At 38.9% G+C, this 72,089-nt stretch overlaps 2 protein-coding genes and 2 non-coding genes across 4 annotated transcripts; 3 read left to right on the forward strand and 1 right to left on the reverse strand.

Moving 5' to 3' along the window:
• Positions 1 to 3,693: 3,693 nt before the first annotated feature.
• On the forward strand, positions 3,694 to 3,800 carry LOC132604813 (small nucleolar RNA R71). The gene has a single exon (XR_009568908.1). It is a non-coding gene; the product is annotated as a small nucleolar RNA R71 (small nucleolar RNA).
• Positions 3,801 to 36,608: 32,808 nt separating this feature from the next.
• On the forward strand, positions 36,609 to 50,394 carry LOC132603361 (adagio protein 1-like). The gene is made up of 2 exons (XM_060316385.1): positions 36,609 to 37,292; positions 48,161 to 50,394. Exons 1-2 carry the CDS (start codon positions 36,991 to 36,993, stop codon positions 49,767 to 49,769), a joined length of 1,911 nt encoding a protein of 636 aa, XP_060172368.1. The 5' UTR covers positions 36,609 to 36,990; the 3' UTR covers positions 49,770 to 50,394.
• A 1,597-nt stretch (positions 50,395 to 51,991) lies between these two features.
• Positions 51,992 to 52,074, forward strand: LOC132604830 (small nucleolar RNA snoR114). The gene has a single exon (XR_009568924.1). It is a non-coding gene; the product is annotated as a small nucleolar RNA snoR114 (small nucleolar RNA).
• A 2,742-nt stretch (positions 52,075 to 54,816) lies between these two features.
• LOC132603362 (pentatricopeptide repeat-containing protein At2g18940, chloroplastic) lies at positions 54,817 to 58,020 on the reverse strand. Its single transcript, XM_060316386.1, has 2 exons — positions 55,233 to 58,020; positions 54,817 to 55,153 (listed from the first exon to the last, which is right to left on the reverse strand). The coding sequence occupies exon 1, from the start codon at positions 57,833 to 57,835 to the stop codon at positions 55,304 to 55,306; it is 2,532 nt and encodes an 843-aa protein (XP_060172369.1). The 5' UTR covers positions 57,836 to 58,020; the 3' UTR covers positions 54,817 to 55,153; positions 55,233 to 55,303.
• Positions 58,021 to 72,089: the final 14,069 nt, after the last annotated feature.

The raw sequence follows: 72,089 nt of genomic DNA on the forward strand, positions 1-72,089 counted from the left end.
CATCCCGCAAGAACTTCTTCTTTTAGTAGGCTTTGATATCTTTTGGAACTATGCCTGTTACCAAATAATTGGCAATGTCAGCATACCACGGTGATACTTCCATTAATACAACCAACACCCTCTCATCTGGAAAAGCAGCATCTATGTCTAGCTCATCAGAAGGTCTCCCAGCCTCTTCAAGTCGAGATAAATGGTAAACAACATGATTCTCGGTGCCCTTGCGATCCTTCACCTCAAAATCAAACTCTTGCAGCAATAGTACCCATCGGATCAGTCGCGGCTTTGCTTCTTTCTTCGCCATAAGGTATCTCAATGCTGCATGATCAGTGTATACCACGACTTTGGACCCCAACAAGTAGGCCCGAAACTTCTCAAAAGCAAACACAATGGCAAGCAATTCTTGCTCCGTCACTGTGTAATTCATCTGGGCAGCATTCAGTGTTCTGCTTGCATAATAGATCAAGTGCATAATTTTATTGTGCCTCTGCCCAAGCACAGCACCTATCGCAAAACCACTAGCATCACACATCAATTTAAAGGGCATGGACCAATCAGGAGCAACAATAATAGGAGCAGTAGTGAGACGCTCTTTTAACTCATCAAAAGCCTTCCGACACTTATCATCAAACACAAACTTAGCCTCTTTTTCAAGAAGCTTGCACATTGGGTTAGCTATTTTGGAGAAATCTTTGATGAAGCGCTTGTAGAACCTAGCATGTCCCAAGAAACTTCGGACACCTTTGACTGAGATAGGTGGTGAAAGTTTCGCAATCACATCGATTTTCGCTTGATCGACCTCAATTCCCTTTTCAGAGATTTTGTGACCGAGGACGATCCCTTCCTTCACCATAAAATGGTACTTCTCCCAATTTAGCACGAGATTTGTCTCCACGCATCTTTTTAGCACTTGACCCAGATGGTCAAGACAATCTTCAAATGAATCCCCCACAACAGAGAAGTCATCCATGAACACCTCCAAGAAGTCCTCTACCATGTCATAGAAGATTGACATCATGCATCTCTGAAAAGTGGCTGGTGCATTACACAAACCAAAAGGCATCCGGCTAAATGCAAATGTCCCATAAGGACAAGTAAAAGGAATATTCTCTTGATCTTCTAAAGCAATGTTGATCTGATTGTAGCCCAAATAACCATCAAGGAAACAATAGTAGGAACGCCCCGCTAGCCTATCAAGCATTTGATCAATAAAAGGCTTAGGGAAATGGTCCTTGCATGTGGATGAGTTGAGCTTGCGATAGTCCATACAAACTCTCCATCCGGTGACAGTTCTAGTTGGGATCAACTCATTTTTTGCATTCGGCACAACAGTGATGCCGCCCTTCTTAGGAACACATTGGAATGGGCTCACTCATTTACTATCAGCAATTGGGTAAACCACTCCCGCATTTAACCATTTGATGATCTCTTTATTGACGACCACTTGCATATTCTCATTCGGTCTCCTCTGATGGTCTACACTCGGTTTGCTATCCTCCTCCAGCTGGATTTTATGCTCACAGATCCCAGATGGGATACCCTGAATGTCTACTATGGTCCAACCATAGCACGCCTATACTCCCGCAACACCTCCAAAAGCTGTAGAATCTGCTCCTCAGTCAGTAGGGCTGAAACAATCACCTGCAATGTATTGTCCGGACCAAGGAACTCATACTTTAGATGTGATGGGAGCTGCTTAAGCTCTAACTTAAGTGGCTCGATAATCGAAGGCTTTGCTGGAGGAGTTTTTCTGTTTTTCATATAAAGATTTAGCTTCTTTGGGTGGTAAGAATATGAACCCAACCCAACAAGTGAATTAATTGTCTCCACATAACCTTCCATGTCCTCAGCATCAAAGTTCACAAGAATACCAGCTAGAGCTTCACCCAAACTTTCTTCTTCCATCTTAAAATCTACTGCTTCATCAACAACATCAAACGAATCAATTATTGAAATACTCTCGTAAGCACTTGGTAACTTCATCCCCTTTCTAGCTTGAAAAGTAATTTCTTCATCATTGACTCGGAACTTGATTTCATTTTTCTCAGAATCCATCGGAGCTCTCCCTGTAGCAAGGAAAGGTCTCCCTAGAATAATAGGAATTTACCGATCAACAGCACAGTCAAGAATCACAAAATAAGCGGGCAACATAAAATCACCAAGCCGCACAAGTACATCATCAACCATCCCAACAGGTCTTTTGATAGACCTATCAACCATTTGTAACCTCATAGTAGTCGTCCTTGGCATCCCCAAACCTGATTGTTTGTATATAGCAAGCGGCATTAAATTATTACTCGCCCCATTATCACACAACACACGAGAAAAATCATGGTGCCCAACAGAACAAAAAATGGTGGACGCCCCAGGATCTCCCTTTTTCTGAACAGTAGTAGTTGAGATGATGGAACTCACAGTGTGAGTCAAACTTACGGTTTCATGTTGAACCATTTTCTTCTTGGTCAGCAGGTCCTTCAAATATTTAGCAAAACCGGGCATCTCCTTGACAGCTTCCAAGAAGGGAAAATTTAGAGATAACTGCTTCAACGGATCAAAAAACTTCTCGAACTTAGCATCTTTCTTCGTCTTTACCAACCTCTAAGGAAAGGGAGATTTAGACTTAAAAAGCTGAGTCAAAGGGCGGAGAGCCCCTTTCACAGTCTGCTTGCTCGTGTTATCGGCATCCTTCACTATCTCTAGAATATCAGCAACCTTCTTGTCAGCAGGATTCTCATCAACAATAATGGGTGCTTCAGAATGCACCTCATCCTCTTCATTGATTGTCTCAAGATCAAACACCTTCTTATCAGCCCCTTGGAATATTTTACCACTCCTAGTAGTAATGGCAAACACACGGTCTACACCGCCTCCCCCATTCTTCGGATTCGGAATAGTGTCACTCGGAAGTCCTCCCTTTTTAAGAGGGTGCTACTCTCTAGAAATATCCCTCATCTGTGACTCAAGCTTCTGAATAGCCGCTGTATAGGAACCCACTATCTCTGTCAGCCCAGATAAAGTCCTCTCAGACTTAGACTGATTGGCCAAAATCTTCTCAAGCATTGATTCAACCTTCAAACTACCTTGCTCTGTTGACTACCCTTTCGGTGGTATATAAGGATTGGAACTCTTGTTCCCAAAATGGTTACTGTTGTTGTAGCTCCCTTGGGTCGCACAACCATAATTATTATTGTATTTCCCTGAGTTGATATAAGCACCTTGACCTTGCTGAGGTCTCCATTGATTCTAATTCTGGTAACCACCTTGGTGGTTCTGTCTTTGGTAACCCCCTTGAGAGTTATTCACATAATTAGCATCTTCAACCTGCATAGGGGGCCCATCATGGAACGGACCATCTTAAGTATGGTACATCCCCTTTTACAAAAATGTATCATCCTCACAAACATTTACCTTCTTGATCTGGGATTCATATAACTTCTTTGTTAGCAAGGAAATATTTGTTGCAAGTTCTGCCAATGTTTGCTGGGTATCTTGATTCTCCTTTACTATATTCTGGATCATAGCACTACCACATGGTACACATCAGCATTGTTTGAGTGCCAAGCCTGATTATGAGTCGTCAGCTTGTTAAGTATGTTGGTCACTCGTCGATAAGATTCATTCATGAAACAACCATTAGCTACATTATTAGCAACCGACTGCGTCACTGGATCTATCCCTCGGTAGAACTTATCCATTAATATGTGATTCGGACTCTTCTGCAAATACTCCTTGAATCTATCCCATGCTTCATATAGTTGTTCCCCCAGTCGTAGCTTAAATTCATAGATCTTGTCACGAATTTCAGCCTTCTTGCTAGGGGGGGTACCATTTTGTGAGAAAAACAGTCACCATCTCTGCCCATGAAGTAATCGAATTACAGGGAAGCTTCTCAAACCATGTTCTTGCCTCTCCAGTTAAGGAATATTTGAATAACCTCAACCGAATAGCATCTTGTGGAACGTTGTTCTGGATGTGATTAGCACACACATCCACAAAATTCTGCAAATGACGTTGAGGGTCATTCTCGGTAGAATTTCGAAAGTATCCCTCAAGCTTCAACAACTGGTATAGAGAGGAGTCAATTTTCACATTAGCAGCTCCAACTCAAGGCTGAACAATAGCACATGCATAGTCCTCCTCCGGAACAAGATCAGCGAAAATATTCTCATCATCAGATTCATTCGCCTGATTGTTCAACCAATTCCCCTGGTTACCAGCACATTGATTTTGTTGATTCTGATTCATGTTCACCTGGTTTACACAGAGTAGCAAACAAGGTGTGATGGAATAAGCAAAAGACTTCAATCAAAGCAAACACTATTTAGTAATTTCAAAACCGTATTCCCCGGCAACGGCGCCAAAATTTGATATGCTCAGATTACACCTATTAATGGTATAACGCGGACGTTGTCAACTATAGTAACCCAACAAGGTTGGGGTTGAATCCGACAGGGAATATGCTGTGAAAAAGTTACTAAAGTCGTAGAATGCTAAATTTAGGTCTAATGTCTTAATCCGATGATTTTGGTAATAGTTGGGTTTTTAATGACTAATCTCTAACTACTTGCTTTGGTGGTAATTTATGGTAAAAGAAACTAAGGTTGTGTCCCCATTAGATAGAGTGTATGATCATGGGTATTGATCTTGATATACTTCTAATGGATTATTTTATGAATGCACTTAATCTCTATATGAATCTCTACTATTTCCCAATAAATAAAGATTATCTCTTTCTATGATTTTCCCATTTATAAGAAAGTAACTATGAAGAACGATTAATCATGCCAAGTAAACTCTTCTTATTCCTAAGTGAATTTATTAAACAAAGTGTAAAGCTTTGAGTCCTTGTTATTTATTCTTACCAACCCTAATTATTTTCCTAAATAAATCGAGGTTTATGGCTTTAATCAATGTTTGCAACCATTAATTATGAATGAAGAATGAAGAATAAATAAACCCTAATAATCCATTATGTATATATCAATCACAAACCCAATCACAAAACACCCATCATTGGGTTCACAACCCTAGTAAGGGAATTTAGCTACTCATGACAAAGAACATGAAATAAGAATTTGAAGAATTCATAATTGCTTACTTTGGAAGAAAAGAGGAATTGATAATACTTGAATTGATGTTTGAACCTTCAAAAACTAGAGAGTATTTAATGTTCTAAGCCAAAATTCAAAATATAATAACTGATAACTGATAACTATTAAAACCCTACAATGACTATTTATAGGTTCTGAAAACGTGAAAGTTGCAGATTTGCAATTTGGTCCCCGTCGATACGAAATACGGTCTGTAAAGTGAAATACGGACCGTAAACCAGTTTACTACCAGGTCTTCCTTCCATTTTTGAACAACTGCAAATCTCTTGAAATACAGATCATAAATTGGTTTACGGTCCTTAAACTGCATAGTCGTCTTTCAACTTCCAAAACTTCATCTTTCTGCCAGATGCTCAAATGGTTAAATACGCTTTGAAATACAGACCGTAAAGTGGAATACGGTCCGTAAAAATTGTTCATAAATCACCATTTCTTAGTCTGCCTTTCTGGTTCTTCTTATTCTTTAATACGCCCATGAAATACGGTTCGTATTTAAGAATACGGTCCGTAAACTGAGTTTACGACCACTTCTACACTTTTAACTGTTTTCATTCCAAATCTGTTCCGTTACCTGAAAAACACTAAAAACACATTAAATAGACACCAACTTGCTTAAAAACAAGTAAAACTTCTCGTAAAAAGGCCTCGAATATGCCATAAATTCCCGGCACATCAGACAACATCATTTCCGACACCTATTTTATTCAGAAGGAAGTGCACCTCCGTAGTTTTCAGGTCCCAAATTTGATCGGCCTTCTTATTCCGGAGCAGAGCAGAGTTCTAGAGCTTTCGGTTCTCAGTATCAACAGGAGTCGAGACAGATGAGGCCACCCTTCCGACGGTGTGCTCAGTGTGGTAGACAACATACCGGACAATGTCGATTGGGGTCAAATGCCTGTTATTCCTGTGGCCAACCAGGTCATATGATGAGGAATTGTCTGTTAGGAGGTGGTGTAGGTATTACTCAGCCTACAGGGTTCATAGCTGGTTCTTCTTCTTCGGTACGCCCTTCAGGGAAAGGTACCCATGCAGTAGCAAGACGTGGTAGAGGGAGAGGTGGAGCACCTAGCTCGAGCGGCCCTCAGAACCGCATCTATGCATTAGCTGGTAGACAGGATCGTGAGTCATCTCCTGACGTTATAACAGTTATATTATCGGTATCCTCTTATGATATGTATGCATTAATATATCCGGGTTCTACTCTGTCATACATTACTCCTTATATAGCTAATCGTATTGAGGTGAGACCCGAGCCAATTAAGCCTTTTGAGGTATCCACACCGGTAGAGGACCCAGTGGTAGTTAGGCGAGTGTATAGAAATTGTGTGATTGTAGTTTGCGACCGTCATACTACTGCTGATCTACATGAGCTGGAGATGCTAGATTTGGACATTATTATGGGGATGGATTGCTTGGCTTCTTGTTACGCTAATGTGGATTGTAGAACAAAAATGGTTCGATTCTAGTTTCCGGAGGAACCAGTACTAGAATGGAAAGGCAATACAGCATCCCCGAGAGGTAGGTTTATTTCCTATCTCAAAGCGAGAAAGATGATTTCTAAGGGTTATATTTATCATTTAGTCCGAGTTAAAGACACAGAAGCAAAGCCACCAACCCTTCAATCTGTCCCAGTGGTGAATGAGTTCCCGGATGTGTTTCCAGACGAACTTCCAAGTCTTCCACCAGAACGGGAGATTGAGTTTACCATTGATGTGTTGTCGGATACTAAGCCCATATCTTTTCCCCCTTATCGAATGGCTCCAGTAGAATTGAAGGAGTTAAAGGCGCAACTGAAAGACTTGCTTGAAAAAGGTTTTATTAGACCCAGTTCATCGTCATGAGGAGCGCCTATGTTGTTCATAATAAAGAAAGATGGTTCTCTACGTATGTGTATTGACTACAGACAATTGAACAAAGTGACGATAAATAATAAATACCTACTTCCAAGGATTGATGATTTGTTCGATCCGTTGCAGGGTGCCAAGTGGTTCTCAAAGATAGATCTAAGATCAGGGTACCACCAAGTGAAGGTTAAAGAGCATGACATCCCAAAAACATCTTTCCGAACTAGATATGTCCATTACGAGTTTCGAGAAATGTCATTTGGGTTGACTAACGCCCCAGCGGTATTCATGAACTTGATGAATAATGTATTCAGTCCTTTCTTGGACCTATTTGTAATTGTGTTCATCGATGATATTTTGGTATATTCTCGATCGGAGGCAAAGCATGCAGATCACCTACGTATTGTCCTTGGAGTTCTTCGGACCCGGGAACTATATGCCAAGTTTTCCAAAAGTGAATTTTGGCTTAATTCTGTAACTTTTCTGGGGCATATTATTTCAGCTGATGGTACTCGAGTAGATACTCAGAAGATTGAAGCTGTGAAGAATTGGCCAAGGCCTACAATGCCTACATAGGTTCGTAGTTTCCTGGGGTTGTCTGTTTACTATCGAAGATTTATGGAAGGATTTTCTTCAATTTCTGCACCATTGACAAAGCTAACGCAGAAATCGGTAAAATTCCAATAGACCGACACTTGTGAGCGCAGTTTTCAGGAGTTAAAGGATAGGTTGACTTCGGCTCTACTCCTAACTCTTCCAGAAGGATCAGAGGGCTATGTTATTTATTGTGATGTTTTAGGTGTTGGGCTAGGTTGTGTGTTGATGCAACATGGCAAAGTTATTGCCTACGCTTCAAGGCAGTCGCGGAAACACGAGAAGAACTACCCGACTCATGACCTAGAGTTAGCTGCGGTCATTCATGCACTTAAGATGTGGAGGAATTATTTATATGGTGTTCATGTAGACATTTATACAGATCACAAGAGTCTCCAATATATTTTTAAACATAAAGAATTGAATTTACGGCAAAGACGGTAGTTGGAGCAACTGAAAGATTATAATGTGAGCATTTTATACCACCCGGGAAAGGCAAATGTGGTAGCTGATGCTCTTAGCTGTAAATCTATGGGTAGTTCGTGTGACGTTCAGTCGGAGAAATATATAAGGCACATTTGACAGGGGTGACGATGTGGCCTTTGTTGTGGCATTTTTATAGATATATATATGTTTCCTGGTATATAGTCATACTAACTCATTCAGATTCACACATTCACTGGCATGTCTCAAATGTCTTCCATGATTTTTATGTACATGCTGATTTTATGTCTTACATACTCGGTACATTACTCGTACTGACTCCCCTATTGCTCGGGGGCTGCGTTCGTGCCCGCAGGTTCAGATAAGCAGAGAGGCGGTCCAGCTCGGTAGGACTTCCACCCCACAGTAGTCAGTGCACTCTATTCGGTCCGGGGCTGCAGTTCGCTTTTGGTATGCTATTTTGACTTTATATATATATGCGTATAACGGGAGACTTGTCTCGTCCTCTCTACAGCTTGTACTCCATTAGAGGTTTGTAGACAAATGTACGTAGTTGGGATGTTATGTATGTCACGACCCAAACCGTTGAGCCGTGACGGGAGTCTGACCTCTAGCGACCAAACACACCTAAACACTTATCTAAAACATACTGAACATCAATAGCCCATAAATGGCACAAACTAATCTCATAAAGAGGAAACATCCGAACTCTGTACAATCTACATATACATATAAACATAACATGCGGAAGAACAGTACAAGCTAGCTAGGCTGCCATATATACTGTACACAAAAGAATATAAGCCGACAAGGCTACATCGTCTGACTACTACATACAACTGTCTACATACCTCTACTAGAATAAAGCTGTAGAAAGGACGGGACAGGGCCCCGTCATAACCATTTATATACATCTCAAAAGAATGGCCTACCAAATTAGACTGCAACTCCGGATCGAATGGAGTGCACTGATCGCTGCTGGATAAGGGTCCTACTAAGCGGGACCACCTCCCTGTCCACTTGTACCTGCGGGCGTGAATGCAGCCCCCCGAGCAACGGGGAGTCAGTATGGATAATGTACTGAATATGTAAGGCACAAAGACAACATGTATATATGTAGAAAAATCATGAATAAAATCTGAACTCATAAGCTGAAATGACTATCTGCGTGAATTTGTATGAACTAGTATCTGTCTGCCTCTGACTAAATCTGTATATCGGAAAACATGGGCATGCATATATATATATATATATATATATATATCTAGGAGGTACACACCCTATTGTCACATCACAGGCCACACCTTCACCCCCTGTCAAGTGTGCCTTTCTCATGTATATACTCCAACATCATAGGTCACTCCTAGACCACTCATAGGCCACACCTTCACCCCCTGTCAAGCGTGCCTTTCACATATACAACGCAATATCAGAGGTCACACCTCCACCCCCTGTCAAGTGCACCTCTCACTCATACCCCTGAGAACTAGAAGTGAATGTGTAATACAAGTAAAACTGACTGACAGAATTCTCAAACAATAAAATGATAGTTTGCCTCTCATGGGCCTTACTGAACTCATACTACTAGGACAGGAAATCGTAAGATCTGTATATGGGGAAAATACCATAGCCGGGGTACGGGAACATCAAAACTGTATTTCTCTTAGAACTTATACGAATAGAGTAATATGGAAACTCTCTTACTCGTTTATCGGTTCATATCATAGGATCATGCCAAAAAAAGAAGGAATAACCTTAACATACTTTGCCGTATATCAAATCTACCAACTTCTACTTCTTGAACTTGTAAATCTACAATTAAGATAACATAAGCCTTAATTAGGCTACTTGTTTTGCTTACTAATCATCCCTAAGCACGTATAAAGCTTAACGAATCATAGATGACCATCTCCTTTATAAGCTTACAATGATAGCGCCTATATATATCCAGATACACGTAAATCCATCCCTAATCATTTCTTTAAAATAGTCTCATGCCACTACCTTACCCTTCATCAATCTATCACTTCCACAAATACCCTTTCTTTACCTAAAATCACTAAAGCTCTCGATAGCAACTCAAATACAAGGGTAGGAATCATTTACATACCTTGAGGGGTCAAGAATCCCAAGAATCACCTTAACTTCTACTCCCTAAGCTTCCCATTCTTGGATAAACCCTAGAAACGACCTTCTTCCTCACAAGCTCGGGTTTACGGGGTCCGAGTCTTATCAAATCTTCACTACTATGCCATAAATGTTGGGAGAGCAAAATATTAGGGTTCTCTGATCTGGGAATGAGAAAAATAAGACATAAAGTCGTGGACCATGTATTTATATTCGGATAATTAAATGCTTCAGTGGTCCGGATCGACGAGCGGGTCGACGACCCGTCGACGTGCTCGTCGACTTGCGTCTGCAGAATACAGGGCTGCAGAAACCTGTCGATGCCGCACAACGACAGTCTGTCGACAGGTTTGATGACCCGTCGATCTTGACTGGTGTCTGCAGACTTTTCGAATTCAGTTCATATCGCGTCGATTCGATTCGTTTCGTTTAACTTCTAATCCTGTAAATCACCAGGAATACCTGCTGATACCATTGCACACAGGATAGGACACTTTCTATCTCCAAAACCCGGGCTCGGGTCTCGATTCCCAAGGCATACCCAACTAGGAAATCATAAGTACTACCACTACAAAGACGAGGGGTGTAACATTCTTTCCACCTTAGGAACATTCGTCCTCGAATGTTCGAACAATCCTGGGTTATAAAAAATTTAGCATAGTTTCTTGTGTACTTATATCAATCCGTCCTATACGCAGCAACCCAAAATAATGCCTCACAGGGACACATACTATAACATACAATACTATGGCCCCACACGACCAATCACAATAACTTAAATGAAATAATACCTGAGAAAAGTGATGCCTCTGACTGCACCTCTTGTACTACTGGGAACAAATGTGGGTACTTAATCTTCATCACTTCTTCCGCTTCCCAAGTCATTTCTTCAACATTCTTATTCCTCCACAAGACTTTAACGGAGGCTACATCCTTGGTTCGCAACCGACGGACCTCTCTGTCCAATATAGCCACTGGAGTCTCTTCGTATGATAACTGTGCGGTCACCTAGATATCATTCACTGGCACAACTCTTGAAGGATCTCTGATACACTTACGAAGCATTGATACGTGTAATACTGGATGTACTGATTCTAACTCAGAAGGCAATTCTAGCTCATATGCCACTGTACCCACTACACGAATGATTTTATATGGCCCAATATATCGAGGGCTCAACTTACCCTTCTTGCCAAACCTCATCACTCCCTTCATAGGTGAAACTTTCAGGAACACCCAGTCGCCCATCTTGAACCCAAGCTTACGTTGCCGATTATCCGCATAGGATTTCTGTCGGCTCTGGGCTGTTAGCAACCTCTCTCTAATTACCTTCACCTTATCAACTGCTTGTTGTATTAAGTCTGGGCCTAGTAACTGATCCTCCCCAATATCAAACAATCCTATGGGCGATCTACACCTCCACCCATATAAGGCCTCATAAGGAGCCATCTGAATACTGGAATGGTAATTGTTGTTATATGCGAACTCGATAAGAGGCAAATGATCTTCCCAATTGCCCTGAAAGTCAAGCACACAAGCTCTAAGCATATCCTCAAGGGTCTATATAGTACGCTCTGCTTGCCCATCTGTCTGCGGGTGGAATGCGGTGCTAAGACTCATCTGAGTCCCCAATCCCTGCTGGAAAGACTTCCAGAATCTGGCTGTGAACTGTGCTCCCCTATCTGAAATAATGGCTGAAGGAACACCATGGAGTCGTACAATCTCCTTAAGATAAAGCCTCGCATAATCCTCGGCTGCATAAGTAATTCTGACAGGCAGAAAGTGAGCTGACTTTGTGAGCCTATCAACTATGAACCATATCGAATCACACTTCCGCTGAGTACGAGGCAACCCTGTAATAAAGTCCATATTAATTACCTCCCACTTCCATATCAGAATCTCCATACCCTGCAATAGACCTCCAGGCTTCTGGTGCTCTATTTTAACTTGCTGACAATTTGGACACTGAGCGACAAATTCTGCTATATCTCTTTTCATACCATCCCACTAATAAACTTTCTTGAGATCATGGTACATCTTTGTTGAGCCTGGATGAATAGAATAGCGGGAGTAATGTGCCTATCCCATAATCTGTTGATGGAGTCCTGCAACACTAGGGACACACAATCTACCTCGATATCTGAGTACCCCATCACCTGTGATCACAAAGGGTGTCTTTTCTTTCTGAGGTGTTGTATCTCGGTAATGAACTAGAACAGGATCCTTGTACTGACGCTCCTTTATCTCAACTACCAAGGATGATACCGCTGTGTCTTGAACAGTAACTCCTGCATCACCTGAGTCTAGCAATCGAACTCCCAGGCTAGCCAATCGATGAACCTCACAGACCATTTCTCTTCTCTCTGGTGATATATGAGACAAGCTACCCTTAGATTTGCGACTAAGAGCATCGGCTACCACATTAGCCTTCCCGGGATGATATAGAATGTCCACATCATAATCTTTTAACCTCTCTAACCATCGCCTCTGATGCAAGTTCAAATCCTTCTGCGTAAAGTGTACTGGAGGCTTTTATGATCAGTATAGATATCAATATGGACATCGTACAAGTAGTGCCTCCATATCTTCAAGGCATGAATCACTGCTGCTAATTCAAGATCATGGGTTGGATAATTCTTCTCGTGCTTCTTCAACTGCCTAGAAGCATAGGCGACAACCTTACCGTGTTGCATCAATACACAGCCCAATCCAACACCTGAAGCATCGCAATATACCACATAGTCGTCTACTCCTTCTGGAAGAGTCCAAACTGGTGTTGAAGTTAGCTTATCCTTCAACGTCTAAAAACTCTGCTCACCAGCGTCTGTCCATTGGAACTTAACTAATTTCTGAGTCAATTTGGTCAATGGGGCTGAAAGAGAGGAAAATCCTTCTACAAACCTTCTATAGTAACCTTCCAAGCCCAAGAAACTACGTATCTCCGTTGGTGCCGTGGGCCTTGGCCAATTCTTTACAGCCTTAATCTTCTGAGCATCCACTCTAACACCTTCTTTTGAAATAATGTGACCCAGAAAAGCCACAGAGTTCAACCAGAACTCACACTTAGAAAACTTAGCATACCACTCTTTACCTCGGAGAATCCCAAGCACTGCCTGCAGATGTTCTGCATGATCGGCCTCTGACGGCGAATAAATCAGAATATCATCTATGAACACAATCACGAACAAATCTAAAAAGGGCCTGAATACACGATTCATCAAATCTATGAATACGGCTGGGGCATTAGTTAGCCCGAACGACATAACACAGAACTCATAGTGGCCATATCTAGTTCGGAATGCCGTCTTCGGAATGTCTTCTTCCTTCACCCTAACCTGGTGGTATCCTGACCACAAGTCTATCTTCGAGAAATACTTGGCACCTTACAACTGATCAAATAAATCATCAATCCTCAGAAGCGGATACTTATTCTTTACAGTCACTTTATTCAATTGCCTGTAATCAACACACATTCGCAAAGAGCCATCCTTCCTTCTCACAAATAACACCGGTGCACCCCAGGCCTGATAAAACCCTTCTCGAGCAAATCTTTCAACTATTCCTTCAACACCTTCAACTCCGCGGATGCCATCCTATAAGGAGGAATAGATATTAGCTGAGTACCTGGTAATAGGTCAATAGCAAAATCAATCTCCCTCTCTAGGGGAATGCCTGGAAGCTCATCTGGAAACACTTCTGGGAACTCATTAACCACAGGGACAGACTGAAGAGTCGGCGACTCTGCTTGCAAATCTTGAACTCGAATTAGGTGAAAAATACACCCTTTTCGGATCATCTTCTCTGCCTTAAGGTAGGAAATAAACCTACCTCTAGGCGAAACAGCATTACCCTTCCACTCTAGGACTGGCTTGCCAAGAAACTGAAATCGAACTATCTTTGTTCTACAATCAACATTAGCATAACAGGAAGCCAACCAATCCATTCCCATAATAACGTTGAAATCAATCATATCTAACTCAATCAAATCTGCTACAGAGTGGCGGTCACAAACTATTACAACACAATCCCGATATACTCGCCGAGCTATGACCGGATCGCCAACTGGCGTAGACACCTCAAATGGTTGAATCGACTCGGGTTCTACCCCAAACTTACCAGCGACAAATGGAGTAACATATGATAAAGTAGATCCTGGATCGATCAATGCATACACATCATAGGAGGAAACTGATAATATTCCTGTAACAATATCAGGAGACGTCTCGCGGTCCTATCTACCAGCCAATGCATACACGCGGTGCTGAGGACCGCTCGAGTTGGACGCTCCACTCCTCCCTCTACCTCGCCCTGCTGGCATTTGAAAAACTTTCCCTGAAGGGCGCACTGCAGATGAAGAAGAACCAGCTATAGACTCTGTAGGCTGAACAGTGCCCATGCCACCTCCTAACGGACAATTCCTCATCACATGACCTGGTCGACAACAAGAGTAACAAGCATTCGATCCCAATCGGCACTGCCCGACATGTAACCTACCACACTGGGCACACCGTGGTAAAGGTGGTCTCATCTGTCCTGACTCCGGTCTGTACTGGGAGCCTGATGCTCTAGAACTCTGGGCGGCTCCGGAATAAGAAAACCGATCAAACCTCGGGCCTGTAAACCGCGGAGGTGCACTCCCTACCGAATGATATGAATACTGGGAATGTTGCTGCCTCTGTCCTCCCCTGGACTCACTTCCAATGTCAAAAGATTTAGCCCTCTTACCATGGCCTCGGTCACGGTCACGCTCTGCCCCCCTCTGACGCTTGCGATCTTCTAGATTCTGTGCATATGCCTGTATACGGGAGATATCCATGCCTGGCTGTAATGCAGCAGTCGTACAAGCATCTATCAAATGTGGCCCTAAACCGGCCACAAAAAGGTGAACTCTGTCCTCCATCTCAGCCACCATGGCTGGGGCATATCTAGCCATAGAATAGAAATACACACAATAGTCTTAGACACTCATGCTGCCATGCTCAATAGGTAAAAATTTGTCTGCTCGGGCTCGCCTGACCTCAGAAGGCAAATAATGGCGGATAAAAGCATCTGCGAACTCTCGCTAAACAGCTGGAGGAGCATTCTCTCCTCTAGATAACTCCCAAGTCTGATACCACTGCACTGCAATATCACACAGTCTATACGAAGCTAACTCCACCGACTCAACCTCACTTGCATGCATAACCCTCAAAGTCCTCTGCATACCATCAATGAAATCCTGGGGATCCATATTCTGCTTTATCACTGAAAATTCTGGAGGATCTAACTCAAGGAAGGTCCTAACCCTCGAACTACCAGCTCCTTGCCGCTGAGCCTGAGCGGCTACTAATTTGGTCAAAAACTGAACAGTATCCCGCACATTCTGGCCTGGTGTATGGCTGAGGAACTGGGATGGGTGCTGGAGACGGTTTATGCGATGTCTCAGATGGGCTCTCACTCTGAACCTCATCCTGAGCCCTAGTGGCCTGCCGAGTACGGCTAGTGGCCTCTCCTATGGCTTTCTTGCCTTTTTGGGCAGCTGTAGCTTTCTTGGGAGGCATTGCTGAAATCATGACAATTCATCAGAAAGCGAAAGCCTAACACATGGCTCTATCGCACAATCTAGGAGAGAAAGAATGACATCATCCTAAATGTCCTGCAGCCTCCTGTTTATAAGTGTGGTGCACAACACGCCCATAAATAAGACTCTACTAGACACGGTCTGTAGACAACCCTAGGACGGAACGGCTCTCATACCACTTCTGTCACGACCCAAACCGATGAGCCGTGACAGGAGTCTGACCTCTAGCGACCAAACACCCCTAAACACTTACCTAAAACATACTAAACATTAATAGCCCATAAATGGCACAAACTAATCTCATAAAGAGGAAACATCCGAACTCTATACAATCTTCATATACATATAAACATAACATGCGGAAGAACAGTGCAAGCCAGCTAGGCTGCCATATATACTGTACACAAAAGAATATAAGCCGACAAGGCTACATCGTCTGACTACTATATACAACTGTCTACAGACCTCTACTGGAATAAAGCTATAGAAAGGACGTGACAGGGCCCCGTCATACCCATCTATATACATCTTAAAAGAATGGCCTACCAAAATAGACTGCAACTCCGGATCGAATGCAGTGCACTGATCGCCTCTGGATAAGGGTCCTACTAAGCCGGACCACCTCCCTATCTACCTGTTGTCACATCACAGGCCACACCTTCACCCCCTGTCAAGTGTGCCATTCTCATGTATATACTCCAACATCATAGGTCACTCCTGGATCACTCATAGGCCATACCTTCACCCCCTGTCAAGCGTGCCTTTCACATATACAACGCAATATCAGAGGTCACACCTCCACCCCCTATCAAATGCGCCTCTCACTCATACCCCTGAGAACTGGAAGTGAATGCGTAATACAAGTAAAACTGAACGACAGGATTCTCTAACAATAAAATGATAGTTTGCCTCTCATGGGCCTTACTGAACTCATACTACTAGGACAGGAAATCGTAAGATCTGTATATGGGGAAAATACCATAGTCGGGGTACGGGAACATCAAAACTGTATTTCTCTTAGAAATTATAAGAATAGAGTAATATGGAAACTCTTTTACTCGTTTATCGGTTCATATCATAGGATCATGCCAAAAAAAAGGGAATAACCTTAACATACCTTGCCGTATATCAAATCGCCCAACTTCTAATTCTTGAACTTGTAAATCTACAATTAAGATAACATAAGCCTTAATTAGGCTACTTGTTTTGCTTACTAATCATCCCCAAGCACGTATAAAGCTTAACGAATCATAGATGACCATCTCCTTTATAAGCTTACAATGATAGCACCTATATATATCCAGATACACGTAAATCCATCCCTAATCATTTCTTTAAAATAGTCTCATGCCACTACCTTACCCTTCATCAATCTATCACTTCCACAAATACCCTTTCTTTACCTAAAATCACTAAAGCTCTTGATAGCAACTCAAATACAAGGGTAGGAATCATTTACATACCTTGAGGGGTCAAGAATCCCAAGAATCACCTTAACATCAACTCCCTAAGCTTCCCATTCTTGGAGAAACCCTAGAAACAACCTTCTTCTTCACAAGCTCGGGTTTACGGGGTCCGGGTCTTGTCAAATCTTCACTACTATGCCATAAATGTTGGGAGAGAAAAATATTAGGGTTCTCTGATCTGGTAATGAGAGAAATAAGACATAAAGTCACAAACCGTGTATTTATACTCGGAGAATTAAATGCTCCAGTGGTCCGGTTCGACGAGCGGCTCGACGTGTCGACGATCCGTCGACGTGCTCGTCGGCCTGTGCCTGCAGAATGCAGGGCTGCAGAACCTTATCGACGCCGCACAACGACGGTCTGTCGACAGGTTTGATGACCCGTCGATCTTGACTGGTGTCTGCAGACTTTTCCAATTCAGTTCAGATCGTGTCGATTCGATTCATTCAACTTCTAATCCTGTAAATTACCAGGAATACTTGTTGGTACCATTTCACACGGGGTATGACACTTTCTATCTCCAAAACTCGGGCTCGGGTCTCGATTCCCAAGGCATACCCAACTAGGAAACCATAAGTTCTACCACTACGAAGACGAGGGGTGTAACAATGTAGCCATGGCGGCTCTTATTTTGTTGCACAACAGGTGTAGCGACCTAGTTTGCTTGCACTACTATTTTCAGTACAAATATATATATATACAGATGGTTGTGAGTTCTTGATACAGAGTTATGATGTCGTTCTTTCAAGTCAGTATAGTTCAGATGTGGGTCGTACATGGACCACCCTATTGTTCAGTAAACCCCGGGTACTAGTAGATGGGTGCTTGGTCATCCGAGGTCAGGCACTCGTCACGACTCATCGATTCGGGTCGTGACATTCGTCCCCTCATATCGACATCTAATACCCTGCCACTGATGAATTGCTAACCTCTCATTGGTGCACCCGTGCCACGCACACCATCACAAAGACTTAACGAAGTTGAAACTTTTCCCAGAACCAATCAGATCACTCTTGTCAAACCGATAATACACTTTTGCCACTCTCGAGCAACCCCACGCTAGAACATGGAGATCATTTGACCCTCTGTACTATCTCTCTCATTTCTTAAGAAAACCCCCCATAAATAAACAAGTCTTAATCATGATCCCGCACAACTGAATCCTCAAGCCATAACTAGAAACTGAACTTAGTCATGTGTCTGAATCAGGACGACACGTCCCATACCATTCCACTATATGTCATAACAAAACCAATTGCATAAGGATTTAAGAACGCATTTCCACCATTCAGGGGAGCATAAGACAAATATATTCATATACCAATTGGAATCGACTAGATACCAATTCGAATGAAGTAACATGAAAGGAATGGAAGTTTCCTAAATGTCCCATAGCCTCTCGCAGATAGATACGGAGTTCATCGTACCGATCCGCAAAACTCTACTAGACATGCTCGTGTACTTAAAGACCGGGTAACCTCGGGCTCTGATACCAACTTGTCACGACCCAATTTCACTAAGTCGCGCGGGCACCTACCATTCCTACCTCAGTAGGCGAGCCGTTTCCCAAATCATCAATTTGAATCATAATAAAGTAAATAGAACAGAATCAGTAGAAGCCTGAAATCATAAATAATCATAAATGCGGAATATAAATAAAATTCCCAAGGAACTGGTCTGACTCGAACAAGAGCAACTAAGTAATGTCTAAAATATACAAGTCTCAAATACTAAACACATATGTCTGAATGGAAGAAAATAAAGACAGGGATAGAGGAGTCTCCGGGAAGTGACTTGTCAGATGCTCACCTTCGATACTCGCAAGCTAGGCCTCAGAAATCAGTCTCGAAAGTTGTCACGACCCAATCGGAGGGCCATGACGGGCACCCGATGCTAACCCACCTGGACACCTCTTATCGTACATTTTCATTCACATCTAGGTGAGCCACATGGCTTACTAATAATTTACATACATCGATAGTGCTAATCTCGTTGGGCAACAACACATTTATATCATCATCACTAACGATGCCCATATCTATATACATAAGCCGACGAAGCTATCAAAATGACATACAAAATATGAGCCGACAAGGATACAAGACAACTAACCATACACAACTGTCTACAAGCCTCTAAGAAGAGTAGGTAACATCATATAGGCGGGACAGGACCCCGCCATACCCATATGTATGTACACAAAAGAATACTACCCAAAAGTTGTAGCTCAGGATGAAATTGAGCACCTCTATGTAGTCCCTGAATGAGAAATCTATGGATCAAACCTGTCTCTCTGTCTACCTGCGGGCATGACGCAGCGTCCACAAACAAAAGGACGTCAGTACGAATAATGTACTGAGTATGTAAATCATAATCAACATCATAGTAGAAGCATAATGGACAGCATAAGAAATAGCATAAGATATAGCGTAAGATGGGAGAATCAGGAGGTAATAGAGTCATTTGTACCTCTAGTGGCCTTCATCATATCTACTTACTTGTCTTTCATAGGGACCTTCCATTTCTAATGCTTACTCATGTACATACATATATACATATATATATATTCATATTCATATTTATTTTCATATTCATACTCGTATCCATAACATACCAGACCATGATGGTTCGGTGTTTCACATACCCGGCCATGACAAGGCTCGGTGATTATACATACCTGGCTCTACCAAGGCTCAGTGTTATCCGTATCCAACTGCAGTGGTGTGCCCGCGATAGGTATCATACCCGGCCATATAAGCCCCGTGTTACATAATAGTCATACATACTTAGACACATATACATAAGAGTCCATAAGAGCCATCAACATCATTACCATCATCGTTTTCGTTACATTTATCCTTAGAGGATCAACTATCGTATAAAGGGAAGCAATAGGATCGCGAAAGTATCGAGAATCATGAGTTTTAGTAATCTTAGAGATAGAGTCGCTTGGAAGACATTATGGGACTCATGAAAGAATAAATATATCAAAGGAACCATGCCTTAATGAAAGAAGGGTTAGCCTTACATACCACTTTGTCTTCTTAGCTATTTAACGTTCACCGTCGAAGCTTGAATAATCTACATTAGAAGGATTCATACCATGGTTAAGCCTTAATGGTACCCTTAAACCTAAACTAGAATAATTCATGATTTAACGAAAATTGGGCAGCATTTCCCCTATTCCATCGACTTCCACTATATTACAATACAACTCCCAAACATCCACAATAACATCCACAATATCACAAACAAGTGATCACATTACACTAAGCCTTCAATATTCATTCTCATTTTCAACTCATACTAGCAACTTCATACCAACTTTTGCACATTTTCATACAACTCTTCCTCAACACCATTATTACCTTCCATAACAATATTATATTCATATCATACTAAGAATCATGACTCAAGTTAGCTTACTACTCACAAACATCATAAAAGCTACATTTAGACTTCATTTTCTACTTCCTTCTTCTACCCAAGTTTTGCTACAACCAAGCATTCTCAATAGCATGAAATAAGCATGGAAAGTAACCTTTTTATCACATAGGAACAAGCTTTGGAGCAGCTATCAACTTGTGCAAAAACCCCAGCTACAATGCTCAAGTATTTCTTGAAATCTACCAACCCTAGGAAGCCTTCTAACACATGAACACTTGATTCTTGCTATTTGATCTTTGTAATCCCTTGGGTTTGAGTGAAATATGTTGGGAAAAGGGTTTTGGAGCTTTGTAAAGCTTGAAAGAAATGTGGTAAAAGAAAATAAAGTGGGGGTCGGCCTTGTATATAAAAAGAAAATCTGACCCGACCCGATTATACGGGCCGTATAATTTATACGGTCCATATAATAAGACCGTATAATCTTCCCAGGTTGCACCCTACTCTGGAACAAATCTACGGACCATTATACGAGCCGTATAATTTATACGGTCCGTACAAATGGTCGTACAACTGGGAATTTCCGAATTCCATTCTCGTCGACTCGTTTGACTTCCAATCCTCGTGGAACCTTCTTGGCACTTATATAACACTTCATAAACCATACAATAGGCTCTATAGCAGCCCCTCAAGATATTTCTACACAAATATTAGCTCAATTATAGCGGAAACCTTCCGAACACGACTTACGTTTCGCTTCCTTCAACAAACTAAACTTCACGTATTCGTATGACTTCAAAATCTTATAGTATGCTCCTTAAGCTATCTAATACTCTCCTTAGTCTCATAAGAACTTCATGTTCATCTTAAGCTCGCATTGGCCCACTTTCAAGGAAACAAATCCGGAATTTCCGAGGTGCAACAAAAGTAGAAGCAGAACTTGCCTTAAACTCTACACCCTGAAAAGGAGTGTAGCAATGTAGCATCAGTACAAACAACACGTACTGAGTAGGCATCATAGGCCGACAACAGTTAGTTAACATATATAAAGAAAGAGACTAAAAAATAGACATGCTCACAATCAGGTATGCACACCACACAGTCCAAGAATAACAACTCCAGTACATAAGGATTAATAACTGAATCATAGCCTAGGGTGAAGCACCTAAACACAAGTCTTGCCAAGTTTTTCCACGATTCCACAGAATAACCATAAACAATAGCACAGCCAACAATGTCACTTCGGATCCTCAAGTCTCAACCTAGGAGAAAGTCTGTACTCCACGAATCTGATCAATTTCCGAATATATATTAGTCAGGCACACAACAATCTCATATCAGTAACTAACCGGGAAGTCAATAATATGAACGCAATGCAATGTGCACACACGCTTCGGGCGAACGATGTCTACGTTCCGATAGTCATAACCTATGGGGGACTCGCGAAGTCCATGTACCTGCTGCAGCGCACAGCCCAATCCAAGTTAGTGTTGCGGAACGTGCAACCCAGTCCAATATATGTATATATATATATATATATATATATATATATATATATATATATATATATATATATATATATATATATATATGTGTGTGTGTGTGTGTGTGTGTGTGTGTGTGTGTGTGTGTGTGTTACGACGCGCAACCCGATCCAAATGTATGAGTATGAATGCATGTATGATATCAATGTCAACAAGAGTATATCAACAAAAAACCGTGCCTCACATGGACACATATCCCAATACCAAGATCAATATCAATTCCTTCCTCTTCACAAGTCAATAACCAATAACTGAGAGATATGGGTTCACAACCATGAATAAATCACTAAGTATTCATATCAGAGTATCATGAAAGAGGAGAATGAGTGCAATGCATAATATCAATGAATGATGACAACAAATCAAATCAATCGTGCCACACATGGACACATATGTCAATCACGATATCAATATCATAACTTTACTTTCCTTTCTTTTCCTTTCCAACAACCTTAACAATGACAAATACGCTCTCTAAATCAGAGTACAATCCCTAAGCATCAACTCTGGAATCAATTACGTGGCAACAAGCCAATAAATCACAACAAGGCAACAACTCAATAGAACACAACAAGGCGACAAGCCATAATCAACAACAATATCAACCTAAGTAATCCAACCCAACTTCATACCCGAAGGTGTAACATGCTTTCTCCGACAATCACTAACTCTACATACGCTTTGCTAACCGAAGTCTAACCATAAGGTAAGCCGTAACCTACCTGGAGTGCCAAATTGGAAAACCAACAACCACATCTTTGCCTTGCCCGTAGCATCTCCAAATACTCAAAGTCTAATCATATTCGAGTTCTACATTAGAAATAAAGAAGAAGAATACCCATAATGTTATACTTCTAATTTGGGTTAATTACAACCTATGAAAATTAGGGAAAACGGGCCTACAAATGTAAAACGGGAAATTCTAAGGTGGAACATGAAATTCAAGTCTAGATGATCAAAACCTACTAATCAACTGCTAGATTAACTCAAGATTAAGCCAAATTCGAGTTTAAAGTAAAACCCCCAAATTTGAGTATGAACCCTAACTTTTCAATCCACAAATTGACCTCTAATAATGGAAGATATAAGATTAACAACAATGAATATATTAGGTTTTGGGGTTAGACTAACCAATTTCATCAACAATTTCTACTTAGGAAGTCTAAAACCCATTTTAAGAATTTCCCACAAAAACCCACTTTTCCTCTTTGATTCTAGCATGGATTAATGATTAAGAAAGGAAAGTAATGAATTCTAAGGCCAAGGATCTTACCTCTATGAAGAATCTGATCAAATGCTCTCAAAGTCTCCCCAAAATGCTTAAGAAATAATGTAATGAAGTGATAAGGGTTTAGGGGTTTTTAACTTAAGAAGGAAGATAAAAATTTGCCCGTCAACCGCCGCCGCGGTCATAGGACCCGCTACAGCTCACACGCTACGGCGTACAAATGGCCCGCTATGGCGTCCATCACCTAAAATCATAAGGCCTCTATAGCGGCATGCATGACCACTATCGCAAACCAGCCATGGTAGTTGGCTGACCGCTATGGCGGCTAGTCACCAAAACACCCAATCCGCTATAGGTGTCGGTCCCTTTGCTATGGCGGGTCCGCCATGGCGATTCTGGTGCGGCTACGGCGGATACATCAGATACCAGAAATTTCTGGTTTAGGACCAATCTCAACCAAAATTCGACTATCACCCAAGGCCCCAAAGATACAAATCAAACATGCAAACACATATAAAAATGTGCTACGAACTCACCCGTGGCCTCGAATTTCCCAACGGAGGTCTATTTGACCGAGTCAACCCCCAATGGCCTAAAGCCAACTTTCCAACCCAAGTCCCAAAACACTACTAAGTGCATTGTGAATCGAACCAAGTTTGCCACCAAGTTATAAATGACCATCCAGACCTTTCGGAATCGACGAAATTCTGAAAAGGTCCGTTTACCCAAAAGTCAACTTTGAGTAAAACGGTTTTCACTTAAAAGCTCAGTTTTCCAAAAGTCATACTAAAACTCGCCCGATGACCTCGGGAACCATGCCACCACAAAATGGTATTGATAGGACTCGGGACCGGTCAACGGGGGTAAAATAGTCAAAAGTGCAATAAGGACCGAATGGGTCGTTACACCATGATTATCATTTTAGTTATAATATATATGGTACCATCAAACTTCCTTCAAATAGTCTTCCATGAAGAATTTTATCATCCTTCTCAAGCTTAGATTAATCTCTTTTTTTCCATTCTCTTTGTGTGTGTATTCGTTTTTTCAATTTTCGTCTTAAAAATTCTAACTTTTGATATTCGGCTATCATTTGTTTTGGCAGATTAAAAAAGGTTCTAACATGGCCTCAATTTATTTTTCCTATAGCATTTTGCAGGTTTGTCCACTTACTATAATTTCTGATGTTAATGGTCTTTTTTTTTTTTGAAAAAATTTCTACTTCTCATTCCCTTCATTTTCGGAAGAAACAACATAGATCCTTCGAATTCTTTTTCGTAGTTAACTGAAGACTTTAAACATATTTGTGGTTTAGGTACTATCATCAGGATAATGGAAGATTTGGTTATCAAAGATTACGTAAATCTCACGGATTATTTTCTAGAGCGCCATAGGTAAACATTTTTCATTAATGGTTTTGGACAGCCTGAGATTTGGAATATAATGGGGAGGGAAAAAAAGCTCTCTAGCAAAACCCTACTTTTCATGTACCCTAGCCTAACACTACCTAGCCGCCGGCAACATGGACACCATGGCCACTAGTCAGCCACCCTTGGTGGTTGGCCAGTCATCCTCCAACCTTACTACAACCAATGCTCAACCCATAACACAAACGCAATCCCCCAAGACAAAATACACAGATTTCTTCCAACCTCCTACGTTAAAGCTCATGCAAAACCCTAATACTAAGGAACATAATGGACCACGGCCGGCTACTACTAGCATTTCAATGAAGAAAGTGGTGATTAAGAATGGAATTCCAGTGGTAAGATGGACTCAAAATGAAGTTAAACAAGTGGAGAAACTTCAGAGACTTCAATACGCTGTGATAGGAAAATTTTCATATGGATGGCCAGAAATGGATGAACTGCATAAGATTATTCCTGATCAATGTGGTATCAAAGGAAACTGTGAGATTGGATTATTTAGACATAGACATGTATTGATTCGGCTGTCTCTTATGAAGGATCTTCTTAGTCTATGTTCTAAAACCTCATACTATTTAAAATCCAAAGATGGATATTCATACTTGATGAGGCCTCTTATTTATTATACAAAGTTTAAAATAGATGAGGAAACTTCTAAAGTAATATCATGGATATCATTGCCTGATTTAATGCCCAATTTCTTTGTGAAGGAGGCTGTTTTTTCAATTGCATCAGCTGTTGGTATTCCTTTGCATGTTGATAAAGCTACTGAGAATCGTACTATACCTAGTTGTGCTAGGGTAAAGGTGATGATTGACTTGTTGGATGAAGTTCCTGATTTTGTTAACATCGAGATAGAGGATGAGGTGACTCATTGTCATGCCCCAAGCTGATGAGTCGTGACGAGTGCCCGACCTCTACTAATCAAGCACTCCTAAATTCGTATCTGAACCTCACTGGACAACATGGTGGCCCATATATGACTTATAACTGAAGTGACCACTTCTGTAAGAATAACATAATAAACTATGCGACAAGAACTCACAACCAACGCATATATATACATACGTGCTGAAGGTAACAGTGTAAGACGACTAGGCCGCTACGTGTACTGTACAACAAAAATAAGAGTCGACAAGGCTCCATAACTTCCCAACTACATGCAACTGTCTACAGACCTCTACGGAACACAAACTGTAGAAAGGACGGAACAAGGCCCCGTCATAACCATATATATATCGAAATATCATACCAAGCGGGACTACAGCTCCAGACCAAGTGGAGCGCACTGACTACAGCTGAGTGAAGTCCTACTGAACTGGACCGCCAGTCTGGCTACCTGAACCTGTGGGCATGAACGCAGCGTCCACAAGAAAAGACGTCAGTACGAGCAATGTACTGAGTATGTAAGGCATGGATAGCAACAAAATAGGAGATATGAAAAATAACATAAGATAAAGAGATAACTTGTGCATCTGATTGCCTCTTAAGGTGGATACCATGCATGCTAACTTTTATTTTCAAAACAACATCCATAAATATCTAAGGTAAACTACCTGACCATATAGGAACGGTGTTATCATCATTATCTCGTGTCCGGGACGATATCATAAGCTGCCCACTGCAGTGGTATGTCTGTCCGGCCACCCATAGGACGGCGCGGTGTTATACTGCCCGGCCATGTAGGCACGCTGTTATAAAAATTACACATATAAATACATATAGCATGCATGAGAACCCAATGAAATGTTTCTACTCTTATCGGAGTGGCGTAAGGTCGGTAGCCTCCAATTTCTATTATGGACAATCATCATCGTTATATCTCACCTCGAAGGAACACGTAACATAAGGTAAGATCATCAACAATGAATAAAATCAAGATAATCATGAAATAAGCTCAATAATCTCATAATAGCATCAAAATCATAAGTTTTGGAATCTCTAGAAATGGAATCATCATCATCATCATTATCACCATAGAAAACATCTATCTTTAGCATCATAAGAACTTTGAGAATCGTGAACTTCTAGCTTTTGGGAATAAAGATATTATGGAAGACATGTACGGGTTCATAAGAAGAGAATCATGCCTTTAGAAAGAAAAAAATTAGCCTTAACATACCTTTTTGGTCTCCTTAACTACTTAACGTTTATCCTCCCAAGCTCGTAAATCTACATTCAAGAGGATTCGTACTATTGTTAGGCTTATCGTCATATGCTTGTCTTAAGCCTTCAAATTAAATCCTTTTAGAATCTGTCGAAATTCGGGCAGCATCTCCTCTGTTTACATCCCTAGCCCGAAATCACAATACCAACAAAACAACAACAATAGCAACAATAATATCAACAACATCATCATCAACACCAATACTCAATAAAACATCCCACGCGATGTTTTCCCAATGTATCAACTAATCACTCGCCTTTACGAAGCCTTAACAACTAAATCTCTATAATACAATTCATAATATTAATAATAGGGAGTATCCTTACCTCAATCAAAGTTGGAAGACCTTGAAATCTTATTTATCTTCAACAGCCTCCTTTGATTCATCGAGATTCGATGTTTAGAACAAGGACTCTGAGACCTTGTACGCTTCCCGAGCCTCGTATATAGTCTCGTTACTTTAATCCGCTTACAAAATGATCCCTCAATGTTTCTAGAGTCTCTTAAGTGTTTTTGGGTGAAAAGGAGTGGAGAAAATGAGGTTTAGGGTCAGATTTGGTCCTTAAATAGCTTCTAGAGTTGGTTGCACCGACCTAGGATTTTTCTCAGCGCGATCGCGCACTGTAGCTGGACGCACCTCTGCATGTTCGCGCACTGTGCTGGCGATCGCGTAGATTAATCCTTGCTCCGCCGGCCTAACTTGTAACATCCACATCGACGAGCGGTTTGTTGCGTTGGAAACTAGACTTCATGAACTTCATTTTAGGCTTTTACTTTACTTCAAAACTCTTCATATGCTAAAAGATATTCTCTCCCCAAATTGGCTCATTCTTATCGTTCAAAGTAGCTCATCTTCTTCCAAAGTCATACTAACTCAACTTCTTCCACTCATTTACTTATAGGACCTTCCGGAATTTCTCATATGCATCCTTCACTCATAAAATATACTTAATAATGTTTCGCTCCTTATAGTCCAAAGTTATTTTACTTAAAAGCCATAGTTCAACATACTTATGTTCAAACGTGATAAGTGTTTCTCCGAAAGTACGGGGTGTAACACTCATGAGATTAGAATTGAAAAAATGAAAATCAGGTATGACAATCTTCCAAAATATTGTCGTGAGCGTAAACTACAAGGGCACAATGAAGATGGATGTTGGAATTTGCATCCTGAACTATATCAGGAGGAGGAAGGCAATGCAGCTGTCAATATGGAGAAAGGGAACTAGATGATTGCTCATATGGAGAAGCAAGTTGATCCAGCAGAGAAGGGAAAGGAAATAATTAAGAAACCTGATTCTCATGGGATGCAGTAATCACACAGATGGAATTTTCAAAAATTTAGAAAAGAAAGAGCAAGAATCCTAGCCCGTGGAAGGGTTCTTGGTGATCCAGGAAACTGGAATGTAGTTAAGGATGGAAGAGAGTTTATTAACCAAAATCAAGTCAAGGAGACTGTCAATATTGATGTTAGTCAAAACAAGTTTGATGCTCTTCAAGATGAGCAGCAGGAGACTGATAATGATGGATCACCTTCAGGAGTTGTACAAGTCCTTGATAAATCAAAAGATGCTGGTACGATTGTGGCAGACAAGATAAATGTAGAAGAAGTGAGTGATCAAGTTCATAGAGATAAGGAGTGCAGTCCCATGACAATTGATAATGCAGTGGTGAATGAGAAGACTAGTGGTAATAAACCAAATGTTATCATGCCAGGTGAGAAGACTGAGGTAACCAAGGACAACACATAAAAATTGAATAATATGTCTACAGAAGGGGTTGGAGAGACTACAAAGGAATAGGTAAATCAATCCTTTGCTAGAGAAAAGACAGTTGATGAAGAAGAATCAAATCATGCTACAATACAGGATGAAATAGAGAACAATATTTCACCAATAGCAGATGAGGATAGTGAGAAAAGACTATATGCTGAGCAGTCTGGTAAGTTGATGGAAGAAATGGGGATCAATGAATTAGAGGATGATAAACAGGATCACACAAATGCTATAGAGAAAGTGAATGATAGTACTTCACAAGCTATTGTTCAGGTTCCTTTACCTATGGCAACTGTTAAGATCAAGTCTCCTATGAAGGAACTGCATGATGTTGTCTCTCATAATATCATAGAGTCTGAGGTTATTCATGAAACAAGTGAAAAGGCTGCAAGCACATATGATGTTGAGGAATCTGAGGCTGTGGCTGACATCTTAGATAAGGTAGGAGTGGCAGCAGGATTATCTTCAAAATCTCACTCTAAGGTATCAAATAAGAAACATGGTAACTCTGAAGGGAAACCACTTAGAGCTATTCCATACGGAGCAGCAAAAGGTAATCATAAGTTATGATGAAAACATTATTCTAGAATATCAGATTAGTAAAGACTCAAAAAGCCTTCCATAGAGTGCATATGTTGCATAGGCATCATAAATTTTGCCTTATAGCACTGAAGGAACCTTTTCAACATACTAGACATATTCAATAATATAAGAGGAAGTTAGGGATGGATCATGCTTATTATAATGCCTCTGGGAAGATCTAGTTTTCTGTTAATACAGATATAGATGTGGATATTGTGTGGGATGATTCTCAACAAATTTTCCTGTAAGCTTACTTTTCAATAGATGAACAAGATCATGTTTGTCACCATGGTCTATGCAAAGTGTGATGCAATGGAAAGACTAGCTTTGTGGAATAGTCTTTATGTTCTAGCTGATAGTATGGTAGCTCCTTAGCTGATAGGGGGTGATTTTAATGTGATCTTGAATGAGGAAGAAAAGATTGGTGGACTGCCAGTATTGCCAACTAAATATGAAGACTTTGCATTTTGTATTAATTCCTGTGAGCTGGTTGAAGCAGGTCTTAAAGGAAGCCCTTTCACTTGGTGGAATGGGAGATCTGATGGGAAGTGTATCTTCAAAAGGCTTGATAAAATGATATATAATAATTTGATGCGGCAATGGTATAGTTTCATTGAAGTGGATCATCTTTCAAGGACTGGTTCTGACCATGCTCCTTTGTTGTTATCCTGTAATGAACAACAACAACAATTTATTAGACCTTTCAAATTTCTAAAGTTTTGGGTCGATCATGAATCTTTCCAATCAGGTGCAACTCAAAACTGGCATGCAGAAGAGGAAAAGGATGTATTCTTATCTTTTAAGAAGAAAGTGAAGAAAATTAAAGTTGTTTTATCAGCATGGAGCAGGCAGGTTTTTAGGGACATTTTCAAGCAGTTGACTATTAGAGAAAACATTGTGAGAATTAAAGAATAATTGTTTGAAGAGGCTCCTACTGAAGTTAATAGAATGGTGTTACAAAAAGCTCAAGCTAAACTTAAGAGGTACTTGCACTATGAAGAGGAGTATTGGAGACAAAAGTCTAGCTATGATTGTTTTGCTGAGGGGGATAGAAACACCAGATTTTTTTACAATATTGTCAATGGTAGAAGGAAAAGAACTCAGATTAGGAGAATTCAAAATTCTGATGGGAATTGGATTGATAGTGCTAATGAGATAGCTGATGAGGCCATCTCCTTTAATTAGAAGCAATTCACTCAAGATTCAATGCAGAATTTTTAATCTAAGATGGCTATATTGGATCATATTCCTAGTATGCTTTCACAGGAGGAAACACAGATATTATTGCTATCCCAACTATGGAAGAGGTCAAACAGGTTGCGTTTGATTTATCAGGGGATAGTGCTAGTGGTCCAGATGGACTCACATGTATCTTTTATCAATGCTTCTAGGAAACAGTTGGTAGTCTATTACTCATACCAACCTGGTTTTGTTGCCAAAGAAGAATGAGGTGGAAAGCTTTTCTGATATGAGGCCTATTAGCCTTAGTAACTTTATTAACAAAGTTATCTCTAGAGTGGTGCATAAAAAATTGGAGAAGGCCCTACCTATAGTGATATCTGCCAATCAATCAGGTTTTGTAAAGGGCAGGAATATCATTGAGAATGTTTTGTTAACTCAAGAGATTGTTTCTGGTATAAGGTTAGGAGGCAAGCCAGCTAATGTAGTCCTTAAATTGGACATGACTAAGGCCTACGATAGAGTTTCTTAGTTCTTTTTTATGAAGGTTCTGAGGAGAATGGGATTTTCTGAGCAGTGTATTAATATAATATGGAGAATACTAGCTAACAACTGGTATTCTGTGTTGGTAAATGGACAGGCTCGTGGTTTTTTCATTCATCTAGAGGACTTAAGCAGGGGGATCCATTATCACCTGCCTTATTCATACTATCTGTTGAAGTACTAACAAGGGCTCTTAATGCATTATTTGATGATCAAGCTTTCAAAGGGTATGGAATGCCAAAATGGAGTGCCAATCTTAATCATTTGGCTTATGCAGATGACACCATAGTTTTTGCCTCAGCTAATGCAAAATCATTGGAGCTAATTATGTCTACTTTGAAGTCTTATGAAGACAGCTCTGGTCAGTTGATTAATAACAGAAAGAGTTATTTTTATATGCATTCTAAGGTCTCCAATGTATTAGTGCAGCAGGTTGAGCAGATCACTAGTTTTACAAGAGGGAACTTTTCTTTCACATACTTAGGCTGCCCAATAACTCATGCAAGGAAAAGGAAAGTTGATTATACAGACCTTGATAAGAGGATCAAAGATAAATTGCAAGCCTGGAAAGGTAAGCTTCTTTCACCAGGAGGAAAGGAAGTATTGATCAAGAGTGTGCTTCAGAGTGTTCCTATCCATATTCTATCAGCTATAAGGCCTCCAAAGTGTGTGATCAAAGAGATTCATCAGATTTTTGCAAAGTTTTTCTGGTCTAGTAAAGAGGATGTGAAGGCTAGACATTGGGTTGGCTGGTTAAAGATGTGTTTCCCAGTTGAAGAAGGTGGATTGGGATTCAGATCTCTTTTTGATATATCCAAGGCTTTGAATGATAAACTATGATGGAGATTCAGACCTTCCACTTCTCTATGGGCAAATTCCCTTTGGAATAAATACTGTAAAAAGCAGTATCCATAATATGTTACATGGAAAGAAGGATCTTAAGTGTGGAAAATGGTGTTAGAAGCTAGAGATAACATTGAACAAGAGATCTGGTGGGAAACATATAGTGGTACTGCTAACATCTGGTATGATAACTGGACTGAATTAGGAGCATTACACTATGTTGTTCCTAATGACTTCATCACTGATGATAGTATAAAGGATGTGAGTCACTTTATTACTGAAGATGGATAGAATGAGGATTTGGTGCATCATTATTTACCTAAGGAGATTGCTAATCATGTTGTAAAGGAGCTGAAAGTCCATATTGAAGAAGGTCAATGGGACAAGCCCTGGTGGATGATGACAAGTACTGGCAAATTCACAGTTTCTAGTGCATGGGAATTATTAAGACAAAGATCAAACTACTCACAGGTTTATAAGCAGTTGTGAATAAAAGTGGTGCCTTTCAAGATCAATTTTCTGCTATGGAGGATGTGGAAGTTCAAGATACCAATTCATGAGGTTTTGCAAAGTATTGGTATTCCTGTGGTTTCTAGGTACTACTGTTGTACTACACATCAACAAGAAACAATTGATCATTTGTTTCTTAATGGAGAATTAGCAAGCAAAGTGTGTAAATTCTTCTCTGATGTTGCAAGGATATCCATGACATGCCATAATGTCAAGCATGCTATTCAAATCTAGTGGGAGGCTGATTGTCACTATAAGCTGAAGGTGGTGTTTAGAGCTGTTCCTGCTATGAATTTGTGGCAGATATGGAAGTGGAGAAATACTACAATGCATGGGGGGACTTTGTCATTATATAGAGTATTGCATGAAAACCAGGAAAATATTCATAGGTTCTGTAGAGTCAAATTCCCTACATGGCAGGACATACCACACAAATGGCCTGATATAGTTGAATATGTGGAAAGCTTCCAACCTTGCATCACCTGTGTTGTTGTAAGATGGGACTTTCCACCTGCAGGATGGTTCAAATTGAACACTGATGGTATAGCAAAAGGTAATCTTGGTCCCAGTTCAGTTGCCTTTTATGTTAGAAATGACAGTGGTGACCTTATATATGCTGAAGGAAAGAAACTTACTGATGATGAATCAAGTTTGATTGCAGAAGCTGTGGCTCTAAGGGACGGTGTTGCATATTGTGAAAGTCACAATCTGTGGCCATTAATAATTGAAACTGACTCCTTATCCACGAAGAAGTTTATATCTAGTGAATGGGAACTGCCCTGGAGCATTATTCTAATAGTTAAGGAGATCAATAGAATCAGGAGGAATCAGACCACACAGATTTAGCACATATTCAGAGAAGGGAATGCAGTGGCAAATTTTTTGACTAACTTAGCTTTTGATTTTGCAGGTACAGTTCAGTTTCATAATTTTCAGGAGTTACCTAGTGCCGCAACGAAGTTAATCAACATGGATAAAGCTCAAGTTCTAAACTTGAGAATCAGATACACAAGGGACAGAAGGACTTGATACAACAATTGCAACATCCTACTAGCAGTGCAGCAGATCAACAACAGCTTGAACAACTTTGCAGGCTATGCAGCAGATCAACAACAGTTTAAGCAACTTTGCAGCTTCCAAGACTTGCAGAAATTCCATAATGCCCGAGCTCTTCTTAATTGACAGATCATAAGTAGGGTGGCATTGCACTTGCAGCTGACCATACAACAGCTTAAGCACTTTGCAGCTGATCATACAACATCTTAAGCACTTTGTAGCCTTCAAGAGTTGCAGAAATTTTCCAGAATGCCTAAGATGTTCCATATCATATCTTGTACATTAGTTGACAGATTTCATGTAGGGTGGTATTAGTGTGTTTCATGCTCATTCCCTATGTGAATGATGTTAACTAATATATGAGTGTGTTCTTGTATTCTTTTGCTTGGCATTCCCACTTCAGAGTGCAACTTGACAATCTTAGAAGACTGATGAACTACATACCTGGATTCTAGAAGAAAATTCACAGGCTGAAATCCATACACCTGGTGAGAGTTTTGAGGTGTGAATATTGGAGGAAAGTCAAGCATCCAGGATTTTCTTTGATTAGCTTGGTTAGGATGTTATTTCTGCATGTTTTGATTTTCTTTACTTTCCTTTCTTTTTGATTTCTTTTTGTACAGACTCTTTTGTTTTGAATAAAATGCCACCTTTGGTGGTTTTCATTAAAAAAAAAAATTCATTAATTTATAATGATAAATTCGATGTTATATGTTGACAAAAGTAATCAATTTTCTCTGTGAGTATATATTTGTGCATGTTGACAATTGGGGAGATTATACACAAATTTAAGGTTGTTTTATCTGTTTCTCACTAATTTTCTTAATATGGATTTCTATTCGAAGAAGATTTTCCATCAAATCCTGTTTTTCTTACTTAGGTTAGTTCAACACACAACATCATCAAAAAAGGGGAGAGAATTCAAAAAAGCTTAAACAAATATTTCAATCTTCATTTATTGACAATCCTTTTGATTGAACAGATGAAAAATTTACTAACTAATTCATTTTTAGAATATGTAAAGTTATTTGGTAAAACTTATTTTAAAATAGCACATGTGCTTACTATTACTAATTATGTAAAGATGATGTGACACCTCTTTTTGGCCAAAAATCCTATTTATCTTTTTTTTTCCGTCTTTTTTGACTTTTTCTCTCATTTTTCCATTTATTTTATATTAAGAAATTATTTTCATAACTCATCTTCATAATTTCTACTCTTAATTAGCATTAGCAATATCCATAACTCACAACCTTTCATGTTTATAACCTCCAATTAATAAATGTGCAAATTGATATTTGTTACACCTCTCTAATTATTTAATAGTATGAACAAGGATTTAAGACCATGATAATCATTTTAGTTATAAAATATATGACACCAATTAAACTTCCTGCAATAGTCTTCCATCAAGGATTGTTTCATCCTTCTCAAGCTAGGTTAATATTTTTTTTCTCCCGCTATCTCTCTCTGTTTATTCTTTTTTTTTTTTTTTTTCAATTTACGTCTTGCACATTCTAACTATTGATATCCGGCTATCATTTATTTTGACAGATCAAGAAAAGTTCTAACAGGGCCTAAAGCTGTTTTTCCTATAGCATTTTGCAGGTTTGTCCACATATTATAGTTTCTAATGTTAATGGTCTTTTTTTTTTTAAAACAATTTCTACTTCTAATTTCCTTCATTTTCAGAATAAACAGCCTAGCTCCTAAGGACTTTAAGCATATTTGTTGTTTAGGTACTATAATTGAGAACTACATTAGTAGTAGTAAGCGCATGTGTTATTTTAAAATAAGCTTTACGGTATAATTTTACGTATTCTGAAAATGAATTAATTAATAAGTTTTTCATATGTTCATTAAAAGATTGTCAATAAAATTAAGATTGGAATATTTGTTTAAGCTTTTGTGGATTCTCTCCCATTTTTTATGATGTTGTGTGTTGAACTAACCCTTGATTCATTAAAATCAGATTTATGCAACAAATAGAAGGTTTGGTTTTGACATCAAATTGAAGAAACTGTGAGAGGAAAATTGGGCTCAAGAGCAATAATAATTTGTTTCCCTCCCAATTTTTTACCCTCCGAAAATAATAATGATCTAATTACATTTATTGACATGAATAGGTGTATATATGAGAAAATATACAGGTATTCACTATATCTTTTCTCTCACATATTATACTTTTCAAAGTTTCTTAGTTGTTTTTGTTTCTTAGTTATTTTTGTTTCTTTATTTCATTTAAACTCCTATACTAATTAAGCAACAAGAGAATTTGTTTTTCATCATTCTGTCATGAGATTCTATACTTCTTGGATTGATGTTGAAAAGAGGACCGTTAATCTTCATGAGAAAAGATAAAATTGATCGATGAGTAAAGATTGATTTTTTTAATTAGAAAAATTTAATAATAATTACTATTTAGTCATATTTTAATTTCTTTTAATGATCGCGCGACGCGCGGACGAATTCACTAGTTAATATAAATACAAGTAATCGTAAAAGGAGGAGGAGAACAAAGGTAAAAATGGTACGAGGATAACATTTTTTTGGTTTTCCACCCGGTGTCCGGTATCCTTATTGGAGCCCGACTAAATTCAGATTCGCGCCGCATAGGATCCACTCGGGGGAAGAGCTCCCTACCAAGAATTTTTCTATATCAATGCTCGAACTCGAGAGTTCTAATTAAGGGAGGAGCAACCCCATCCACTGCACCACATCCTTCAGCGGAAGAGGATAGCAGAATTGTATGTATAGTTAGGACAAAAAATGTATTTATAGTCGAAAATTAATTAGGAATAATTTGCTATATCTAAATATTTGATAAATATATTTTTGTTTTGAAAAAGTTAATTTACTTCTACCAAAAGTAATTTTCTTATTATCAACTACCTCAAATATCCAAAAAAAAAAAAAAAAATCTCAAAAAAAGTATATTTCGTTTCCCAAAACATATAGAGCCGGTTTGAATTGACTTATAAGTTGCTTATAAGCTGTTTTCAGCTTTTTTGAATGTTTGGCTGACCAACTTAAAGTCATTTTGTGCTTAAAATAAGCTTAAAAAATTAATTGAGCCTATTTGATTTTAACTTATCTAAAACAGCTTATAAACTGTTTTTTTAAGCGCATCCAAAGAGGCTCATAGACACAAATTAATTTTACATATTAAATAGTAAACTATAAACTAATAATAATAGCAGGAATAATAACACGGAAGGGCGTATCGGGCAAGCTAAGATAACCCACAAAAAAATCCCCAAAACCATTGGAATACCCAAACAGATTTTTTGTTTTTCCACACACACCACACCAACACAAACCCATATCATCCATAGGCGGTGAATACACACCTTGCACATGCTTTCATCTCAATAAACCAAACCAAATCGAACCAACAATCCTCTCCCTCTGTGTGTGGATCGCTCTGTTTTCCTAATCTTTTTTCTTAACACACACACAATTTCCCCCACCACTCATTTATTTCCTCAAAAACCCTAAACACAAATAATTCTCAATCAAAATTGGTGTATTTGCAGAAACGGAGCATTTACGTTCAAATTCCAAGTATGGGGTGAAGAAGAAGAAGATATAGAGGTGGCGAATTTGGTGATGGAGTGGGACAGCAACTCAGAAGAAGAAGATGACGTGGCGTTGATTGATGAAGAAGAAGTTGAGGAGGAATTAGAAGATGATGATGTGGATGTTGATGGTGATGGGGATGAGAAGTTAGGGTTTATGTTAAGTGGTGGTGGTGCTGCTTTACCTTTCCCAATTGACTCACTATTACAACCAGCGCCTTGTGGTTTTGTAGTGACGGATGCATTAGAACCAGACCATCCTATTATTTATGTTAATTCTGTCTTTGAAATGGTTACTGGTTACCGTGCTGAAGAAGTCCTTGGTCGCAACTGGTAACTTCTCTTCAATTGTCTATTGTTTCACAATTTGTTTTATGTTTTTGTCTTTTCCCGAACTGCTTTAAAATGCTTCTCCTTGAGCCGAAGGTGTATAGGAAATAATCTCTCTACCTCCCAAGGTAGGGGTAAGGTCTGAGTAACACACCCGAATTATTAGTTTTTCGCGGAGTTTCACACCTCGACTATCAACTGTTCTCTTTTCCTACTTGAATTTCCTACCTGAACTATCACCATCTATATATTAAAACACACCTAGTTGGGTAGATCGTGATAGTTCAGGTAGGAAAAAGGAACCACGGATAGTTGGCCTAATAGCTTCGAGTTGTGTTTTAATACATAGATAGTTGTGGTTCAGGTAGGAAAAAGAACAACGGATAGTTGGGGGGTGTGAAACTCGCAAAAAAGTGATAGTTCAGCTGTGTTTTTGACCATTATCTCTTGTTAAAATCTTCATTTTAATCAGGCATATGGGGAATTGCAGCTACTAAAAAATACGGATACCTGATTCAGATTGGATGTACATATTCAAGTGTGCATCAATGACTTTTTGTGTTCGTTGCCCATTTTAGTTAGTTTTTTGTTAACAACAATAACATACAGGGTGTAATCCCATAAGTGGGGTTTGGGAAGGTAGGAAGTAGGATGTATGCAAGCCTTACCCCTACCTTTGTGGGGTAGAGAGGCTGTTTCTGATAGACCCTCGGCTCAAGTTAAGTGTAATCAAAGTAGAATTGAAAGGAAAATAACGACAACAAAATAGCAAGATAAGCAGAGCAAATGAAGCAACATGTAGTAGTGAAAATTGAAGAATAAGGTGCTAGCTAGTAGAAGATGAGAAGAGGAAACTGACCCCTGCCTCTCCCATATCAGTGTTGTCAAAGGCGCTCTTAAAGCGCGCTTAAGCCCTGAAGCGACGCTCAAAACATGTTGAGCGCTTCGCCTCGCTTTATGTGCGCTTCAGTGTCATCATCAAGGCTCTAAGACATACTTTTCCTTGCCAATGAGCCTCTCTTGAAGGGGTGACACTAGATAATTCATATTTAACTTTATCGTAATGTTTTTACAATTCCTTTGTCCGTATATTTGTTATTCATGCTATTATTAGTCTTGGACTAAACGTTAAAGATTTGTATTTTTGCACCATTGCACCTTTTTTTATTAAAGCCCACACTTTATTTGCGCTTTGCGCTTAAAGCCCCAGCTAATCGTAGAGCTTTTTTGCGCTTTTCGCTTTTGATAACACTGTCCCATATAAAAGTACAACACTCGGGGTTAGTTTTTTGTTAACTTATGTAATTCATAAAATAAATTTAGCGTTTTTTTTTTTTTGAAAGGTAACCAGATGAATTTAGAAATTTAGCGTCTTAAGACTCGAAGTTTATCTGCAAATATTTAGCTTAATCAATCATGTTTTATTTAAACGAAAGCATGACACAGGTATCAAGTTATGGAACTGATAGTTTAGGTTGGGTTTGTTTGGATAAGGATAAGATAATGGGTTGGAGAGTACGACAGGATGATAAACCAATTGAGGTGTAATGAAGTAATATGTAGTTTATTAATTAATTTTCTTGGGATGAGTTTTATGATGATGCTAATTTCTACTGCTTGATCTTAAAGCAGAGAAATCTAGTTGAAAGGTGTACTAGGTGTCTTATCGTGTAGCAATAGCTGCTAATATGAGAAAGGATGGTTATATTTTTTTGACTTAGAAAAATGATATATGTATCGAAGACCAGGTTTTGTCAGTATCAAAAGTTGAAGACCTGGTATTGTCACATTTAGGAATTCAGGGGAAATTGTAACACAAAAGAAAATGAAGCAATACTGATCAGTGGAAAAGGGAAAATAAAAATACCTTCACAGTTTCAAATTAAATTTATTTTCAAAAAAAAGAAAAGAACTTCACCTTTATGGGAATGTTTCAATGCCTTATTCCTATTCTCTCTGTTTGCATATTGTGAAAAATCACGTGCTTGTGATTGTCTTAAAAAAGGTCCCTAGAATTCTTATTGTCCATGTGTTAGGATCATATCCTTAGACATTTATTCCAGGTGCTGTCCCGCTCTAAAAAGCCCCGAACTTCAATAATTGTCACTTATCCAAACAGTTAAAAATAGAGAACTTTTGGGTATTCTGATAGGTCTAGTTGATACACCACTCCCTGGTTTTGAATCTCTGACTGTGATGCTATCTTTCATGGTGTCCCCTAATTGCTGAAGAATTGAATTCAACGATGAAATATGAGTGGTGAAAAACTAGTTCTGTGGTATTATCTAAGCCCAACTTTGGGAAATTAAGAAGGCAAACAAGTTCTTGTTTATACCTTCCTGAGTAGATATACTTATGTGCTGTAAGTTTGTGAAGTCAATTTGATTGGGAAGATCGTATTGCTGCAAGCATCGGTAGAACTCTAGACGTTTGCATTGTAAGCACACACTATAATGTCATTTCTACGTATGGTAGATCCTTTTGAACATATGACAGTAAGCTAATAGTAAGGCCCCATCCATTCGCACAATCCAGTAACGTTTCTTTACATCAAATACATGAAATGAAATGGAACTTGTAATGTTACTTGTACACACAAACATTGTAAAACAACCTCATATTCCTTTCATTTTATACTAGCCAGAACATGCATAAAGGTATTGTTCTCTTAACTCTTGCTCGTCGTCTGGATCCTCCTACGTATTGCTGTTTCTTCTACTATTTTCATTGCAACCCAAGCGACATTGAGTAGCGAGGATTCAATCCTATATAGAAAATTATGGTCGGTGTCCTCTCTACTCTCCTTACACAATCTAACACCAACTCATTATAAGTGTCCTATTTCCTTTATATTCTTCCATCAATGTTGCATTCGTCATAGCACACCAGCGAAGAAATAGATCTCTGTCGCTGCATTCTTGTACCACACTTTCTTCTAAACCTCCCTCCTACTTCAACGCTGAATTCCTGTTCTTTCCATTTGCATGTCGTGATAAATCACGTGCTTGTGATTCTCTTGAAGAAGGCCCCTAGAATTTTTATTGTCCTATCTTTTAGAATCATATCCTTAGACATTTATTCCCGCCCAGGTGATATCAAGCTCTAAAAACCGCGTACTTCAATAATTTTCACTTATCCAAACAGTTAAAGATAGAGACTTTTGGGTACTATGATATGTATAGTTGATACACCACTTCCTGGTTTTGAATCTCTGACTATGTGATGCTATCTTTCATGGTGTCCCCTAATTGCTGAAGAATTGAATTCAAAGATGCAATATGAGTGGTGAAAACCTAGTTCTGTGGTATTATTTTTTTTTTTTTTTTTTGAAATTGGTAATTTTGTATTCCTCAGCATTAAGGGTATGCTGGCCACCTCCAAAAATTTACACTTTACTGAAAGAGAGATACTTACAGTAATCCTAAAAAGTCCACTAACTGAACTTCCTCTTCTACATATTGTTCTTTACACCAAAAACTTAATGAAGTAAAGACCTTCCATTGGATCTTCTGCAATGAACTTTCTCTGCCTTTAAAAATTCTGTCGTTTCTTTCCTTCCAAATGTTCCACCAGATGCAGGCAGGAACTGTTTTCCACCAAATCTTCTGACTCTTGCTCCCTCCCCTTCTTATCCAACAGCTTAGAAGGTCTGCAGTGTGTTCAGGCACAGTCCAGTTCACCTTAGCCAAATTAATGAACAATGCCCAGACTTGTGCCGTAACTTTACAATGAAGGAAAAGGTGATTGTTTGTCTCTATGGTCTCCTTGCATAATGTGGTATTATCTAAGTGCAACTTAGGGAAATTTAGAAGACAATCAAGTTCTTGTTCATACCTTCCCGAGTAGATATATGTTAGCAGTCCTTGGTGGTCTCCCAATAGTTTACAGTAGTGGTAATTTACAGCAGTAGTAATTTACAGTAGTAGTTATTTGCAGTAATTATTTCTTTGTGGTAGTTATCTGCAGTTTCTTTTGTAGTAGTTATCTGCATTTTCTTATTCTAGTAATGTTAGGAAAACATGTCCTAGTTATTAGGGGTAGTTATCTTATCAGTATTGTATTTAAACTCTCTGTTTATTCGATGAAGTTGGGCAGAAAATTATTCTAGTTTTTGAGTACTTAAAACTCAAGAGATCGTAGGTTCTCTCTTAACGAACCAGCATCATAGGTCGGAAAAAGAAATCATCTTCCCTTAATTCTCTCTACTTTAACTGTGATTCTGTCTTACATCGTCCCTTAACTCGATCCATAACCGGGGACCGTAACAATATACTTCTGTGCTGTAATTTTGTCAAGTCAATTTGATCCGGAAAATCGTATTGCTGCAAGCATTGGCAGAACTTTAGGCTAGAATTTTGCATTGTAAGCACACACTATAATGAGATTTCTACCGATAGTAGATCCTTTTGAACATTTGACCGTAAGCTAGCAGTAAGGCCCCATCCATTCGCTCTATCCAGTGACGTTTCTTTACATCAAATACATGAAATAAAATGGAACTGATAATGTTACTTGTACACACAAACACTGAGAAACAACCTCCTATTCCTTTCATTTTATGCTAAGCCAAAACATGCATATAGGTATTGTTGTCTAAACTCCTCCTCATTGTTTGGATCCTCCTGCGTATTGCTGTTTCTTCTACTATTTTCATTGCCACCCAAGCAATATTGAGTAGCGATGATTCAAATCTATGTAGAAAAATATGGTTGGTGTCCTCTCTACTCCCCTTACACAAGCTAACACCAACTCACCGTAATGACCCATTTGGCCATAAGAATTTTTCACTTTTTTGCGGAAAACGTTTTCACTTTATTTGGAAATCAACATTTGGCCATGGAAATTCCAAATACAACTTGAAGTTGAATTTGGAATTTGAAAACACCTAAAACCTATTTTTACTTTTTTCACTTTCAGTACATTCAAACAACCACATATTCTTTGCAAAAACTATAACCAAATACAATTCCATCTTCAACTCCAACTTCAAAATTCCAAATAAAGTGAAAAATATTTGGTTTTCATGGCCAAACGCCTACTAAGTATCCTCATATTTCTTTGATATTCTTCCATCAATGTTTGCATTCGTCACGGCACACCACATGAAGAAATCGAGCTTTGTCGCTGCTTTCTTGTACCACACTTTCTTCTAAACCTCTCTCTTACTTCAATGCCGGATTCCTTATCCCTCTCCCCATTATACATTCTATCTTCCCCATCATCCCCTCCATTTCTTAGTAAGAAGTTTATCCCTTTCCCAATCTAGTATGACCCTTCTAAAGTTAATCTCCCACAATATTCCTTGACTAATCTTTAGATGATCGCATACAGTAAGTCCTTGTTACACGCTTCAGTCAGTGTCACAGGAAAGTTGGAGAAACTTCAACGAATTTTTTTATGGGACTCGTCAGGAGGGGAGAGGAAGTTCTACTTGGTAAATTGCGAGACGGTCATAACACCAAAAAGTTGGAGAGAGCTTGGATTAAAGATCTAAAGGTTTTTAACAAGGCACTATTAGGAAGATGATTATGGAGATTTGGGGTGAATGAGAATGTTTTTTTGGAGAGAGGTGATTTGCAGAGAAGTATTGGCTCTTGGAAGGGAGGTGGTGCGGTTTATCGGAGAACATTTTGAAGGAATATGAAGAGTGATGATAATGTTCCGTCTAGGGTAGGGTAGGTGGAAGAGGGGAAGTTTCCGGGTCACAGGTGGTGTGGGAACAATATTTTGTGAGTTACATTCCTAAACATGTAACATATTTCATGCCAAAAAAAGATGTCAGTTCAAGAGATACAGAGGAGGAACTAACAAAAAGAAGTGCAGAAAAACAACATACTTGTTACCTTCCCAGTAACCATCCCAATTATCTTCCCAAAGTCTAATCTTTTTTCCCTTTGCCTATCCTTAAAAGCAACATACTTGTTACCTTCTCAAAAAAAAGTACTGCTTTAGGCCTCATATTTTTTCAATATTGCAGATAAACTTTTTGATTCTTGTCTAGATCTAGTTGATGGCTGGGAATCCAAATGGAAATAATGAGGGAACACATAAATTTCGATCTTGTCTTTCACGCTGGGGAAGTTTTTTGTATGTTGTTTCTGGTGTGAACTCTTAGCAAAAACTATAGTGGATGGTGTTCGACACTAATTTAGCTTGGATCAATCATCACACAGATAAGTCAGCTTGAATCATATTTCTGGAAGAGGGGGGTGGGTGTTGTATATTTTGCTGTTGTGGTAATCGTGCAGAAAACTATCAATTCTCAATAGGATATTTGATTGGATCGTGGGAATTAGTATTGGAGTGTAACCTGGCGGCGGATTGCACTTAACTCAATGGCACAGATCTGTGCGAGCACACAGGCAAAGTTATATTTGATCTGTAGATGCTGTTGTAGTTTTCTGCAGCTGCTCTAAATTTATCCCAAAAAAAAAGTTCTATGCTGCTGCTTCTGCATTTATAGAAGGATAGAAGGGAGGTCTGAGAACATTATTTTCCCTTTTCAAGTTGTATGACTAAAATTTGGAGACCAGTTGGGCTGAAGGGCTCTGGGGATAGGCAGAGGATGGTGATTCTAGGGACTCAGAGGAGAGCGGACTAGAAAGATGAGAATCAGAGTTGATGGGTGGTCATGGAAGAGGCATTTAGGTTTGTTAGTCACTGTAGGTTTAAATGTTTTTCCAGCTGGATAAAGTATGCTTAAATCAAGAATAACTGGACCTATGCCCACATATTATAGATCAGGTAAATTGAGATTTCATTTCATTAGTAAATGCATCCAATAGATGCTGGAATTTGCAAGCTGCAGCTAAAAAGACGTGTGACCTTCTAAATGCTTCCTAAGGAGCTAACTAAATAAAAATATCTGATCAAAATTATTTACCGTATTGATGATTACTCCAACAAAAAAATGTTTGTGAGGGATCTATATTTCGGAAGGTGGGTAGGAGAAGAGTAACTGGACCTACACCCTCATCTTGGATTTAGAAGCCAGTAATTATGTACTAACATGAAATGAAAAGTAAGGTCATGTTCCTGGTTAAATATTGCTCCATAGGTATAGTTACCAGTTTCATAAAAGATAATCCTTTTTTAATTGTTAATAATGAAGGATAATCTTATCTTGTAATTTGTGCAAGGTTTTGTGTATTAGTCAGATATAATCATATCTTTTAGTTAGATAAGGTTTTACCTAGTCTTATCTTTTTAGTTGGTAATAAAGTTCTAGTAGTCTAACTTCTAACTAGTTTAGATCTTTACATTCTATAAAATAGGACCATTGTGTTCTTTATTTGGAAGATTTTTATACAAATGACTTTATTTTTATATGGTAAACCCCTACCCTTGAACCCCCTAACCAGGGGGCAAACATTGATTTTCTCCACTTTGTTCGTTTGGTAACTTGAATACCTAACCTATTGGTTGGAGGTGAAGAGTCCTTTCCACTAGGCTATACCTCCTATATCTTGAATACCACATGACTTTTGAATAGTACCTTACGAATTTCTCTCTTTTACTTCATCAATTTTTTTTTTCTCTTTTTCTTCTCCCACTTCTCGCATTCTCTTTTGGAACATCAATTTGGTATCAAAGCTCAAATCCAATTTATTGTGCTGTTACTCTTTTAACAACCATCACCGATAAAACTCATGTCTACTACCAGAAATTATCCAATCTTCAGTACCCAACTGATATCTTACTCAACTGACATCTTGTTATCATTCAAGTAGAAAGAGCCCCTTGTAAGGAAGCTTGGTAACAATAAAAAAATTGGTAAGGAAGTTTGATTCTCATTATTTTGATCTCTCTTGAAAGTTGGAGAGGGTAACTACGTTGCATGAGACATCACTACAACAACACCAACAACATACCCAGTGTAATCCCACAAGTGGGGTATGAGAAGAGTAGAGTGGACGCAGACCTTAACCCTACCTTGCCAGATAGAGAGGTTGTTTCTGATAGACCCTCGGCTCAAATAAAGCAGAAACACAACAATTATGAAAACATATGCGGCAACAAGATAGTAAGAAAACTGAAGCAGAAGAGACAACAAGTAGTAATAGAAAATTAAGAATAAGGAATACTAGAATACTAATACTAAATAATAAAAATAACGAAAATAATACTAATTCTATTGGTAAGGAAAAGCAAAACGCGTATCTACTCACTACTAGCCTTCTACCTAAATCCTCGACCTCCACACCCTTCTATCTAGTTCATGTCCTCGGTAAGCTGAAGACTTGCCATGTACTACATGACACCTTTCCCCAATACTTCTTTGGCCTAACCCTATACCTCCTCCAGCCTCTCACACATCACTGGCGCATCTGGATCTCTCTAGACATGGCCAAACCATCTCAAGCTCGCCTCCTGCATCTTGTCTGCCATCGAGGCCACTCCAACCTTGTCCTCGAATATCTCCATTTCTAACCATATCTTTCCTAGTAAGCCGACATCTATCTTAACATCCTCATTTTCGCAATTTCATCTTCTGGATACGAGAGTTCTTGACTGGCCAACACGCCGCCCCATACAACAGTGCCGGTCTAACCATTACTCTGTAGACTTACCTTTAAGTCTTGGTGACACATTCTTATCACATACGAACCAAATGCGAGCCTCTATCTCATCCACCCCGCCCTAGTATGATGTGTGACATCCTCGTCAATCTTCCCATTGCCTAGGATAATAGCCCCAAGGTACTTGAAACTCTCTCCTTTGGACAACTTGTGAATCCAGCCTCACTTCCACGTCAGCTCCACTCGTCACGGCACTGAACTTGCACTCCATGAACTCTATCTTAGTCCTACTCAACCTAAAACCTTTAGACTCCATGGTCTGTCTCCAAACCTCTAGCCTGAGGTTCACCCCGCTCTGCGTCTCGTCGACCAGTACATTATTATGCACAAATAACATGCACGAAGGCACCTCCCCTTGAATGTGACTCGTCAATACATCCAACGCCAAAGCAAATAAAAACGGGCTAAGAGCTCATCACTTATGCAACCCCATCACTATAGGAAAGTGTCTTGAGGCTCCTCCCACTGTCATGTCAACACTTGATATGATGATGAATAATACCTTTTAAATTTCTCTCTCTCTCTCTTACTCTTCTCATGCCCTATATTATCATACTTAGCGCGCTTCTCCACACCTCAATTTATACTCCTGCAGTTTTCTGTCTTCCTTTACTTTGGTCCTCCTGAGTGCTATCCTCTTTGCCTGCTTTCATGTCTCTTACAAGGTGAACTGATTGTGATAATAATTTGTGGTTGTCAGACTTTGCATGGAAGAATAAATTGGAGATGTGATTTGTTTGTGAATTGTGATAACACGTTTGTAGTAGAACCAAAGCTTAGAAGTTGCAGCACTTTAGTTCAATAATAAATATAGCTTGAACTTTGTTCATGTAAACTTGAGATCAGCTCAAACGTGGGGAAATGGGATGGACTGATAGGTTAATGCGGTTGTTTAGTCGTGGTAAAAATGAAAATGCAGTTGTTAAACAAACTTCTCTGTCGTAGGAGGTTAATTGGAGCTTGCACAATTTTGGGATACCTTGGACACGACGTTGCAAAAAACTAGTGATTAGAGAGAGAGTTTTTTTTGGACAAGTTTGATATAGCTGGTTAGTAGATATCTTTGCCTCGAGCTTGGTTCAAATGGTATGGGGGGTTCTTATATGATTTTTCTTGGGGTCAAGGAATGAACTGAATTAAGTTCAAATTTCTCCTGTTTGATTGGTTACAAAAGTAAATAAATGGTAAGTAACAGTTGAGTAGATAGACAACGGCACATGGTTTTTACTTTTTAACTAGTCTTTAGGTTTCGGCCTTGTTACATTAAGACATGTTTTCTATTTGCCCATCTTCTTGGTTGGTGTTTATTTTTGATAAGGTAATAATTCTTGGTTGGTGTTTTGTCTCTTTGTTACTAGTCTTTAGGTTTGGCGTTGTTACATTTAAGACATGTTTTCTATCTACCCATCTTATTGGTTGGTGTTTTGTCTTTCTTTTTCCTCTTTTAGGGGTGTGGACAGGGATCATATTCAGGATGAAAGGAATGAGGACATATTGGTAGTAATCCTAGAAAATAGGATTATGTACGTTATTGTTGGGCTATGAAATTTGGGGCGGGGTCAGCATGGATTTAGAGAAATATGAAGCAGTCTGTTGTCAGGAATTACCAGTGCTATATATTTTATAATTTTCTCCTATTCCCAGTTTGTCACAGATTATCCTTGTAAAAACCAATTCTTTGTTGCATCTTGCTTATATTTTCTCAGGAACCTGAATCAGGTAAAGCTTAATTATCTCTATGGTTATCCTTCCCCAAACTGAATTACTGCGATGAAGAAAAATTAAATGTGGGCTTTCTTGTGTATTTGGATGATATATGTGTTTCCTTTATCTGCAAAAATACAATTAACTGCAATCCTCCAGACACCACCGTCACATAAACAACTACAACAACATACCCAGTATAATACCACCCTCACATAAAGTAAGAGAAAAAGAAAAGAAAGGGAGTTGCCATAAAGAAATACGGGAAAGGAACATATTTAATTATTCCAAATGAAAGAAGAGAAGCGTGTTAGGAAGAGGTGCGTTTTAGAAATCACAAGGGTTATGTTATTTGGAATAACTTGCGTAGTGCTATCAGTGTACTTTAGAAATTTCTATGTGGAATGTTGATCAATTATACAGTGATTCTTCTTAAAATTGTGAGTGATTTTGTCAGTTTTTTCCGGTCTCTTCTTAGTTTTGGGAAGACATGTTTATTTTGTGCCTCCTTTATCCTTTATAACCTCTGTACTCAAAATCTTTCTTACGCTTCTGATTTTTCAATATATATATATATTTTTTTTGCAGTCGCTTCTTGCAGTGTAGAGGCCCATATGCCAAACGAAGACATCCTCTTGTCGACTCAACTGTAGTAGCAGAAATTAGAAGATGCATTGACCAAAGGATTGAATTTCAAGGCGAACTGTTAAATTTTAGAAAAGATGGATCTCCCTTGATGAATAGACTGCGTATGACTCCTATATATGGGGATGATGAAGCGATAACTCATGTTATTGGAATTCAGGTCTTTAAGGAAGTAAATATTGATTTGGGTCCACTTCCAGGATCCTTTGTAAAGGAGCCTACAAGACTATTGGATAGGTACCGTTCTAGTCTTTCTTCTTGTGGACCAGTCACAGAAGGAAACCGCACCGTCAGTCGTGGGTTTTGTGGTATACTGCAGTTGAATGATGAAGTCCTAGCCCTCAAGATTCTTTCACGGTTGACCCCAAGAGATATTGCATCAGTTGGCTCTGTTTCTAGACGACTTTATGAGCTGGCAAAAAATGAAGATCTTTGGCGAATGGTCTGTCAAAATGCATGGGGTAGTGAAACAACTCGTGTGTTAGAGGCGGTGCCAGGAGCTAAGAGATTGGGTTGGGGTAGATTGGCTAGAGAATTAACTACTCTAGAAGCAGCAGCATGGAGGAAGCTAACTGTTGGAGGTGCTGTTGAACCTTCACGTTGCAACTTCAGTGCATGTGCAGTGGGGAACCGTGTTGTACTCTTTGGTGGAGAGGGGGTAAACATGCAACCAATGAATGATACTTTTGTATTAGACTTGAATTCCAGCAATCCCGAGTGGAAATATGTCAAAGTAAGTTCTCCTCCTCCTGGACGTTGGGGGCACACACTCTCTTGTGTGAATGGATCTCATCTTGTTGTATTTGGGGGCTGCGGAAGGCAGGGCCTCTTAAATGATGTTTTTGTGTTGGATTTGGATGCCAAACAACCAACTTGGCGTGAAATCTCTAGTTTGGCGCCTCCGCTCCCAAGATCTTGGCACAGCTCCTGTACCTTGGATGGGACCAAGTTGATAGTCTCTGGTGGTTGTGCAGATTCTGGTGTACTTCTCAGTGATACTTTCCTGCTTGATCTGTCTATGGAGAAGCCTGTGTGGCGTGAGATACCAGTGACGTGGACTCCACCTTCTCGTTTGGGCCACACACTGTCTGTTTATGGAGGCAGGAAAATACTTATGTTTGGGGGTCTTGCCAAGAGCGGTCCTCTGCGTTTTCGATCAAGTGATGTGTTTACAATGGATCTCAGTGAGGAAGAACCCTGCTGGAGATGTGTTACAGGAAGTGGAATGCCTGGTGCTGGAAATCCTGGAGGCGTTGCTCCTCCGCCAAGGCTTGATCATGTGGCGGTAAGTCTTCCTGGTGGCAGAATTCTGGTCTTCGGTGGGTCAGTTGCTGGTCTCCACTCAGCATCTCAGCTCTACATTTTGGACCCAACAGAAGAGAAGCCTACATGGAGGATATTGAATGTGCCTGGTCGGCCTCCAAGATTTGCTTGGGGACATAGTACGTGTATTGTTGGTGGAACTAGGGCAATAGTCCTCGGAGGTCAAACTGGGGAAGAATGGATGCTCAGTGAGCTGCATGAACTATCTCTAGCAAGCTCTGCTATATGAATAAAGAGAAAGGTAATAATCAAGAGAAGGTGTTGTGCTGAATTCACAATGAAAATTTTCCTCAAGAATAAAGAGAGTCCGGAGCAAAACTATTGCAGTGCGGTTTTTGCATTGCACAAAATGCACAGATGATTAGCAAAGTATCCTTGGTTATTAGTGGCTGTCTTGTTTATTCTTGTGTGGCTCGTAGGCCATGTTGAGCAGATGGTCCTGTTGAGCAGTTGGTCTGAATTGGGCTTGATTTTGCAAGGTTTGCATGCAATGATTTCGCTTGATGCACTTGAATTATTCACCCGTTGAAATCTAGGTGTAGCTTGATAGATCATTAGGTTATTCTGTATTCTTAGGTTAATTGTGTATTGATGTGTGTGTGTTGTTCAAGTCCCTGTAATTTGAACCCCTTTGGGCGAACATACAAAAATAGAAATAGTAAAGGAAAAAAGGTAAAGATTTGCAGAACCAGATTAATGGGAGTCTGTATTAGATTTATAATTACCCCTTGCTGTGTTCAGTAACAGTTCATGCGATTACATGTTTGTTATCCGTTTGAGCATCTCAGACTCGAACAGCTTCACATCTTGTGGCAAGCAAATTGTTATAAACAGTGTCTTACCTTGAGATGATCTTTTGGGTTCTTTCCCTCTCACAGGTGTGCACATATAGGTTTGGTATCAGTTAACTGTATTATTGTGATGCTGTGTAGCAAGCGTTCTATCAAAGTCTGGAATTTGTTCTCGGATTGTTTTAGTATGTATTTCTATTCGCGTTTACTGTAACTATATGCACTCGTATAATATAAAGGTTTTTTGCTTGGAATAGTTTTAATTAATATTATTCTTCTGTTGCGGAAAAGCAAGACAGAACAGCCTTATCTGTTTACTGGGTGACATATCGTTATTGTAGCTCGTAGTAGTATCATACAATTTCATCTCTTGTAGTATCATAAAGGTTTATGCCTAGGCTTTTATAGTCACTGAGAAGAAAATTATATACAAACTATATATTTAACATTTTGTTGGGGAACGAACGAGGTAATACATGCGTCTTTTCCAGATTTGTTAAAGCAGATAAAATAGATTCTTCGGGCTGCTTTGCTTCAATCGGTGTTGTTGTGAATAGGCAATTTGCAGGATTGGCCTTCGCTGGGGAGGTCTTTAATTTTTACCCCTTAAAATGGTGGTCTTTAAATTTTGTCCTTCAGGCAGAAATTTTATGGACAGATTTGCAAAATTTCATTCTGAGGCAAATTCTGCCTTGTAATTAGCAATTGCATGCCAGGGATTAGATAAGAACCAGCTTCCAGCCATCAAATATGGTATCCTTTATTCCAGTTCCCTCAAATTCCCTCTTCTCCACACACACCCCCCCCCCCCCCCCCCCCCCAACTTCCTTTCTACCTCCTCTTATATATTCGTGGCATCTTTTGACCTATTCCTTTCATACCAAATTGATAGTAAAAATTACCTTCACTTTTTAAAGGACCATTTTGAGAACTCATAATGTTCTTTCTTTTATAATTAACACGATGATGACTATTATTATTTTGTCTCTTCATGTCAACATTCATACATTCAATCACGTGTCTTCTTTCATATTATGCATTGCTGCCACATTCACTTTACGGAATGGAGTATGTCAAGTGGGACGAGTTTCACAAATTTCATTTTGTTTGAGTCATCATTATATCATCAATATGGTGCATTGAGACTGAAACCCAACGCCTTACTCATATAAAGGTGTGTTAAGCCATAAAACAATGAGACTAGAACTCAACATCTTATCATCGTGGTGCACCGGGAGTCTAACCCGATGTCTTACCCTTTTGGTGTGTTGGGACCTGGACCCTCAATCAATGGAATAATAGGCCGCCATAGTACTCACCCTCAAGCCTTTAATCATAATGACTATCATGTGATTATATTCACAAGTATAAGTTTCAACAAGATCTATGAAACATAAAAGCAAAAATATTATACACTGTATTTTCACTCAATGTCAGCCCAAATATGCACACCATGAATTATATAAAAAAACCAAAGTATAATTTAAAAGTCTTTTGGTTATAAAACCATATTAATGCCGAAAATAAGAGTAAGAATCACAGAGAAACACACATGCATCATACTATCTTTTTTGTTAATGTAACAAAGCACCGGTGGTCTAGTGGTAGAATAGTACCCTGCCCCGGTACCAACCCGGGTTCGATTACGGCTGGTGCATCAGAGCAGTGACGACTCACAAAATTGTGAGGTTGGGTTCTTCACAACCGTCTGATTAAATGAGAAAACTCAGTGAATCTGAGCTCTATCATTTTTGTTGTTGAAAGTATTATGTTCTTAAATCACTGATGAAAGCATTAGACTGTGATGTCCTATGCCAATTGATATCTCATTATGCATTAAGTCCAACGTTATAGTTAAGCTTGGAGTATGCCTGGATATTACTTTGTAATCACATTTTTTCATAATTGGATACAAAGAGACTTGGATCTTTTTTTTTGTTGTTGCAACTCATCAACTTTTAATAACATAACACTAGGAGAATCCAGATTTATCCAAAAGTAAATGTAAATAAATCGGCGTACATGAGAGTCAAAGTAAGACTTCAACTTGAAAAAGGATTCTAAGGAATTTTCATGCATAACAAATCAATGGAAGTTTCACTTTGGTTTTAAATTCTTATTCACCATGTTTGAATTATATAGCCACTGGAATCATATTTGGAGCGTGCCTGACATCTCAAAGCAACAATGGTTGGGATCCGAACATTTCTTAGAAATTGAAACAATGTTTGGATATAAAATGAGACTCGTGCTGATAACGTGTTATAAAACTAAGCTAAAAGAATAACAATATTGAAACATATTATAGACTAGAAATGTATAGATAATAGATAATAACTTTCTTTTTCTTCACAACCGTCTGATTAAATGAGAAAACTCAGTGAATCTGAGCTCTATCATTTTTGTTGTTGAAAGTATTATGTTCTTAAATCACTGATGAAAGCATTAGACTGTGATGTCCTATGCCAATTGATATCTCATTATGCATTAAGTCCAACGTTATAGTTAAGCTTGGAGTATGCCTGGATATTACTTTGTAATCACATTTTTTCATAATTGGATACAAAGAGACTTGGATCTTTTTTTTTGTTGTTGCAACTCATCAACTTTTAATAACATAACACTAGGAGAATCCAGATTTATCCAAAAGTAAATGTAAATAAATCGGCGTACATGAGAGTCAAAGTAAGACTTCAACTTGAAAAAGGATTCTAAGGAATTTTCATGCATAACAAATCAATGGAAGTTTCACTTTGGTTTTAAATTCTTATTCACCATGTTTGAATTATATAGCCACTGGAATCATATTTGGAGCGTGCCTGACATCTCAAAGCAACAATGGTTGGGATCCGAACATTTCTTAGAAATTGAAACAATGTTTGGATATAAAATGAGACTCGTGCTGATAACGTGTTATAAAACTAAGCTAAAAGAATAACAATATTGAAACATATTATAGACTAGAAATGTATAGATAATAGATAATAACTTTCTTTTTCTCTTCCAAGTAACTAGGTATTTTCATATCACATTCCATACCTCTATTTATACCATTACAAAGAGGTAGGATTACAAAAGGGGTGTCTTAAACAAGACATTAATCATTGACATTGACATTATGGGGAAAGATCGTAGGTGAGGTTGTGGAGTTGTGGGAGATTATGGGAGAGATTATGAAGGTGTGGGAGTTAACAATTACTAGAGTAGTGGACGTTTACACTAATTGACAAATTTCATGACAGTTTTCTAATTGGTGAAGCATTTAGTTACTTGAATACATCAACAATATCAATTTCTTATTTATACTAATGACCCTGACAGAAATCGATATTTGGGGTTGGAATTAGAGGTTTTATTATATATCAACACATTTTGTGTGTTTTTTTTTTTTTTGCAACTAATATCTTCTTTATTTTCCGCAGGAAGAAAAAAGATTTTAGCATCTCATATATACAATCAATTTATTCAATCTTCCGTCTTTAAGAGGACTATTTTTCACTTATGATTCAAATTTTGAAAAAATCTTTGCGCTTATTCTCAAGCGTCTATTAGGTAGTTAAGTTAACAACATAAAATATGACATTTCCTTTAATTATAGACATCAGCCTAATTAGCGAACTCCTCAGGTTTTAGGGATTGTTGAGGCGAATGCGTATAATTAAAGGAGGGGATATATTTTAAGTTTTTACTTATCCACGTAATACCATCAGAGAACAAGCGCAAAAGTTTTTCCAAAAATTTAAATCGAGAGTGTCTAATAGGAATACTTTATCATGTGTTCAGGTGCTAAGTGAACACGTCATAGTTCATGTTAAGAATTCATTACCAACTTAATTAATATCTCAGATATTTCATGAGGAATCTAGAATGTTCAAAGAATTGTAAAATTGGGAGAACTTTAGAACAAGAGAAAAAATAGATTTTTTTTTTAATAAACAAATACTCTCTTCGTCCCAATTTATGTGATATAGTTTGACTAGACATGAAGTTTAAAAAAGAAAGGAAGACTTTTGAAATTTGTCTGAAACAAACCATAGATATTTGCGTGGGTGTAAATCACTTCATTAAGGGTAAATAGGGACGTTTTTAGTTAAATTATTTCTAAGTATAGAAATGTATCTTCTTTTTGGAACAAACTAAAAAAGAAAGTGTATCACATTAATTGAGACAAAAGGGGTAAATGTTTATTTTTTAATTTTTCATCTGTTGCACCCCCTATCCCAGGTGGCTAAAAAGGCCATATTAATGCCAATTCGAAATTGTTTGGGTGGGGCCAGAGGACCTTGCAAAGTTTAAGTGTCTTTTTGAAAATTAGGTACTAGTTCGGGGGACTTCATGTATTCTCTCTACTTTAATTGGAAGAAAATATATACTTGCTACCTGCAGGTGCCAGCTTCTTGTAATGGGAAGAATTCATGAGAGCCAGTCCACAAATTTCACTTGAAAATAAGATGAGAAATACACAAAATAATACTGTAGCGGCAGTAATAAGCAAATTGGAGCCTTTAAATTTGAATGAACAGAGAATGTCACAAAGCATATACAAAGAGTCGAAATAACTCTTATCAGAAGCAATAAAATGACATCTATATATCATATCAAACTACTATTGATACAAAAGAAACCAGTAACATTCTCAGGATTTATAACCTTATTTCTTACAAAATCCAAAAGTCCTGAGAACTTAGCCTAATGCAGCTTGAAAAAAAAAAAAGTGCAGTAACTCCTCGGTTGTATCCCAAAATACTCTATAGACAAAGCCGGTCCGATTAAGGGACAATCAAAATGTTGAAGTTCTTTTGTTCATCGCTCAGTCTGGAATCTTTATAGAGAAAGTTAAAACTTAGGATAAGAAATGGAGGGGAAGCAAAATAACAAGAAAAGGAGCTTTTGGAACTTACGAGGTTCTTCCCTCTCTCTTCCAGTCAACTTGGACATCAATTTATCAAAGACTGGGAAGCCCATATGATTATTAAGTCATGGCTCCACATATCCCCCTAACTCGAGAAGAAAATCTTTGCAAAGATTCTTCATCAAAGGTGGTATCTTTTTGCCTAATATTCAACACAAAATCCATTGCATCTTGGTATCTTTTTGCTTTACAATAACCATCAACAATAGTCTTGTATGTTAGCTCATTTGGTCTGCATTCGTGCTGGATCATATAACTGATCAATTCTTCTACCTCAGAGAACATCCCTCGAGCTGCAAATCCAGCAACAAATGTATTATACGTAACAATGCAAGGTCGGATTCCTTTTTCTGTCATCTGGGAGAAAATTCTTATGGCCTCCTCCATACGACCTTGTCTGCAGAACGCTTTGATGACAGTGTTATATGATACAAGGTCTGGTTTTCCTCCATTCATCTGCAGTCGATTAAGGATTTCCTCAGCTTTCCAACATTCACCGGCTCTAGCATACATATCCATTAATGTATTATACGTAACGAGATCTGGCTGCAAACCATTCTCCCTAATTAAATGCAGCATCTCGTGAGCACGGTCATATAGCTTGTTCCTTGCGAATATGGAAAGCATAGAGTTAAATATGACCAAATCTGGCCTATATCCCTTTTCTTGTAATTCCTGAAATGCTCTCTCCATACCCATGAGAGACCTACACTTGAAATTAGCAAGAATGAGGGTTCTTAAAAGCATCCAACTAGGAAAAATATGACCATCATAAATTTCCTTTGCGATTCTCTCCACACCTCTAACGTTCCCTCCCTTGGAATAGCAGTGAAGCATCAAAGAGTAAGTAGTTTCATTGGGCTTAAAGCCTTTACTTTTCATGTCTGAGAAAACAGATTCAGTGGCTCTCCAATCACCCCGACGAGCAAGGGCATTAAGAAGCGCATTGTATGTTGTGACACATGGAGTGAATCCTGCTTGAATCATTTCATCGTACATCTTCGCAGCATTAAAATCAGACTCGCACCTGCCATAAGCACGAATCAAAGTATTAAATGTGTCTCTATCAGGCTCAAAACCACAGCTTTTCATCTCATAGAAAACGCGATTTACATATTTTTGCATTCCCCTATTCCCACACATTGCAAGCATTGTGTTCCAAGTAATACGGTTTGGAGCACATCCATTTAATTTCATATCAGCTATCATGTCCATCATCTCTTCTACTCGAGATTTCTTTCCCAGCATCCCAAGGATTGCGTTATAGGTACAGACATTAGGAACACAACCTGCATGTTTCATTTGCTTGAAAAAGCTCAACGCCTTGTCCTCCTTCCCGGCCTTACCATACGCATCTATCACTGTTGTATAAGTAATAGCATTTGGCATTACGCCCTTCTGTGACATTGTCCCTATAAGTGCAGCTCCTTCTTCAAGGAAGCCTGCCCTCACATAAGCTGCTACAAGCTCATTATACGTCACCGAATCAGGAGGGCAATTATTCTCCTCCATTTCTTTCAGAACGCTCAATGCCTCGGAGTAAATTCCAGCCTTACCAAACACTTGGAGTAAAGAATTGTAAGTAACCGTTCCCGGAACATAACCCTTTCTCTTCAATCCATCAAAAAACTCTTTTGCTTCCTCCAACAACCCTTCCCTTCCACACGCAGATATAACCGTGCTACAAGTGAACTCATCAAATTCAAGCCCGTTACTCCTTATTTCATCTAAAAGTACTAAAATATTGTTCCAAGACCTACCCTTTTTACCATAAACATCTAACATAACATTATAAGTTACCAAGGTGGCACATAAACCCTTCTCCTTCACATATTCAAACAATGCAATTGCCTTGTCATACTTGCCAATACGAGAATAAGCATGTAGAACAGTTGTCCACGCTCGAACATCGAGTGAGTAATCTTCAAATGGAATAACATCAAACAGTTTCGACGTAACCAAATGCTGAGATTCCCTACCCAAAACCTTAACCATGAACTCAATAACTTGACTATCTAGCTTATCATTTTCAACATGTATATTCAAAACAACCCATTCAAACAACAGAATAGCTCTATCCCAATTTCCTAAAACATCTAAACCTTTCAAAAGACTCATCAAATCAACTTCAAGCAACTCAAATTTCACAGAATCAAAGAATCCACTCAAATTACAAAGAGGGCATTCAAGAATTGAGTCAATCATTAACTTACATTTCAAAGGAAGAAAATCAAGTGACCCATCATCCTCAAAAGATTCCAACTTTGGAACAGTAACCCTCATATTCTCCAAAAGGGTGCCATCATTTTCTTGATTTTCCACAGAAATAGGAAGAGAAGGCAAATGGGTATTCCCAATTCTTGAAGATTCAATACTTCTTGGAGGAGAAACATGAAGGAGATGTTGGAGAAGAGAATCAAGAGGGAAAGAAGTAGAAGAAGAAGAATGAGTTTGTTGTTGTTGTTGTTTGAGAGGTGGGAGAGGAGAAGTGGTGATGGGATTCAATTTGAGGCGTGGGGTTGGTGGTAAAGGTGTTGGCTTTGTTGATTGGACTGGCAAGATTGGCCTATTTGGGTAAAGAGTACCTTCCATGGCTGAAGATAGAGAAGTGATGGAGCAGTTGACCCTCTCAATTCATGGCATTTTTGATGATAGATTGATAAAGAAAAGGAGAGGCAGGCTAAGCTATCTCGAGGGATAGCGGATTCTACCACACCCACACAGGTTTACTAGGATACTTCCAAGTTCCAACTCTGTATTTTATCGTGTGGACTTGTCTCCCATTTTGGTGATTTTTAGAAAAATATACAACCCAATATTACACCTATATAATCATATTTTCAGTTTACATTCCCATAAGCTATTTTTTTCCTCAACCAAGCTTATACAACGGTAAACAAAATTATAGGGCATTAAACAAATATTATACACTATTATACACTTGCGATAAGCAATGTATCCACCTTTTATAAAAATGTGTAATAATTCATAAAAGGTGTAAACTGGATAAAAACTGAGCAAAACTGGGTTGAGCATAATTTTCCCTTTTATTTGTCGAAAATCATTTAAAACGATTTCCCTTAATTATATTGATTAAAGTTAGGGCAAAAAAAAGAAAAAGGCAAAACATATAGATGACCCCTAAGCTTATTCACACTTGTCACTTGAACACTCTAGCTACTTCAACAAGATTTTTACCGTGCCACTTAGACAATAGAAACAAGGGGCAAATAAGGAAAACCGACAAACTGCATCAAATCGATAATCCTAGTCAAATCGGAAAAAAATCCCCATTATGATCCTGTTCGATTTGGTTTAGTATTCAGCAAAAAAAAAAAAAGACCATAATTGTCTTGGTTTTGGTTTTAACTAAAAAGTGTCAAACCGAAATCAAACCAACTCGACACTACATGCATACAAGTTTTAAAAGTATTTTTTACATAAAGATATTTATTGTAATGTAATTTATAAATATTTCTTGAACTTTTTCATTTTGGACCTAGACCTTTTTAATGCTCTAACAAATTTTAGCTCATAAATGTTAGTAACTAAAAAAAGCTCAAATCAAAATGAAAGCAATACTAATGCTAACAAAAAGAAATCCAATTCAACACTAGGAATGACAATAGTTAGAGCTGTCAAAAGGATTGTGACTCAACAGCCAATTAGGCTGAGTATAGCGTAAAGTCATACCGGTTTATCATGACTTGCATGCCAACAACAAACATACCTAGTGTAATCTCACAAGTGGGGTCTGGGGAAGGTAGGATGTACACAGACCTTACCTTTACCTTTATGGGAGTAGAGAGACTGTTTTTGATAGAGCCTCGGCTCAAAGGAAACTAAGTCGATGCAGGATTACAAGAGATATAAGACATCAAAATATCAAGATACCAAACAAATGGAGCAACACATAGTAATATACACATAAGGATAATGTTCTATGCGATACTAAAATAATATTACTAAGAACAGGAGAAGAGGAGATGGAAATGATAGCCCTCACCTCTCTCACACACATCGCTACAAAATTCAACCACCTACGAACCTTTTATCCTAATCCTTAACCTCCAAATCTTCTTATCTAAGGTCATGTCCTTAGTTAATTGAAGGTGTGCCATGTCCTGTCTAATCACCTCCCCCCAGTTCTTCTTTGGCCTACCTCTACCTCTCTTAACTCCTATGACTGCATATCTCTCACACCTCCTAACTGACGGATCCTTACACCTCCTCCCCACATGCCCAACTATCTCAGTCTCGCTACCCTCATCTTGTCTGCCACGGAGGGCACTCTGACCTTGTCTTGTATATCTTCAATCCTAATAATATCTCTCCTAGTATGACCACACATCCATCTGAGCATCTGCATCTTCGCGATCTTCATTTTTCAGAACGTGAACATTCTTGACTGGCCAGCATTCTGCCCCATACAACATACTGACCTATGACTTGCATGCCATAGTTATGAAATGTACTTGTCATGTTCTTTGTTTAGAGCTCTGACATCATTACGATCCTGTAGAGTTTATGAGTAATCCAACATGATAGCTAGGTTGAATATAGCATGAACTCATATCACTTTGTCATGACTTACATACCACAATTGCTTGCATCCCGTATCATCTTTGTCACTCAACTAAGGTATTTTAATTCAATTTTTTCATTAAACTTTAAAAATTCATTTCCACAGAAGTATCAAAACGGTAATATTTATCTTTCTAATTAATTAAGATACAGAAGTAGACTGAAGTTGTTGAAGGTTGTCATGTTAGTTTACTGACACGGATTAAATTGAGGGTCCAATTTGATTTAATAGTACCCAGAATAGGCATCTAAGAAGCTGAGCAACTCGTGACCTGCTGTCGAATCAATCATTTGATCAATAAGGGGCGGGGGGACGAGTCTTTCGGGCATGAGTTATTTAAATCTACCCAAATCTGAGATTTGTTGAGCTTCTAGGTACTAAACCCACATTATCTAACCAATCCAAATATGTTACCTCACATATTGATCCTATTTTAAGTAATCGGGATACCTCCTCCTTGACAAATTGGTTAAGGGCAAAGGAAAGTGATCACTTTTTCTACTTTACCGGAGGATGGTCGGGATCAGAGCTAAGCTTGTGCGGAATACTTGTTATGTCTAAGTAGGACTAGACAAAGCAATTTGCATTAGCTCTTAAAAGTTTAATGAGATTGAGTCTGAGCTCGAGACTAAGATTCGAGCCAAAAAATACCTTTCTTTCTAGAAGTATACGAAAAGTATGACCTCCTAGAGCGCCTCTATCGTTGACTTTGTTGCATCGATGTCTTCTGGAGCTATGAACCCCTTGGCATGCTATGCCGCTCTGATTCTTTCTCTCTGTACTCGTTTTCATTTGGTCCCTCCATTTCTGATTCGGTATCAATCAGAGGTACCAGTTTATGTAATTTCTATTTGGGATTAGTCTTGCTCTGCTTGGTTGCTATGACTAGAGCACCCATCTCCCGAGCTACAGCCAGCTCACCCCGGATCTCTCTTATCTCTCACGAGGTGGGAAACTCCACAACTACTGGAAAGTTGATGGACCGCCTGCATGAGGCGAATCTAAAGTCTTTCCATGATGATTTTATATGACATGTCGCCGGTCATGACATTGAACAGTATGTCCTGGACGATTCCTCTAGAGTGAATAGGCGATTTGATCTCCCCCGGGGCCATCTCACTTTCCATGTTGAGCCCAACCAGCACCTTTGCAATTATTTTGTCAACTAGCTGCATTTCTTTAAGGACCCAAGGTTGGATGATGTAACAACCCGTTTGGTCGTTTAGGCTCTTTTGACCCATTTACCCCCGTTGACCTTTCCCTTAGTTACATTAGAGTGATTTTGATCAGTGGGGATGGGTAGCATGGTTCCTGAGGTAGTCGGGAGGGTCTTGATGAAATTTGAGAAATTTAGAAACTTTTAAGTTGAATGAGTGAAAAAGTTGACCAATATTTGACTTTTGAGTTAATGAGTCTTTTTGGGATTTTCGTCGATCCTATTAGATTCGGAGGGTCGATTATAACTTGGTAGGGTATTTTCTTCGGTTCCCGAGGCACTCAGGAGCGTTTTGGTCTTTGGGTTAGAAACTTGGTTTTTAGGGTTTAGGAGTTGACCGCATCAAGATGGCCTCGTTTGTGAATTTCGAGGGTGCGGGTGCGTTCGTAGCATGTTTTTATAATGGGTTAAATGTTTAGTTTGTATCCGGGAGGTCTCGGATGAGAGTCAGGTTTTAGGTTGAAGTTGGTGAAAAACCAAAAACCTTTTGGGTTTCTAGTCTGGTGTCGCCTCTGTGGGCCCGACTGTGTGGGACTTGGCCCATAGATGTGAGGATCTGAGGTGTTAAATGAGTCGGCATCTACAGACATTTCTCCGCAAATATGAGGCAGCATCTGCTGGAAGTGTGTCCACAGATGCGAGATCGCTGTTTCAGTAGCCTTAAATTCTCAAATTCGGACCATTTCTTTCCATTCACAAAATTGGAGACTTAAGGGGGCTCGAAGGAGCGATTTTGCTAATCTTGTGGAGGATTCTTCCATTGGGTAAGTCTTCTACCTTTTTATGTTGTTTATGTTTTTTTTTTTTAAGTGGAGAAATCATGTTTTAGATAGAGGGTTTGGGGTTATGAACCCTAAGATGATTGTTAGAGCTCCCCTTAATCTTTTGTGACTTTTGTTGAGGAATTTCCCAGATTCTTCTTAATCTTTTGTGACTTTTGTTGAGGAATTTCCCAGATTCTTAGTATTTAGTCATTGGGTAACTAGTTCCTAAGCTTGAATTGCTCTTTTACTTCAGATTTTGATTATTTAAATTGTTACACCTTGGAAAATTCCCTGATAACGTACAGTGAATAGGCTAGTGAAGAGGACGACATGTACGATGATATGATAAGTGAGAAATAGCATGTGATAATCCTAATGGAGATTCAAGACATTTAACGAAAAGGGAGAAGGTTGTCAAGGAAAGTAAGGGATATGTCGTGTGTCGGAAAATAGTTATGGGAAACAAGTTAACGACGGCGTCATGATGTCCTGGAGAAGATTGATAACGTCCCTTAGAGTGGTATTGAGGTGTTAAACAAGTGTCAAGGATGTTCCATAAGGATCGGAGATCAAACGAGTTGGCGAGAACGAAATCGGTACAGTTGGGCATTATACGGCCCAACATACTGACCGTATGTTAGGCCGTATAATTATCCAAGAGGGGCATAAACTACTGGACCAAACATACGGCCACACATACGGCCCGTATAAAATGTACGGACCGTATGTTGGTCCGTATATCTTGGTCGGGACAGGTTTCAATTTAATATAAGGACCTCTCTCCTTCATTTTAATTCATTTCATTTCACTTCTCTACACTTCAAGAAAACTCTAGAACACTCTCCAATATTCATCTACAAGAAATCAAAGGAAATCCATGATCAACTACACTAAATCCATGAAAACAAGTGTATGAAACCTAATAAAAGTTCATCTACACCAAGAAAACTCAAGGGAAGTGAGTTAGGGTTTTGGTGCAAGAAGAGAAGCTTCACTCAAGTGTTGTTCATCCATCATCTAAGGTGAGTTTTATAATCATTCTTGATTGTTTAAGGTGTTGAAAGTTAAAAACACATGGATTGTAGAAAGACATAGAAAATGGGTCATAAATATGGGAATAGTGACATTATTGGGTAAAAGTTTGGAGTGAGTCATGATTATCGATATGTTGTGACTGTAAATATGTTATTGATGATATTTATACCATGGAATAAGTATTATATATGAGAAAACGCGATAGTGAGCTATAACCATAATTGTGGAGAAATTGAAGGGAAATGGTGAATTGTGAGAAATGTAGATGAACGGTGATTGTTGTTTGCGATATTGTGAATGTTATTATGAACGTTTGGGAGTTGATATAGAATATGGGAAAAGTAGTAGAAACAAAGGAAATGCAGCCCAGCTTTCCCTAGAAATAGTAACACGTTCTTATAGCCGATTAACTAATGTTAATGCGAATTCTCTTGAAGGTAGAAACGTGGGCATCGAAGGAGAACGATCAAGCGATAGATTAGTTAAACGTAAAAGGTATGTGATACTAGTCCTTTCTTTCTATGGCATGAATCCGATGGCATGATTTCTCCTTCTTCTCCATGAATCCTCTATATCCCGGAAAGCTAAGAGTCTATGTTCACGAATAGCTACATGAGACAAGAGATACATTACGAGTCCAATAATGATGATGATGAACTTAAGTCTAAAGATCCTAAAGTTCATGGTATGATGTTCCTATAATTAATGATGTTATTCATTGGATACACTCACCTTATACACTATTCCCTTCAAGGTGAGGCCGGATACTTATGAATACTCCATAACGGAATCGGGGGTTCACGACCTTATGTCACCCCAACATAGCCATAGTTGTCTTCAAGTTCTAATGTATGTCTTAACGATAAATGTATAAGGATGCTAAGTCATGATATGTCTATGAAATGGTCAATAATGTAAGTTTGTGATATACTTATGCGAGGTATGAAAATGTTAAGTTATGCATGATTATGTGACGATATGATTACACCGTGCCTAGATGGCCGGACATTGTCACCGCTAATGCGGGCTGCTTATGATTACACCGTGCCTAGAGGGCCGAGCATGACACCACTAGTGGGCAGCATATGATGGTTACCCGGACGCAGGTTAACGATGAGGATTATGATGTGATGATGTATGCGCTGTGATGACATATGTACTACGATTAAATAAATATACGATATATGTATGAAATGTATGCACCTATGAAACTCATGCAGGTTATACCTTCCTCTTACGGCTCATGATTCTTCTATTATGTTCATTTCAATCTTGTCTTACATACTCAGTACAATGTTCGTACTGACGTCCGTTTTCTTTGGACACTATGTTCATGCCCACAGGTAGGCAGAGAGGTGAGCTTGATCCAGACTCGTAGGAGTTGTCAGTTGATTTGAGAGCACTCCATTGTTCCGGAGGTGCTACTTGGTTTATTATTTTGTGTGTGTGTATATATATATATATATATATATATATATATATATATTGTCTATGTATTTTGGGCACGACGGGGTCTTGTCCCGTCCATATGTCTAGTACTCTAGTAGAGGCTCGTATATACGCATGTGTGGGTAGTATGGTCTCACGATGCTATGATTGTATATATATTATTATTTTGATAGCCGAAGGGCTTTTGTATATAAAATTAATTATGTTTTCAAATGAAAAATGGTTGTTTTATGATTATGAGTATATAAATGGGAAATAAGTGTATAATGACTATGACGAGTAAGGAAATGAGTGGTGCTCGGTGGTTAGCCCCGGGCACTTGTCACGGTCCCTAGTCGGGTCGTGACATAAATTGACAGGTTTCTCTAAATTAGAGGCTTTTGGTTATTGATGAAATTAAGGCTCAATTGGGGTCAGAATTGCAGGAAACTTGAGGTATTGACCATTTAGACTTCGGATAACCTAATTTTATGCTAAAATTCTGATTTTACCCTTGTGGGCCGGAGGTCCCCTTTTATGGGTTGTTTTTGAATTCGGTTGGTTTTATGGCTTTGTGGGTATCCTTAGCCTCGTAACCTAATGTAGTATAATATTTTGCTAGATTTTGATCATTCGAAAGCTTTTCGAAAAGGGAAAGCTCTAGTGGATTAGTTCGTGGCACTTGCTCGGCTTCGAGGTAGGTTATGATTTACTTACGTCTAGACTTGGATTAGCGAATCGTATATGTATAGTAGTGATTGACGGGGAAAGAATGATAGGACTTCGGGCATGGAGTAGAGTTATATTCTGAGTAGGTTAGTATTATTTGCTGTTATGAGGGCTTGTCACCATACTTGTTATTTTCCTAGTAATTGATGTGGGCTTGTAAAGACCCGTTTAGTCGTTACCGTAATTCTGAAAGATTCACAACTTTGACATCCTAGACTTGTTTGATCGTTATGTATCCCTGGTGAACATCTAGCCAAACTGGACCCGTCGTGGGAGTACGAATTAAAAATATCGAATTTCGGCCCTCGTACCCAGTTAGACAGTTCCAACGCTAGGACGACCTCCATAGCGGTCATGCCTCAGCGACCCTTTCCCCGCTAAAGTGAAGGCGGGAAGAATCCCAGTAGACGGCTTTCGCGGTATCTATGCCGCTGAAGCGGTGCCGTTAAAGCGGTAGCCCAACCGTAAAAGCATTAGAAGACCAGTGGTTGACCTATTTAAAGCCCTATTTATGGACTTGACCTAATATTTCATTTCCCCAAGTTACAGTCGCCAACTGAGGATATTTTAGCTTCTTGAGACTTAAATGTTGGGAAGGTAACCTCCTTAAATCCCTCATTTCATTTGCCTTTAATTCCCTCTTTCTTCTTACACCATTTATGATTATGGCAAAGCATTAAATAAGGGTTCTTTCTCAAAATTCTTAAGAGACTTTTGGGTAAAAGTGGTATTGTTGACCTAGAGTAAGTAGTAACTCAAGAATGACTTATTTATTGCAAAACCTGGATTAATAAATAATTCTAAGTCTAAATACTTTCTATTTCTCAAATGGGTTAACTTGTTAGGTGCTAACAATAATGTGAATTAGCGAGGTAAGTTTGACTTAGGTAAACCTTGATTTCTATAAAAAGAGGTGAAATAGCAATAAATCGGGAATCTAGAATGATTATTTGAGAAATGACAATTTTACCCCTATTGCCCCAAATTCCTAAATTGTTGCTTACTTGAAATTATCCATCATTCCTAGACCTCTTAGATCTACAATTTCCTTACAAAGATGGTAGATGGAGTCCAAGTGGATGTTCGCGCACCTGTTCGGCCTTGAGGTAGGTTACAACTTCCCTCTTTTGGTAGACTCCGGTTAGACTTTCATATATGAGTGTTAGATGAAACGGAAAGTGCATGTATAGGATTTCGGAGATTGGGATGGATACTTAGATTGATAACGTCTAAGAAGTAGCGGTTATTATGTAGCACTAATATAGTTGTGGATTTATGATTACCTTATGGTAAGACTTCGATTAGCGAAGTGTATGTTTAGATGATATTGTCGGAGAATGCATGTAAACCTTCGGGTATGAAGTTGGGTTGGCTATTGTCTTAGGTTAGGCCTTGTTGTATGATTTGGGGGCTAGCCACCCCGTTGTGCTGTTGACTTATCTTGATCTATATACTTATTGGCTCGGTGCCACGTTTAGACATTGGGTATTTATGACTAGTGATATATCCTGACTATGATATCGCGGTACTTTACTTGATTGATATTGAGATGAGATTGTGATTCTATTGTGTCTTATTGTGTAGCCTTATTATTGATATTACTTGTGTCCCCTGTGTGGTGTAACTGTTTGCATTTTCGCGGGCTGGGTTAGTGCTCGGAAAAGCTACTTCTAATTCGTTGGTGCTCTTTCGGACTTCGTTTTAAAAGTCGCCACCTAATTTTTAGGAGATTAGGAAAACCAGTTTTGAAGGGTTTATTCATACACCGTGAAAAATCTTTTGTCACGACCCAAATCGATGGGCCGCAACAAGTGCCTGACCATTGCTGGTCAAGCACTCCTATGCCTGTATTTACCTCTCACTGAATATCCTAGGCCCATACACAATCTGTAACTGTGCTATACTGTCTCTCGAACAATCAACATAAAAGACACCGTACCGGGAACTCACGGCCAACGCATACATATAAACATAAACACTGAGGATAACAGCGTGACCCGATTTGGCCGCCACACATATATACTGTACAACAAAATACACGCCGACGAGGCTGCATAATATCAAGACTACATATCATTGTCTACAGACCTCTATGGAATACAAACTGTGAAAAGGACAGGACAAGGCCCTGCCATACCCATATATGTACGTAACAAGATGGCATACCAAACAGACTGAAGCTCCGGATTAATGGAGCGTACCGATTGCCGTTGAGGGAAGGTCCTACTGCTATGAATCGTCCGACTGGCTACCTGATCCTAGGGGCATGAACGCAGCGTCCACAAGAAGGGACGTCAGTACGAGTAATGTACCGAGTATGTAAGGCATGAACGATAGTATAATAACATACGAGGGATACATAGCATGAATAATAACATAAAGGAAATATAGAGCATATCGTAAGATAAAAGAGTAACCTGTACATATGAGTGCCTCTTACGGCGGATGCCATGCATGCTTAGTGCTGCAGAACATGCAGCCCGATCCACATATATACATATATCCATAGTAATGCTTTCTTTGAAAAACATTTCTTGTTAATGTATACATAAAATAGAACATATCATGTTGCTGCGGTGTCGGCTCCGATCCATTTAGCCACATGTGTCCCGCGTCCAGGATGATATTATGTCATATAATACCAACTGATCAGGTGGTTACGCGTATATAACGCTCTGGTCCTTTTTCCCATATAATACCAACTGATCAGGTGGATTCGCGTCTATATAATACCAACTGATCAGGTGGATACGCGTCTATAGCGCTCTGGACCTCTTTCCCATAATCCCCATATACATATACATATATCATGTAAGCAGCATGCAAGAGAGCCCAAGGAAAGCTATAACTCTATCTGAGTGACGTAAGGTCGGTAACCTCCGATTATATTATGGAATAATCATCATCGTTCTATCTCACCTTGAAGGAACAATTATTTTAAGGTGAGACTATCAATGAAGAATAACATTAAGAGAAACATAAAACAAGGTCATAAATCTCATAAGGCGTCAATTCATATACTTTGGAGTCTTTAAAAATAGTCATCATCCATGAATAAAATTGAGAAATCGAGAAATAGCTCAACATTCTTATATCGTCATTGAAATCGTAAACTTGGAACCTTCAAACCCGGAATCATCATCATCATAATCAAGGTAGGAAAATATTCTCATCTTTGACATCATCATTATGATTGTGAAAACAGGTTCATCGTTGTTATCATAAGAGCTCACGGAGCCATAAACCTCTAATTTAGGAAATACGAACATTTTGGAAAGCATTTATGAATTATTAGGAAAGGGGTTATGCCTTGGAGTCATAAACATCTAGCTTTTGAAAACGAGGAAGATATGGAAGCATTTTGAAGTCAATAACATCGGAATCATGCCTTTGAAAGAAAGGGGCGAGCCTTAACATAACTGTTCAGCCTCCTATTTTCTACGGTTATCCATCAGTACTCGTAAATCTACATTTGAGAGAATTCACACTATCGTTAGACTCATCATTGCATACGTGTACTAAGCTTTCAAATAAATCCATTTATAATCTGCCAAAATTCGGGCAGCACCTCCCTTGTTTATATGCCTAGCCCGAAATCACAATACCCACAAAACAACAACTACAACAGCACCAACATCAACAACATCATCATCAATACCAAAATATTCCATAAAAAATCCCACGCGATGTTTGTCCAATTTCTCAACCAACAACTTTATTACACAACCATTTCATCACTCTATCTTCGTAAATAAACCAAAAGTAATATTAATAAGGAGAGATTCTGTTACACCTCGGAAGTTTCTCCGTACTTGTATGATGAGTGGAATGATGAAAAGTTGAGTGAATGATGTTTTGTTAAGTCGGGAATGACTAATTAAGAATTTTTGGAAATAAGAAAGTCGCGGAAAATTTTTCAGCCAGTGGTCGTATATGGCACTATACGGCCCGTAAAGTGATTTACGGACCGTATAGTGCAATCGTCCTCCAGCTTGTCAAAAATCCCAACTTCTGTAAATGTTGAATATGGTTAAATACGACCCAGTTTATGGCCCGTAAACTGGTTTACGGACTGTAAACCAGGTCGTAAACTACCATGTCCATCAGCCAAAACTTTCTGTCTTTGAAAGGGTTAAATACGACCACAGTGGACGGACCGTAAATCAAAATACGGTCCGTATATGGTGGTTTACGACCACTGTTCATCCCGACAAGTTTTCATTAAAGATCAGATTTTGAATTATTAAAAGGGAACTTAAGCCCATTTCATGTCATTTTTCATCCAATACTTCAAGAAAACTCTAGAGTGTTCTTCAACACTTCAACTCTAAGAATAGCAAGAAAATCCAAGGAAACCTAAGATTATCAACACCAAATTCATGAGAATAAGTGTAAGAACACATCAAAAGATCTTCTAAGTTAAGAAATTCCCAAGAAGGTGGAACAAGGGTTTTGGCTAATTGAAGTATTTCAACTTAAGGATTGTTCAACCATCCTCCAAGGTAAGTTTCATGATTATTCCATATTGTTTGAAGTATTGGAAAGCTTAGACACTTGAAATGTAGAAGAACATAGAAATGGGTCATTATTGAGTGAATAGTGATATAAATGAATGATAGTGGAATCGAACTATGAATATTGAAGTGTTTTGAGTACTAATACGTTATAAATGATGTTTATATCATGAAACAAGCATTAAATGCATGAAAACGCAAGGATGAGCTAGAAGTAGAAATAAGGGAAAATTGGAGGAAAATGGTGGATTTTGCCAAACGCACGTAAATGACGATTGTCGATTATGATATTTTGAATAATATTATGAATATTGGGAGTTGATATAGAACGTGAGAAAAGTAGTATGAGCGAAGGAAGCGTTGTCCGACTTCTCCTAGAATTAGCGACACGTTCTTATAGTCAGTTACTAATGTTGATACGAATTCTCTTATGAAGGTAACGACGTGATATCGACGGAGAACAAGTGAGCGATATCTTAGCTAAACAACCAAGGTATGTGAGGCTAGTCCTTCTTTCTAAAGGCATGAATCTTTTAACTTGAATCCCTATTTCTTTCGTGAGTTCTTACATTCTAAGAAGTTAAAAGCTTATACTTATGAATGTCTATATGAGATAAGTTATACGATATGATGACACTAGAGTGATGATGATGTTATTCCTTGCCTACACTCACCTCATGTACTAGTCCTTTCAAGGTGAGGCAGAATGTCCATGATGGTTCCATAATGTAATCGGGGGATCACGACCTTACGTCACCCCGATAGAGTAAAGTTGATCATGAGTCATATATACGCATTATGATAAGAAAAGTATTTTATGATAAGCATATTACTATGAGTATTTACATTAAGCATGTCATGATTGCATTCACACCGGGCCTAGTTGGCCGGGCAGACACCGCTTCGGCGGGCGGCGATACGGATACACCACGACCTACGGGCGTGGGCAGACACCACTAGTGGGCGGCATGAGATGGTACCCCGGACGCGGGAGGCCTGGATGCGGGCTAGTATTATTGACTATCACACCGTTCCGGCATGGACGGGCAGCTTGCATATGATGCATACATGTCATGATGATGAGTATGAGTAAGATAGCATGCATTACTTCATTTATGATTATCAGTCAGATCCAGATGTCTCATGTTGATGTTATCCTCATATTATTGATGTTTCCTTTCATTATGTATGCCTCTCATACTCGGTACAATATTCGTACTGACGTCCTTTCTTCGGACGCTGTGTTCATGCCCACAGGTAGACAGGGAGGAGAGCTTGGCCCAGGTCCTCAGTAGCTGTTAGCTGATAGATAGCACTCCATTGTTCGGAGGTGCTTATGGCTCTTCTTTTGATGTACATTCATATATGCATATTTTGGGCATGACGGAGTCTTGTTCCGTCCATGTATTCATTATGTTAGTAGAGACTCGTAGATACGCAGTGTGGGTTAGATGGTCTCACAAGAGGTTTTCATATGTATGTATATTATTTTGATGGCCGAGAGGAAAATGTATATAAAGTATTTATGTTTCGATTAAATATGATATTCCTACAATTGGTATGTAAAATTGATAAAAGAGTATTAAATGAGCAAGATAAGTAGTAGAGTGAGCGGTGCTCGGTAACTAGCTCCGGGTACCCGTCTTGGCCCCTAGCTGGGTCGTGACAGATTCATAACTTATTTCTGTTAAAACAGCGATATCTTCAATATCCACCTTGAATCCGCCGCAAAACCATGCTAGAATCACGTCCATGCGTTTATCCGAGCTTCGATTAATACTCCGTCACTTGAAAATTGCTTACTTTTTGTTTCCCTCTTTCTCTCTTCAAAAATCTGGAAATTTCTAGGCTAAATCTGGTGAAAAAAAGAGGTTCTTACCCTTTTTATAAGGGTTAAATTCGGGCCGGGTACTGTAGCATTTTACTGCAGCAGCACTGTAGCAGGTCGGTTACTGTAGTAGTACTGTAGCATGCGTTTCTGCTCTGTCAGCTGAACTTGTAACGTCCATAATTCTCTAGTCCGATCTCCTATCGACGAACGGTTTGTTGCGTTGGAAACTAGACTCGACGAGCTTAATTTTAGGCTTCTATTTCACCTTAAAACACTTCATATGCGCAGAGATATTCGTCCCCCAAGTTGGAACAAAATTTTCACACAAAACATTACCCATCCTTTTTCCAAAGTCATACTACTTCATTTCTTCCACTCATTTCCTTATAAAACCTTCCGGTATATATTATATACACCCTTCACTTATTAAATATACTTAATAATGCTTGCTCCTTATATTCCAAAGTGGTTTTACTTAACCCTAACTCAACGTACTTATGTTTCAAATTTGATAAGTGTTCTTCAAAGATACGGGGTGTAACATCCTTCCCCCCTTAGAAACATTCGTCCTCGAATGTTGCAGTATTGCCAACCCTTGACACCATCTTTGATTAGTTAGAACAATTATTTTTCCTTTAGGATCCAATTACCATTTGCTTAAACTATAACTTGGATCAGTCTCTTCTCATTCTTTCTTAACTCTTTTATTGCCTTCAGTCATCTCCATACACTTCTTTATCCTCA

Source organism: Lycium barbarum, chromosome 7, assembly GCF_019175385.1.
Source record: "Lycium barbarum isolate Lr01 chromosome 7, ASM1917538v2, whole genome shotgun sequence".
In the NCBI taxonomy this organism is placed as follows: Eukaryota; Viridiplantae; Streptophyta; class Magnoliopsida; order Solanales; family Solanaceae; genus Lycium; species Lycium barbarum.

What these genes read in the sequence shown, in the direction of transcription:
- LOC132603362 (XM_060316386.1), bottom strand. Translation starts at nt 57,835, where the DNA reads ATGGAAGGTACTCTTTACCCAAATAGGCCAATCTTGCCAGTCCAATCA.
- LOC132603361 (XM_060316385.1), top strand. Translation starts at nt 36,991, where the DNA reads ATGGAGTGGGACAGCAACTCAGAAGAAGAAGATGACGTGGCGTTGATT. An exon ending in GAAGTCCTTGGTCGCAACTG is followed by an intron (nt 37,293 to 48,160) that starts GTAACTTCTCTT and finishes TTTTTTTTGCAG; the next exon opens with TCGCTTCTTGCAGTGTAGAG.